Below are 69,973 nucleotides of genomic sequence, written 5' to 3' on the forward strand. Positions count from 1 at the left end.
GTGAGATCTAGGGTGAAGGTCATTGCTGACAGTGGGGGTCTGGGAAGGCTTCTTGGAAGAGGTGGTACTCACCCTACTCAACTAATTGAATCTCATATTTGTAAGTGACCTTGGTGGCCATCCAAGCCAAACTGTACCTGCCCCAAAATCCTATCTCTATATCATACTGTAAGTGACTGCTCATAGCCCCTAAAGATGGGGAACCTATCTCCTCTGAAGGCAGACCCTTCTGCTCTCATGTGATCTGATGACCCAGTTAGGGATTTCAAGGAACAGAGGCATAGCTTATGCTTACAGGGGACTTCCTGACATGATGTGTTGATGTCCGATAAACTGTCACCTCCTTTGTTCGTGGACACCATGCCCCTCTCACGGCAGCCTGAACTGCCCTCTCTTCTACCACTGGTAGGCCGTGCTATGGACTGGCAGAGCAGAAATGCTTCCTCCTTGGCTATAGGCTCTGAGCTTTCCTCATGGTCCCAAGACTCTGGACTCCTTACTGTTAGTTAGTCAGTCAATTAGCAAACTTTGTTTCGCCTTTGCATTCATGTGCCCTCCCTCTTCACTCTCTAAAATGCTGAGCACAGAGGGACTGCTAACACTCTGCAGGACTGAGTTGGGATCCAGAAGGACTTTGGCAGACTGGAGCCCCAGGGCAAACCTAACGAAATAAAGAGCAAGAAAAATTCATATTTTGATTAAAAATATAAGATAGACGAGGGAGGTGTGGCCAGATAGCAGCTTATTAAAAAGATCTGAAGTTTGAGTGGAGTCCAAGCCCAGTATGGGCCCCAGTGTGAAGCGGCAGCCAATGTGCTCTTGGGTGGCAATGAGACTAGAAAGGGGCCAGAGACCCATCCTCTGCTCTATGGCAGACTGTTCAGGTCAGACCTCCTCATGCAGGAAGAACACCGATAAGCCAGAGAGCCTTCAGAGCTTCAAAGTCAAAGGCAGGGGGAAGGGTCTTGAGATTATGTCCCCTGAGCGTCAGTTGAAGGGTCTGAGAGTAGTGAGCCTGGATCAGAAAGGAAAGCTCTGGGTGGGGGTGGGGGTGGGCATGACAGCTGTGTTTGAAAGGCTGTCCCACGTGAATGCTATTGGGAATCTATGATTTTTAAAAAATCACTGGATCTTCTTGCCCCCATGCCCATGCCGATGCCCAGATCTTGCCCCCAGGCCGCGGTCCTGCCTCCCAAGATTCTGAGAAGACTGGAAGGTTCTCTCCCAGAGCCGCTAGGCTTGACTAATGGGTGGAGTGGCCACTCCTTGCTCCCCCCTCCAAAACCTATTAGAGTCTTTGGTTGCTGGTCTTGAGATCCATGCCCTTCCCCCCTCTGAGCTGGGGATTCCTCAAGAGACCAGCCTGGGAGACCTGAATGCTGGGGATGGTGCCGCACAAATAAAGGCAGAGCCCAACATGACCCAAAATGTGGAAGGGTTATTATCGAATCCCTAAGGAACAGGCAAGTCATAAGAGCCCAAGGAGGTTGCCTGCATCTGTCTCCCCTCCCCCCATGCCTCAGTGTCTTCTCTTGTCAGAGGAGGAGATGAATCCCTGCTCTTCCTTTCTGCCTGCCAGCATGCTACTCCTTACTCTTGACTCCACTCTTGTCTGCATGGAGTTAGGACCCGGGAGCCAGAAATAGGGAGGCAGCACTGCTACCCAGTACTTGAGGGAAGAAACATTTAATCTGGGAGGGAGCAAGATAGGATCTTACTGAGTGTGCCCGGTCCTGTGGGATTCCTTCTGGAACAATGAATGGCAAGGCTTCTAAGGACCTTGGATAGCACCGGGGGGTACGACCAGCCTCACCTTGGCAAGGTGAGGAAGTCTGGGGCTGGAGGTCCATGGCCACTCTTACCATCTTTAAGTGCTAGCAGATCTCCTGTTAGGTAGCCAACAAGCATTTATTAAGTGCTTTCAACATTCCCGGCAACGTGCTAATCACTGGGGATACAAAGAAGGGTAAAAGACAGTCCTTGCTCTCAAGGAGCATGCAGTCTCTATCTATTAGCTTAGGAGCCCCTAGTCTCTCTTTGGGACAGGAACGTGGAGCCTCATTGTATCCACCAGACCCTCTCCACAAGGTGCTTAGCCAGTCAGGGAAGTACCTCAGGACTCTCAAGCCTTCCCTTCCTACTGACCTCTGACCTATGGAGGGCTCAGGAAGAGTCTGGGGCTGCTGGAGAGACTGTTGCAGAGCAAGCAGGCAAAGAAAGCAGACAGTTTCCTGGGCTTAGGAAAGAGTCTCTTTCCACGCTGGGCCCTGATTCAGAGTCAGTGCCCTCTCTCCATCCCCCTCCAGCATGGTGAGGACTCCTCCCAAGATTCTGAGAAGAAGGCTGGAGGGTTCTCTCCTGGAGGCACTAGGCTTGTCTAATGGGGGATGACATCAGAGCGGGAGGACAGGCAGGCAGACACGCAGCTGCAGGCGTCCACCTGTGTGTAGACACGCTGGACCTCCCTGCCATCGGGACACTTCATCTTCACCTCTTCCTGGTGTACCTGGGTCTCTTGGCAGCAGGTGCATTTCCTCTGAATCTCATTAGCCCCCAGAGAATACCTGGTGAATGAAGCCGCTCTTAGAACCACTCAATGGAGTGCTTCCTCAATGCCCATGGAGCCTGAGAGTGTAGCAGGGTTCATGAGGCTATGGAGTCCAACCCCCTCATTTGGGATGGGGGAAAGGGCTTGCCCAAAGCCACCCAGCTAGACTGGGCAGGGCCAGGAGTGCCAGATGTTTAGAAGTGGCATCAAGGCCAACCCAGGCCTGGCTTCTCTATCAAAGACCTACCTGGGGCTCACTCAGTCTCTGCTAGAAGGCTCCCCTCATCCCAAATGGGAAAGAAATACCTTGGACTTGTCGGAAGAAGGCGTAGCTACACATAAGCAGGGGAAAGCTTTGGTGTGCTCCTTGGGCAGCTTCCTCTAGGGCAATGTTAATTATGGTCCCCTAGGATCTCCAGACTTTTGTCTTACTGTGCATAGGCTTTTCCTCATTGGTGCTGGGTGCTTCATTTCCCATTCATCCTGTATTCCCAACTTCTCCATGAACTTCTCCTGAAATTCCCTCCTGACCTCTCTCTCTGCTGGCTGCCAGAACCCCCTACATTCTGCTGGGTTCACCTTTGCTGAGCCTACACAGGATTTCTTCCCCTATATTCAACCAGCTCTTCCTCTTGGAGTCTCTTCCAGGGCACCCACCATCCCTAGTCATGGGCCATCTTGGCTTTACCCCTGGTCAGACTGGAAGTGCTCAAGGGCGAGAGCTGCTGTGTTTATATGGGGCCTTCTGTGAGAGCACCATCAGGGCACACTTACCATGCCTAGTGCTGAAAGTGGGCAGCCCTTGATGCCACCTTCTGCATGACCCTGGGAGCCGGGCATGACCTGCTCATCCTTTCCCCTCATTAACCCTGATCCAATTTTGATCTGCTCCGGCAGGTGGGATATCAGCCTGATGTCCCTGGCCTGGCAGTAGTTATAGGGGGCACAGAAAATTTCTGGGTCCCCACAAGAACCCTGAAGAGCTGTTGGGGCCTGTTTATATGTGGGATCTCTGCCTCATGAGTGATGCCTGCCCAGTTCTGACCCTCTGTTTAGGCTGCACGTGGATGTTCTCTGGGGGAGCAGCAAAATCTGGGGTCCCATCTCCCTTTTGGAGCCTCACTCTTCACACACTAGTGCCTGACTGCCCCCTCCAGTGGTGAACACTTTGGTGGGGCCCTGAATCTGAGAAGCTTTTTCGTGTTCACGGGCCAGTGCCTGCCAAGCATTTAGCGGGTCTCCCCTTCCCAAGATAATGCCCACCTTTAACTACAGCCTTTGGAGTAACAACGATAATGGTAATAATAATAACTACAACAGCATTTGTCTAGCGCTAGAATGTTTACTCATTCAATCTGTTCTAATGGCAGGTGCTTAAGTTGCTGTGGCTGCAGGGCACTGGGATGGAGGGAGGCCTCTTGGGGTAGCCCCTTAATTCACACTGTGCAGGAGGGTTTCACTTTCACCTTTGGTTAGAGCTGCCCCCATGAGGAGTGAGGCTCTTGCCCAGTGTAGACACTTGCCGAGGCCTAGACATTTCCAGGCAGAATCACCTCTCTGGGGAGGGTTTGGGACTGTTTGGCCAGGAATTGGGGGCAGTTGGGCACTGTAGGAGAAAGTGGGTGGGTGGGAAAGAGTCAGAGTGGGGCCGGCTTCTCACTCACATGGACATGGAGTTGCAGGACCCCGCACAGAAGGTGACATTGACAGCTGTCTCCGACACACAGCCCTCATACTGGAGAAGTGTTTCGTTGGACTGAACCTGACAATCCTCTAGAAAGAGGAAGAGGGAAAGTCTGCCCTAGGCCAACGCCCCTTCCCTTGCCTTGGGTCTGCCGTCCCATCCCTCCACCTACAGGCAGGTGCCAGGGCTGGGTTGGGAGTAGGGACTGGGGTGTGAGGAGGTCATGGTTTTCTGGAGCTGGCCGTAAGTGAATGAGCACAGCCGCCTGCGCAGATACATCTGGGGCTAGGAACATGGGGGTACCTCAGTGACTGAAGAGGCCACAGGAGGTGGGAGAGGCAGGGGCTGTTTGTGGCATCTGGGAGCCCGAGGGGGCCTTAGTGACAGGGGCCCTGGTCTGCTGAGCTTGGTGGGTGTGGGGAGGGCACAGGGTCCCCGGCATACTCACACATGCCCCATCTCAACTCACCCTCAACCTCCTGGCATTCATAGCAGCAGCCGGCTCTCCTGAGGACTCCCTGCAGGCCAAGCATAGGCGGTGGAAGGTTAGGGCTGGGTTAAGCAGAGTAGGGCTGGCTGGGTGCATTAGAAGCAAAGCAACCAATATGCAGGACGGGTTTCCAGGATGCTAGAGGAGCACCAAGAGGTCTGTGTGCAAGCCTCAGGTCTGAATGAGAGCGAGCTCTCTGGAGCCTGTATTGTAACTTAGGCTCCTAACATATGCCATGAGTCTGGGGCAGGGTGGGGGTGAAGCTGATACCTTGCACGATGGCATGTCTGGGCACTCAGTTGGTCTCTGAGACAGGATGGTCTGTCCGGTCACTTTGTCACAGTGGTATTCTGTGCAGTTGTCTGCAGTGGTGTTGACCCAGGTCTCATTGAACTGAAATGCCAGTGAGAAGGTGGCCAGATGCCCAGGTCTGCTGGCCTCTGAGCAGAGCTTAAGCACCTGCTCCTGAGATGCTGTGGGACCTGGGGGAGCTTACTGAGGCTGGCCCTGAAAGTCCATGGCCACATGCCAGCCAGGTTCCCAAGGTGCCCCCTATCCCCTTAAAAGCCTGGGAGCTAATGGGCATGGGGCAAGAAGCCTGCCCGGCCTTGGCTCTGATCTTCTCAGTCAAGCCCTCCAGGGTCTCTTACCTTAATCCGCTTTCCATCTGGGGTGAGGCAGGTTGTTGGTACACACTGCCCACAGCACTGCCCTGGTAGGACCTTGTACTCCTGGTCCTATAGTGAGAGGAAGAGAAGAAAGGGGGTGGACATCCCTGGCTGCCTTTTCTCTCCTTCCCCATGACTGCTCTTCCAGGCAAGCCCCTCCTTGCCTCTCCCCTGCCTGGACCATGGCAGCTGTCTCCAGTCATTGCCCCCCCTCCCATCTCCCATCCCAACTCCCCCACTATCTACGCGAGATGCAGAGGGGACCTCTCTTCCCACATTCCCAGTCCTCTACTCAGTGTTTCAGTGGCTTCATGCCATAAAGCTCCAACTTCTTGGTCTGGCCTTCGAGGCCCCCTGTCTCACCTCTCTCACTGTCCCCTAGCCCTGGGCTCCTTGCTGCTCTGAACTTTTGTTCAGGGAGCCTCTCCCAGCCCAAGCCCGACTCTCTTCCCTTGGTAACCCAGCCCCCACGGGGCTCTCTGTTCCCTCAGATCCTTGGGCACACCATCTTTACATCCTGGCACCCCAGGTTCCTGCTGGGCCATCCACATTTCCTCCTGAGTCTTAACCCCCTATGTAGACTGTGACCGCCCTGAAGAAAGGGACTGAGCCTTACAGAGTTATCAGACCTGGAGGAGAGCTCAGAGAGCCTCAGGCCATGACTCCTTTTACAGCTGAGGAAACTGAGGCTCAGAGGGGGAAGGGATTCGCCCTGGGGCAGGGGGTTGTGAGTAGCAGGAGTAGAACTCAATCCCATGTCCCCTCACTCCCAATATAATGTCCTGTGCATGTGTCCCTTCTCACTCTCAAGGAGGAGGCAGTAAAATAATAAAGAATTTGATGATGTGAGCTCAAGGGTGTTGACAGCTGACCCAAGAATACCTGCCTTCTGAGAGTTCCTGGGTGCCTGGCCCCAGGTGGGAACACAGAGACATACCTGGCTGCTCCAAGCTCAGGGTCCTCGGGGAGACAAGGCGCACCCCAGGGACTGGAAAAGGCCAAGGTAAGGGTCACTGGCTGAACAGGGCAGGGGCTGGATTCTCACCGGGGCACAGGAGATGGAGCAATGCTTAGCCTCACACCACACTGTGCTGTTGGTTTCTGGGTTCACCTCGACGCGACAGGTACAGGTATGGCAGGGCTGGTCTGATGGCACAGTTGACCCAATCTGGGAGGAAGAGGGGACAAAGTCAAGGGAACGAGGAACATGCAGCCTTTCTTGCCCCTCCCCACCCCCAGGGTCCCCATCCAGGAGGAGGGGAGGGAGCGAGACCAAGCAGGGCGTCTGCTGAGGACCAGGCAAAACTGTTGGACCTGACCATCATCTCCAACCCAGAGAAAAGCAAGTGTAGAGTGGCAAGCAGCGAGAAGCTGCCCAAACTCCTGAGTAGACCTGCCTGGGGAGGCAGCAGCCCCAGGGAGGTGCACCTGGACATGCGTGCACACTCACACACAAATGTGTACAAACATGTACAACCACATAGACTGGTGCATGTGCATGTACGATCACAGACATGTAATGCACTCACATGCAAATGTAGACACTTATAAAAGCACAAACTGTACAATCACACACACACACATCATCACATGTATACTCACACCCAAATGTGCACACCTATAAATGCACAGACACATCGGTGCTTGCACACAACTACACACATTCATGAGGGGGCTGTCAACCTCAGAACAGCTGAATGAGAGGAGGGGACCTTCATTCTCTTGATCTAGAGCCATGATTCTCTAATAGAAAATGTTCCAGTGCATTTAAAGTACAATTAATGAACATTGAACCAGGATACCTCTTTCCATGTATGCAATTATTGGGCAGTGTAACTGCACATGTGGGGACCTTTTTCTAAAGAGCCCCTGGAGCTTTCTCTCTTCATTGATGTATCTCTCTCTCTCTCCCTCCCTTCCCTTTCCTACCCTTCCTTCTTCCCTTGTTCACTTTCTCTTTCTTCATTCCTCTTTCTGCCCTTCTCTCTGTCCCAGTCTCTGTCTCTGGGTTTTTCCCCATGCATAGAATGCTCTTCCTCTCTGCCTTCTGGCTTTAAATCTCAACTAAAATCCTACCTTCTACAGGAAGTCTTCACCAACCTCTTTCATCTCAATGCTTTCCTCTTGGCACTATTTCCCACTTATCCTGTATAGAGCTCGCTCTTGCATATCATCTGCCTCCCCAGTTAGATTGTAACCTCTTTACCAACAGGGATTGTCCCTTTTGCATCTCTTCCTAGGCCCCCTTGGCACATAGTGGGGGGTTAGTGATATTTATCTCGTGTCTATCTCTCCTGTTGGTCCCTTAATGATGTGCCTGTCCACAGAGGATGGCCTCCTGCCCTGGGTGTGGTTGGGGGGGGGGATGTCTCTCCCACTAAAGACGGGGATCTCTGAGGAATATGGCACTGTTGTGGTCCAAGCCCTGGTGGAGACCCTGATGGGAAGGACTCACTCACCCCATAGGTGGTCCCATTTTGCTCACACATTCTCTCTTCTGAAAGACACAAGAACATGAAAGGTGAAAATGTGAAGGGGAGCTTAGGATATGTTTTAAAGACCCCTCAATGATGCCCATTGAGCTGGGACAGGGAAAGGTGGTGAAGGATTGGGATCCCCCCAACCTAAGTGGCACAATATTTGGACAGGACAGCCCAGAGCCAGGACCCCAAGGGGTCCCAAAGCTCAGTACTCACTGCACCCAAAGACAGGACAGCAGCTGTCTGTAGGCAGGATGCTAAACGGCTCCTCTTGTGGCTTACAGCTCGGTCGATCTTGAGGGCAGCTGGACTTGTTGCAGACTGAGGAGGTGGGAGAATGTGCCACAGATGAAGGGAGAGTTAGACCCTTGCTCACAGGGAATCTCTGCAGACTTTACTCTAACCTAGCTCTCTGTGCATATGTCAGTACCTCCCCTTCCCCCACCTGACTCTTAAAAGGGAACGCCAACATCAAAGAAAGGGCTGCATTTGTGTGGAGCCACCTCCGTGGCTCCTCTCTCCTTGTGAAGTAGGCAGAAGAGTTGTTTTCATGCTAGATTTACAGATGGAGAAACTGAAACAGAGGGGTTAAATGACTTTCCCAGGGTCACACAGCCAGTAGATAGGTCAGGACTCTCCTAGAATAGCGCTTTAAGATCGACAATAGGGTCACTGCACAACAGACCTGAGAGAAATGTAGCATAACTCATTGTCTCAGTTTTCAGAGGAGGAAACTGAGACAGCCCCAGGAGGGAAGTGACTTAGCCAGGGTCACACAACTGGTAAGAGGCAGAGTGTGGGGATTGGAACCAGATTCCAGACTCAGCTAACTGGAAAGCCGCCACCACCATCATTTGCAGTGCTCTGACTCTTAGAGCTCTCCCATGGAGAGCAGTCCACCATTCCTGGGGAGGGAAGCCCAGAATTTCCTGAGGCTCCCCTAATAATCAAATGAGCATTTGACTTCCTGGCTCATTCTTTCTCGCCTTCGCCCTCCCTGGGACCAGGACAGAGAGCTGCTCGTGGTCAAAGGACCAAGATTCCCTCTTCCCTAACTCTTCTCACCCTTGGCCATCCAAATAACTCCAACCCTTTCCCCTCCTTTCTCCTCCTGCCCAAACTCCCCATCCCAGCACTCTGAATGGAGTGTCTCATCTCCAGCCCTTATTTCTCTTAGAAGCTCCAGGTCCACATCACCCCCAGCTGCCTGGAGGGCAGCAACAACCCCTCAGACATGCCAGGGTCTAATCTGTCCCCCTTCCTTTGTCTAAACTGCCATCCTTCTCCATGCCCCCCCCCGACTCAGAACCCAGGAATCATCTTTAATCCTTCCCTCTTCCCTCCACAATTCTGTATATTCTTCCCTCACTGAGCCGCTTCGTCATCTCCACAGCTATGTCTCAGGCCAAGTTCTCACCCCCCTCTCCCTGTAGCTGCCCTCCTCATTGGTCACCTGGTCACCCTGGCTTTGGTCCCTCCACTCAGCTGCCAAAACGTTTGACCATGACATGGCCCCTGTTCAGAAATCTTCAAAGCCTGTCCTCTCCTCTACCATGCCTGGAATGCTTTCCCCACTCACTTCAGCCTGAGAAGCTCCTAGTTCCTTTGAAAGTCCAGTTCAGGGGGCCCCTCCCGGCCTCCCCAGACCTATCCTCCTCTATCTTGTAGTGTTTCTGCACTTTCTTATCCATGATGTGTTGGAACTCTCTCAAAGAATGGGAGCTTCCCATAGGCAGGGCTGTCCCCACTTGGGATTTGGGCCCCAACTGCGGAACATGGGGCCGGCAACACACTTTATACTTAATAAAGGCTCCTCAGTTGTCTGTGGGGGAAAGTCTAAACTTCTCAGCCTGGTACTCCAAGCCTTCCATAATCTGGCCCTACCTCTACCAAATTTGTCTATTCATTGTCTCTGGAATTCTACTTGAGCTTTGGCACATCCATATCTTTGCTTCTGCTGTTCCCTGAAATTCTGAGCTGAGCCTCCCACCCCTATTGTATGCTTTTTAATGACATTCTCTCAGAGCCATAGCTCAGCAAGCATTTATTAAGCACCTGCTGTGTGCTAGACCCTGGACTCAGTGCCAGGCACACAAAGACAAGAAGCAAATAGTTTCTGCCCTCAAGGAACATATCTACATTCTACCGGAAAGCCTCAGTTACCTTCTCTGAAAATAGAGGTTTCAGGACACGAATCCTAGGACTTCAAGCCCATCTAGTTCAGCCCCCTGGTTTTACAGGGGAGGAAGCTGAGGCCCAGGGAGGTGGAGGGACTTGCCCCAGGTCACATACAGGCAGCAGGCACCAGAGCTGGGGCTCAAAGGACTCGGCCCCACCTGACCCCAGCACCATCACCCAGGGAGCAGCATTATCTCTTTCCTATGGTTGTTGGAAGGATTCAGACAAATGTGAGCTGCCGCTTTAATAAATAGCTTCCCCTTCTTGGCTTCTTGGAGGCCTAATGCTGTTCCCCCACTGTGCTGATGACCACACTGTCTCTCCCTGCATTCCCCCAGATCATCAGCTCTAAGAAGGTTGGGCTGCACCCATCCCCTTCCTCTCTCTCTCTGTAACACTGAGCCTTCAGCCCAGCCATGATGTGGGGCTCTGGAATATGTCCAGCTGGGCCCATCCTCTTGTCCTGGGGCTTCTGCAGAGAATTCCATTCTGATCCTGTCCTGCTTCCCTGCAGGACCCAGAATGGGATAGCTGGGCTTACCGCAGTGTGGCTCCTTGCAGCACGAATCCTCTGCCTGAGGCTTGTAGACAATGACAAAGCCCTCCTTTTGGCACTTGGGGGGTGCTGTGGGTTCCAGGCACTGAACAGGTCTACACTGTGCTGTGAGTGAGCTGTTGTCACAGATGCAGTCTTGGCAATTACTGGTCCATTGCTCTCCAGGCTGGGAAGAACACATGAAGGCTAGGTATTGGCTTGTTCAGGAGCTGGCTCCAGGAGCCCAAGGCAGGGCTCATTCCAGGGCTTGTGCCCAGTGCCTGCCCATGGACCTTTGGGGAGAAGTCAAGGAGAACCTCCTCCAGGGTCCTTGGATCTCCCCACTCCCAGGCTATGCTGGCCCCCTGGCTTTGGCCAAGGGCCTGGGAGACCCTCTCCTGCCCCACTCAGCACCTGCTGGACTTTGGTCTCATGCAGATATTCCCTCCCACACCGTGAGCAGTCCCAGCTCATTTATTTTCCCATCACCTCCACTGTCAGATGGCATGAACTCACTTCAGTGGCAAGTGGAGCACGGGACATGTAGTGAGGAAGGACAATGCTCAGAGAAATTCCTTCTGGATTATCTGTACTATTGCCCTACCTCCGGTTCTATCCCCATTAGTGGAACTATTTATATGAAAGACAACCCCCTTGTTAAGGCTGAGGTCTGTAGAGAGAGAAGAGAAGTGAGCCCAGGACAGACCCCTTCTGAAATCCCAACATGGCAGAAATGGGAATAGCACAAGCTAGCCAAAGAAACAGAGAAGAAGCAGGTAGAGAGGAAAGGGGAGAACCAGAAGACTGGAGTCCCTCAAAAGCCAGCAGAGGAAAGAAAATGTGGGGGACTGGTAGTCAGTAATTTCAAAAGGGGCAGAGAGGTCAAGAAGGATGAAGACAGAAGAAAGGCCAATTGATTAAGTATTTTTATTTATTTATTTTAAGCAATTGGGTTTAAGTGACTTGCCCAGGGTCACATTGCTAGTAAGTGTCAAGTGTTTAGTCTGAGGCCAGATTTGAACTCAGGTCCTCCTGACTTCAGGGCCAGTGCTCTATCCACTGTGCCACCTAGTTTCCCCTAGTTGATTATTAAAGTGACCACTGGTAATCTTAGAGGGAGCGAGTTCAGTCTAGAACTAGGGATTCAAAAGCAGACTGCAAGTTGAGGGAAAAGTAGGTGGTGAGGAAATTGAGTTCAACAAGAGTCCAACCATCTACCTGCTTTTCCATCTACCTGTCCACTGGCTTAGTAATCATACTCATGGGCAGCTTTAAGGTTTACCAAGCCCTTCACTGTTACCTCTTTTTGATCTTCACAATAACCCTGTGAGGTAGCTGCTATTATTTTTTCTGTTATACCGATGAGGAAACTGAGGCCAAGAGGCAGTAAGTGCCTTGTCCAGGGTCATGCAGCTAGTATATGTTTGAGATCAGATTTGGACTTGGCTCTTCCTGACTTCAAGTCTATGCCCTGTGCAACATTGCTTCTTATATAACAATCCATCAATCCATCTATCTACCTGTTTTCTGCCTTATATACATCTATACATCTGTCTAACTACACATGCATTGATTTCTCCATTCATGTTATCCATCCATGTGCTTGATTTGTGTATCTATGCATCTGTCCATCCATATTGCTATCCATCTAACCACTCATTTATCCATCTACAGATTTAGAATTAGAACATATGCTACTGGAGGTGAAAGATTATCTTGTTTTCTCATATTTTTATCTCTGATGCTTAGTACTTAGAATGGAGTAGAGAGCCATTCACTCACTGTATCCATTTAGCCATCCATTTGCTTATTTTGTCCATCTATTATCTACCTTGGGGTAGCTAGGTGGAGCCACAGTGGATAGAATGCTGGGCCTGGAATCAGGAAGACTCATCTTCATGAGTTCAAATCTGGCTGTAGATACTTACTAGCTGTGTGACCCTGGGCAAGTCACTTAATCGCTCTCTGCCTCAGTTTCATCATCTACAAAATGAGCTGGAGAAGGAAATGACAAACCACTCCAGTATCTTTGCCAAGAAAATCCCAAATTGGGTCATGAAGAATTGGACACAACTGAAAAATGATTCAACAAAAACACTTATCTGTCTGTCCAATGATTGTTCCACCTATTTGCCCTTTCATCCATCCATCCATCCATCCTATTCCACATGGGAAGAAAGATGACCCACTTTGGAGAGGACTAGATAATGTGTCAGTCACCTGTCTTGGTGGAAAGACATCATAGCAACCTGGAGGAGGAGTGGTTTGTGGGACAGTTGATGAGGGTACAGATGATGTTGGAGTTGGACATGGCCCATGAAATCTTTTTATTTCACATTGTTGGTTGCAAATGGCAAAAAAACTACACCCAGCTTTGTCTGTCTTGTTGTAGATAACATCACCTGTTAAAAGGAAAAGAAGAGTTATAAAAGATTTCCTTTATGTTTAGGACCATACTTGAGTCCTTGAACCTAAAGATAGGTTATAATGGAAGAAAGCAAGAAACTAAGGGGAGATGAACAGCATTCTTTGTGTGAATAGGTGGAGAAGTTACATTTATTTTGCTTTGAGAATTTCTAGAGAATTTCACAAAAGCTGCTAGAATAATCATACAATCCACAGAGATCCCAAGGACACCCAGACCAGTAGATGGAGAAAACTTGCCTGCATTGAGGAGGATTAGAAGATTCTACTCACCAGGAGAAAACAGGTCTCCGGCCACAAAGCAGAAGCATGGTGTTGTTAAGGTGGAGGGTACTGGCGATGTCTGTGACACAGGAGGGATGGATACAGAAGTGGAAAATGTAAAGATGGTGGATGTCTGCAAAGTGGGTGAGCTCACAGGTGGAGTCCTTGAATGGGAAGGCACAGAGGCAGAGGAGCTTGAGGTTGGAGCTACACAGGGGCTGTAGTCATCACAGCAGAGCACCCTGATGTGATAGTTCAAGCAGTATTTTATGGGTCCAGCCTGGTCCTGGTTCCTGCAGACTAGACCAATGTCCACATTACATTCAACCACTTGTCCCACCTGGTCGATGGGCACATCCATGTAGTTCTCTGCTCGGCACTGGACTTCCCGAGGCTTCTCACAGATGGTTTCCCCTGCAGCCTGGATGTTGTCATAGGTCTCAAAGTCTCCACCATCTTTTCCAGGTATTGGGTAGCTCTGATCAAACCAGTCTGTCCACACACACCTAGGCTGGCACTCTGTGGCTGATGTGGCAGTGGTTGTGCCTGAAGTAATAGGGCTGAAAGCTGTTGTTTGGCTAGTGGAGGTGGTTCCAAATGATGAGCTTGTGCTCAGAGACCTGGGAGCTGTCTTTGGCACCTTGGTGACTTTAGTAGCCCCAGAGGTTGGGAGGGTGTTTGGCCTTGCTGTGGTAGACTCCAGAGAGGAGGTTGCTGTAGTGGCTGGTGCTGATGGGCCAGCGGGTGATGTGATGGCAAGTGTGGATTGCAGAGAGGTCAGTGGCACTGAGCTGGTAACTTTCTCTGTCTTGCCCTGTGTTGCCTTGGTACCTCTCGTCTTCAGACCTGAGGTCTGAGGGGAGGTGCTCAAGGATCTGGAGCTGGCAGACATGGTTGTGACGCTGGTAGAGGACGCTGTCCAGAAAGCTGATTCCATGGAAGCTGTGCTTGTTGGAGATGGAGCTGTCCCACAGGGGCTGTAGTCATCACAGCAGAGCACCCGGATTTGGTAATTGAGGCACATTGTCTCAGGAGCCTTCTGATGACTATTTCTGCAGATCAAGCCAAAATCCACGTGGCACCACAGCACCTGCTTCAGCTGGTCAAGAGGTAAGTCTGGGTAGAGCGATGACTGGCACTCGATGGCTCTGGGCTCCAGACAGATCTTGCCCCCAGCATCCATGATACTGTAATAAGTCTCAATATCTCCTCCATATCTGCCTGCTCTGGGTTTGTCAGTGTCAAACCACTCTGTCCAATGACACTGAGGCGCACACTGAGTGTTGGGTGTCCTACTGCCTGTGGGAGTGATGCTGGAGGTGGTGATGAGGGTTGACAGCATGGGGGTACTGCCAGGGTGGGTTTCCACCGTAGACAGAGCACCAGTGTAAGGTGTGCTTGTCGGTCTGGTTGTTGTTGAGCAGTGAGTGTAGTCACAGCAGAGGACCCTGATATGGTAATTGAAGCATACTTTAAACCTTCCAGCCTGGTCCTGGTTCCTGCAGACTAGACCAATGTCCACATTACATTCAACCACTTGTCCCACCTGGTCGATGGGCGTGTCCATGTAGTTCTCTGCTCGGCACTGGATTTCCCGAGGCTTCTCACAGATGGTTTCCCCTGCAGCCTGGATGTTGTCATAGGTCTCAAAGTCTCCACCATCTTTTCCAGGTATTGGGTAGCTCTGGTCAAACCAGTCTGTCCACACACACCTAGGCTGGCACTCTGTGGCTGATGTGGCAGTGGTTGTGCCTGAAGTAATAGGGCTGAAAGCTGTTGTTTGGCTAGTGGAGGTGGTTCCAAATGATGAGCTTGTGCTCAGAGACCTGGGAGCTGTCTTTGGCACCTTGGTGACTTTAGTAGCCCCAGAGGTTGGGAGGGTGTTTGGCCTTGCTGTGGTAGACTCCAGAGAGGAGGTTGCTGTAGTGGCTGGTGCTGATGGGCCAGCGGGTGATGTGATGGCAGGTGTGGATTGCAGAGAGGTCAGTGGCACTGAGCTGGTAACTTTCTCTGTCTTGCCCTGTGTTGCCTTGGTACCTCTCATCTTCAGACCTGAGGTCTGAGGGGAGGTGCTCAAGGATCTGGAGCTGGCAGACATGGTTGTGACGCTGGTAGAGGACGCTGTCCAGAAAGCTGTGGAAGCTGTGCTGTTGGAGATGGAGCTGTCCCACAGGGCTGTAGTCATCACAGCAGAGCACCCGGATTTGGTAATTGAGGCACATTGTCTCAGGAGCCTTCTGATGACTTTTCTGCAGATCAAGCCAAATCCACGTGGCACCACAGCACCTGCTTCAGCTGGTCAAGAGGTAAGTCTGGGTAGAGCGATGACTGGCACTCGATGGCTCTGGGCTCCAGACAGATCTTGCCCCCAGCATCCATGATACTGTAATAAGTCTCAATATCTCCTCCATATCTGCCTGCTCTGGGTTTGTCAGTGTCAAACCACTCTGTCCAATGACACTGAGGCGCACACTGAGTGTTGGGTGTCCTACTGCCTGTGGGAGTGATGCTGGAGGTGGTGATGAGGGTTGACAGCATGGGGGTACTGCCAGGGTGGGTTTCCACCGTAGACAGAGCACCAGTGTAAGGTGTGCTTGTCGGTCTGGTTGTTGTTGAGCAGTGAGTGTAGTCACAGCAGAGCACCCTGATATGGTAATTAAAGCATACTTTAAACCTTCCAGCCTGGTCCTGGTTCCTGCAGACTAGACCAATGTCCACATTACATTCAACCACTTGTCCCACCTGGTCGATGGGCGTGTCCATGTAGTTCTCTGCTCGGCACTGGATTTCCCGAGGCTTCTCACAGATGGTTTCCCCTGCAGCCTGGATGTTGTCATAGGTCTCAAAGTCTCCACCATCTTTTCCAGGTATTGGGTAGCTCTGATCAAACCAGTCTGTCCACACACACCTAGGCTGGCACTCTGTGGCTGATGTGGCCGTGGTTGTGCCTGAAGTAATAGGGCTGAAAGCTGTTGTTTGGCTAGTGGAGGTGGTTCCAAATGATGAGCTTGTGCTCAGAGACCTAGGAGCTGTCTTTGGCACCTTGGTGACCTTAGTAGCCCCAGAGGTTTGGAGGGTGTTTGGCCTTGCTGTGGTAGACTCCAGAGGGAAAGTTCCTACTGTTGTGGATTGGCCAGAGGTGGCCAGGAGAGTTTGTGGGGCTGTCAAGGGCTTGGAACTAGTAAACTTCCAAGTTATGCCCAGAGATCCTGAGGAAGTGTGCGTTATGTTTTTGACTGTCACAGAAACACTTTGGGGAGTTGAAATGGCCTCCTTTGTAGCTGTAGCTAGTGTTGATGTGGACATGATAAAGTCTGGAATTGTGCTCTGTGGTGTTGATGCAGTCTGTGTTGGTTTTGTTGCCTTGGAGGTTGATTGAAAGGGGGAGCCTGTTTGACTTGTCATACCTGCAACTGTGGAAGGGCAGTGCGTGTAGTCATCACAACACAGTACACGGATGTTGTAATTAAAGCACATGTTGAATGTCCCCTTTTGATCTTCATTTCGGCAAATCAGGCCAAATTTCAGGCTGCACTGCAGAATCTGTCCAATCTGGTCAATGCTCACTTCAGGATAATTTTCAGCACGGCACTCAAGTTTTTGGGGTTGTTGGCAAATCGTTCCTCCTGCTTTCCTGATATTATCATATGTTTCAATGTCTCCCCCACTGATTCCAGAAACTGGGAAGTCCATATCAAACCATTCCGTCCACTCACACTTTGGTTGACAGGGAGTAGAGACTAGGGTTGTGACATGTGAGATGGTTGAAATTGTTGAGGTGGGGCCAGGAGGACCTAGTGTGGTAGTCTGTGACCCCAAAGGTGTGATCAGCTGTGTTGTTGCTGCTGAAATCGCTGGGTTTGGAGATTGTGATTTTGTTTTCTGTGTTGCTTCCGTGGATGAATGGATGGGAGGAGAACTTGTCTTGACTGTGGTCTGCCTTGGGCTGGCAGTAGCTGCTCTTGTCACCTCCACCGTCTTGGTCTCGGTAGGCAACGGTGTTGATATGGACACTGCTGAGGTCCTTGCTGTGCTGAGGATGGCAGCGGTGTGTGGGTGGGGGACTGAAGGGGATGTAGATAGAGATGTGGTGGTCACCTTGGCTGTAGTCCTTGGAGAGGAATGTGTGGACAGAAGAGTGCTTGGTGTGGACTCTTGGGTAGCAGTGGCGGCTCGGCTGCTCTCTGTCACCAGCCTTGTAGTGAGTAATGATGGAGTCTTTGGAGTCTGGGGTCTTTGTGTTGTCTGTATTGCTTCTGTGGATGAATGGATGGGAGGAGAACTTGTCTTGACTGTGGTCTGCCTTGGGCTGGCAGTAGCTGCTCTTGTCACCTCCACCGTCTTGGTCGCGGTAGGCAACGGTGTTGATATGGACACTGCTGAGGTCCTTGCTGTGCTGAGGATGGCAGCGGTGTGTGGGTGGGGGACTGAAGGGGATGTAGATAGAGATGTGGTGGTCACCTTGGCTGTAGTCCTTGGAGAGGAATGTGTGGACAGAAGAGTGCTTGGTGTGGACTCTTGGGTAGCAGTGGCGGCTGGGCTGCTCTCTGTCACCAGCCTTGTAGTGAGTAATGATGGAGTCTTTGGAGTCTGGGGCGGTCTTTGTGTTGTCTGTATTGCTTCTGTGGATGAATGGATGGGAGGAAACTTGTCTTGACTGTGGTCTGCCTTGGGCTGGCAGTAGCTGCTCTTGTCACCTCCACCGTCTTGGTCGCGGTAGGCAACGGTGTTGATATGGACACTGCTGAGGTCCTTGCTGTGCTGAGGATGGCAGCGGTGTGTGGGTGGGGGACTGAAGGGGATGTAGATAGAGATGTGGTGGTCACCTTGGCTGTAGTTCTTGGAGAGGAATGTGTGGACAGAAGAGTGCTTGGTGTGGACTCTTGGGTAGCAGTGGCGGCTGGGCTGCTCTCTGTCACCAGCCTTGTAGTGAGTAATGATGGAGTCTTTGGAGTCTGGGGCGGTCTTTGTGTTGTCTGTATTGCTTCTGTGGATGAATGGATGGGAGGAGAACTTGTCTTGACTGTGGTCTGCCTTGGGCTGGCAGTAGCTGCTCTTGTCACCTCCACCGTCTTGGTCTCGGTAGGCAACGGTGTTGATATGGACACTGCTGAGGTCCTTGCTGTGCTGAGGATGGCAGCGGTGTGTGGGTGGGGGACTGAAGGGGATGTAGATAGAGATGTGGTGGTCACCTTGGCTGTAGTCCTTGGAGAGGAATGTGTGGACAGAAGAGTGCTTGGTGTGGACTCTTGGGTAGCAGTGGCGGCTGGGCTGCTCTCTGTCACCAGCCTTGTAGTGAGTAATGATGGAGTCTTTGGAGTCTGGGGCGGTCTTTGTGTTGTCTGTATTGCTTCTGTGGATGAATGGATGGGAGGAGAACTTGTCTTGACTGTGGTCTGCCTTGGGCTGGCAGTAGCTGCTCTTGTCACTCCACCGTCTTGGTCGCGGTAGGCAACGGTGTTGATATGGACACTGCTGAGGTCCTTGCTGTGCTGAGGATGGCAGCGGTGTGTGGGTGGGGACTGAAGGGGTGTAGAGATGTGGTGGTCACCTTGGCTGTAGTTTTGGAGGAGGAATGTGTGGACAGAAGAGTGCTTGGTGTGGACTCTTGGGTAGCAGTGGCGGCTGGGCTGCTCTCTGTCACCAGCCTTGTAGTGAGTAATGATGGAGTCTTTGGAGTCTGGGGCGGTCTTTGTGTTGTCTGTATTGCTTCTGTGGATGAATGGATGGGAGGAGAACTTGTCTTGACTGTGGTCTGCCTTGGGCTGGCAGTAGCTGCTCTTGTCACCTCCACCGTCTTGGTCTCGGTAGGCAACGGTGTTGATATGGACACTGCTGAGGTCCTTGCTGTGCTGAGGATGGCAGCGGTGTGTGGGTGGGGGACTGAAGGGGATGTAGATAGAGATGTGGTGGTCACCTTGGCTGTAGTCCTTGGAGAGGAATGTGTGGACAGAAGAGTGCTTGGTGTGGACTCTTGGGTAGCAGTGGCGGCTCGGCTGCTCTCTGTCACCAGCCTTGTAGAGGTGAGGGATGTCTGTCCTGTGGTCCCAGTCCCCAGGCTCGTGGTGAATGGCAGCATTGTTGCTGGTGGTATGACTGAGGTCCTTCCATGGCAATGGCTGTCATCACAACACAGGACCCTGATCTTGTAGTTATTACACATTTTGAACAAACCTTTTTGTTCCTCATTTCTGCAGATCAAGCCAAAGCGAACATCACATTGGACAACCTGTCCTACCTCCTCAATAGTCATGTCAGGGTAGTTCTCTGCCTCGCATTCAATGCCCTGAGGTTCCTGACAAAAGTCCTTTTCTGTCTTCCTGATCTTATCATATGTTTCAATGTCTCCACCAATTTTTTCTGACTTGGGGTAATCTGTATCAAACCACTGTGTCCACTGGCATCGGGGCTGGCAGGTCACATTGGGAGTACTGATCCTCGTGGGTATGGATGACATCTGTGAGGTCAAGGTTGATAATGTTTGGGGGAGCATTGTGGAAGCTTTAGCCGTGGTAATGGATCTGGTGATAGGTGTACTGGTCTTCACGGCTGTGGACCTGCCACAAGGCACATAGCTGCAGCACAATACTCGGATCTCATAATTGTGGCACAAAGGTGGGTTCTGCTCTGCATTATAGCATAGCAGCCCATGGGATAGGCTGCACTCCACCTTCTGTCCCACTTCTCCTAGTGAGATACCAGGAAATGCCTGGGCCCTACACTCCACATCACGGGCTGTGGAGCAGAGTTGGTATCCATTTAGCCGTAGGTCCTCAAATGTCTCAAAGTCTCCACTGTCGAGCCCTGCACTTGGTGTGCTGATGTCATACCAGTCAGACCATTCGCAAGCTTCTCGCACACACACTGTGGAAGTGGCTGAGATGGTGGTGGCAGGCCCTGAGCAGGGAGAGACAAAGGGAAATCCCTTGTGGAACCTGGTCTCTTAGGGTAGGCAGCCCCTGGTACTGATGACAACCCAGTGTACATTTCCACAGCACCAAGGACTCTCCTCACAGTGGCACATTAGCTCCTTTTTTCAGAGTAAGAAATGGTGGCTCCCAGCAGAAAGCAGACAGAGAAGAGGATGTGTACCAAAATGAAAGGCCCTGGGCTTGAAGGCAGGGAGCCCTGGGTTTATATCCCACTTCAGGCATTTCCTTCCTATGTGATTGGGGGCTAGTCACTTCAACCTGCTTGAGCCTGTGTGGGATGATAATATCTTCCAGCTCATGGGCTTTTTGTGAAACTCATATGAGTTCATGTCTGTGGGCTGCTTGTGGAAAGGCTCACTGCCCTTGTTATGGACCCATTAGTCAGTCAGGGCTGGGACCGGATGGCCTCTCAGAGAGATCCCATCACACACACCTATGACTGCCATCCTGCTGGCACAATAAAACTTCCCCTGGGGCACTGACCACAACCTTCCCTGGCAATGATCCCAGAGACCCCCAGCTGGAGGACTCTCAGAACTTGGCTGGCAGTAGGACATCCCAGGCCAGGTGATGTCAAGCTCAGTGGACACCCTCAGGCTCTCCAGAGGAGCAACATGCACATGGAGTGGTGAAGGAGCAATAGAGATCCCAGCCAGTGGTTCTGAGAGCTCTGGGGCTCCAGGGAAGCTACCAACAGCCAGCAGGACCCAGAGGACCAGGGATCATGGTAGTCAGAGCCCCAGGCTGGCAGCCAAGATCCTGGCATCTGATTCTGGCTCTGCTCATCACTAGCCAGGGGATGCAAGACATGTCCTTCCTTCTCTCTGTGAGACTGGGGGTGTGGGGGGGGGCTTAGAAAACCATCGAGGTCTTCCCAGCTTTCCCATTCTGGAATTCTAACCATCCAAGTTAGAAAGGGAATGTTTACTCCCTGCTCTGGACATTTCTGAACACTTGGCCAAATAAATGGGCATGTCAGGGATCTGCTTGATAACAGTTTCAGCTTTTGGGCTCTTAAATGGGCCAGGATCTTTTGTTATTATTATTAATATTTATTTTTAGTCATCACCATCACGAGTGACCACAGGGTGGTCAGCCTGGGAGGAACTGTGGAGCCTCTTTCAGCCAAATGCTTCATTCCACCCAGCCTCAGAGGTTACCTGCTGTGGACTCTGGCGTCCTGCTGGTAGTGAAGGTGAATGGTGCCATGGTGGAGGGCATCATGGGACATTCTTTGGAAATGCGCTTGATCTCCCCATTGTCTCCGCAGATGGCAATGAGGCAGGCTCCCAGGCCGTCCGTGGTATTGTAGATAACCTCGTGTCTATGGTACTTGTGACCCTCATATGTGCAAGTGCACTCTGAAAAGCCAGGAGACCAAATGGCATCATTTGATGCATGTCCGAGGAGCTGGGAGTCCCTGTCCCCAGGCATCTTGCAGCTTACTCACCATTTTGGTCTGGGGTGCACTGTATGCCGCTTATGGTACAGTTACTAGGAGTGAAAAGGAGAGGGGAAAGAATGTGGGGCATGGGAAATAAACCCACAAGGACAACAGCCAATGACAAATAACAGGCTACCACTCATACCTGGGATGCATTCCCTCTTCCCCTTCATACCTCAAATCCTTAACTTTCTTCAATGTATAGAGCTCAGGTGGTGCCTTCTAAAAGAGACCTTTCCTGTTAGTGTAGTTCCTGTGTATCCAGTAGGTGGTTAATAAACACATGAGTGTATAGAGCTCAGGTGCTGCCTTCTACAAGAGACCTTTCCTGTTAGTGCAGTTCCTGTGTATCCAGTAGGTGGTTAATAACACATGTTGAACTGAACGGAATTCCTCCCCTGTGCCTTGGCCAATGCTCTCCTGATTCCCCAAGCCAAGAGCAGAACTACCCTTCTGACCTACCAGCTCTGGCAGTTGGCTTGGCTCACGACTTTGTCTCCCACTTCGTAATAGTGCCCATCCTCATCATAGCAGCCACATTGTTCAACACACTTCATCTGGCTTTCACTGAAGAAAGGCTTCTTGGCCGGGCAATTTGGGTAGCAGCCTGGGGTGGGCAGAGAGGAGCAAGGCTTCAGTGAGGGGTCCACTCCCCAAGGAAGAGGAGGGAGGAGGACAGTCAGTGCCCTCCCTGCATGGCCAAAGGGAGGAGGATCACTGGAAGAAGCTGGAGAAGTTTAGTCCAGGAAGAGAAGGCTGGGGGAGGGGGGCAGCAGAACCGCCCTCAAGCACTGTCGTGGGGAGGAGGGATCGAGCTGATTATGCCTGGTCCCAAGAGGCAGAAGCGGGAGCAATGAGAGAGGGAGAAATGCAAAGGCAGATCTAGTTTTAATGTCGGGAATAACTCCCTAACGATGAAAGCTGTCCCTAAGTGGGATTCGGTGGATTCCTCCCTGACCTGTGGTCCTGAAATAGAAACCCAGTGACCGCCCGTTAGGAGGTTGAGGCGGGACTCCCAGTCAGGGACAGGCTAGAGGTAGAGAGTCCACGATTCTCTCCTCAGTTGAGATTGGGTCTGGCTGTGGTCACTTTACATTCTTTAGGGAGCACGCAGCTCAATCACTCTGTTTTACAGATTAGGAAACTGAAGCTCAGAAGGGAGCCTGTCTAAAGTCGAACAGCAGAGTGCTGATGGCATAGCCAGGAGCAGATCAGGCCCAAGCCCAGAGATCACTCTTCTGCTCATCCTTTCATGGTTCAGGCTAGACTTTGGATCTATCAGAGCTCTGACTCATCTCCTAATCTGGGCAATTAGCTTGAGTTGCCCTGTGCACATCGTGGGTGAGGAAGGCCATTAGCCAGCTCAGCCAGGTGATGGGGAAGCCCCAGCTTCCCTCCGGGAAAAAAATCCCTTTTGGTCAGGAATAAGGCAGAACTGTCCCTCCCAGGCTCCCTCAATAGGCCAGCAAGAGCTCTCCAAGACAGTCAATGAGCACAGAGGGAGCTCTGCCTGTTTCATTCCCCAGTACTTCAGGAGCCAATAGGAGCAGAGGCCATCCCTGGCTTTCCCACTGGGGCAGGTGCCAGTGTCTGTTCAACTGGAAGGTCAGGACCTCATGACCAACACCTGTGTCTGAAGGATTTTGGGTTTGACTGAGGACATTGAGGCTGGGGTTGGGGTGGGAGGTGAGCAGAGGAAATGCCCAAATGGACCAGAAGACTGCCAAGCTGGGTCCAGACCCAGGAACTAACAACAACAAAAGCTGACTTTTATATGTCATTTGCTGTGTGCCAGGCACTGTGATAAGTGCTTTACAGATATCATCTCATTTGATCTTTCTGACAACCCTGGCAGGGAGGAGCCATTATTAGCCCTATTTTAGAATTGAGGAAACTGAGGCAGACAGAGGTCAAGTGACTTGCCCAAGGTCACACAGCTAGTGAGGATCTGAGGAGGGATTGAAACTCAGATCTCCCTGACACCAGTTCAGGGCTTTATCCACTGAGCCTCCTAGCTGCCCCTCACAACCCTCACCCTAGATCCCATTTCCTTCCCCAAAAGACTTAAACCAGATGGTCTCTGACCTTTCACTCTCAATCTCAGAGTTGGGAGGAACTTCACAGACTGTCGAGTCCCACCCATCCCTAGTTTTCTGATCCCAATCAGAGGGAATCCCTTCACAGTTGAGGGTAGGCATGATGGAGGAGGGGCCATGGCAGAAATTGGTGGCCTTTTGTTTGGGGGAGTTGGCCCCCATGCTAGGGGTGCAAGTCAGATTTCAGGGCAGCCTGTATGGGGACTGCACTTTGGAACCCCTCCCTTGTACCCCTGATCTTGGAACCTTGGAAAGCTCTGAGTTCCAGAGTCCTCACTGTGACCTCTCCCAGGCCAGCACTGCTGCACTGGCTAAAATCTCCTTCCTTCTCCATCCTGACTCCTTGGCCAACCAGCTTAACAATTAAACTGTCCTCTCTTTTCAAGTCCTTGTCCCTTCCCCCCATCACCAATCATACCCTGCCAATCTTGGATCGCCTCCACCATCTGCTGCCTACACCCTTATTGACAAACTGACCAGCCCTAACTTCACTGCAGCAAGGCAACCATTGTATTTCTCTCTAATTGAGTCTCTAGCAGACTCAGAAATGGCCATTCCAGACCTTGTGTTCTCTTCTTAAGCCTTCCATGGCCCATGGCAGACTCTGCCCTTACCCTCTCATCTGAGGACCTAGCCTCATACCCGATAGACAAAAATGGTCTTGAGTTCCTTGTCCTGTTGTCCTTAGACATCTACACCCACAATCTTTTCCTTTGTTCCAGACTGTGATAAAGAGGTGGCCCTCCTCCTCGCCAAGGCAAACCCTTCTACAGATAAGTTCCAGGTTGAGATATCCAGCCCTAGCATCTTCTTTTCAAGAATGCTTTCAGTTTTTAAAAATGTTTGAAAAAATAACATGTAGGTGACTGTTTTATTTCTTATATGCCACTAGAACTTATATTTTTACCCATGTCATTACTTCATAAAGCATATCAAGTCACTTGAAAGAAAGAAATGATGTAAATTGGTCAATAGCCTGCTGCCACTGCCATCTCTCCCCCCTCTTCTTCCTCAGCCCAGCCCTAACATCTCTTCTGAGCTCTAGTCCTTCATCACCAACTGTGCCAGTTAGACATTTCAAACTGCCTGTCCTGTAGGCACCTAAAGCTCAACGTATCTAAAGAAAAAGTCATTATCTTCCCAACCCCACTCCCAAACCATATCATTCTGAACTTCCCAATTGTTGTCAAGGGCATCGCCATCTTCTTCATAATTTAAGAGTCATCCTGGACTCCTCACTCTCTCACCACCCACATCCAAGATGGTGCCAAGGCCTGTCAATTTCACCTCTGCAGCATCTCTTGTCAGTTTCACCTCTGCAGCATCTCTGGTCCATTTCACCTCTGCAGCATCTCTTGTCAGTTTCATCTCTGCTGCATCTTTGGTCCATTTCACCTCTGCAGCATTTCTCCAATATGACCCTTTCTGTCCTCTGATGCTGCCCCTATCTTGGTGCAGACCCTCATTACCTCACACCTTGACTATTGCAATGTCTGCTGTGGGACCAACCTGCTTCAATTCTCTCCCTACTCTAGTCCATCCTCCATCTTGACCATGTCACCCTATTCCTGAACAATCTCCAGTAGCTCCCTGTCATCTCCAGAAGCAAATACAAAATGCTCAGTTTGGTATTTAAAGCTCTTCCTAACCCATTCCCTTCCCACCTTTTCAGTCTTCTTACACCTTACTCCCCAATATATACTCTTCAACCCAGTGACACTGGCCTCCTGGCTACTGGTCCTTGTACATGACACTATTTTATGTCTCTGTCCCCCAGGCCTGGGATGTTTTCCCACCTCCCTTTCACCTCTTGGCTTCCTTGGCCTCCTTTGAGACTCGGCTGCAGGTCCACCTTCTTGCAGGAGGCCTTTCCTGGTCCCCCCAGCTGCTAGAGCCTACTTCTCTGAGATTTTCTTCCATTTACATTGTATATGTAGGTACCATATTGTGCCCTTTAACATGTGACAGCTTTGTGTCCAAGAACTGCTTTGGCATTTCTATATATCCCTAGAACTTGGCACAGTACCTAGAGCATAGGAAGCATCTGGTAATTGCTTGTTGATTGAATCACAGAGAGTAGATCAGAAACTACGGAGTAAACTGGCCCTTCACCCTGCCCATTCCCCAGGGAGCTGTCCCTAGTCCTGGGCTTTCCGTTTTCCTCTTTGGGGATCAAGTCTTAAGTTCTCAGAGCTGGACATACCTTCTAAACCAGGTAAGTTCACCAAGCACTTCCCACTCGGGTTGCGACAGGTCTTCAGACAAGGTGCCCCACATGGCTGGTAGTGCCAGTCACACTCCCCGTGGGGGTTGTAGAAGTCACAGAACATGGCTGAGGGCAAAGAGAGGGGAGGAGTGGGAAGGGGAGAAGAGGAGGGCTTTCCTGGTTTCCAATGCTCCCAACACCAAGAGGGCAGAAGGCTGTCTAGCAAGACTAGTGCCCAGACCAGCCATTCTCTTGAATTCCCAGAAGGCAAAGGAGTGGGCCATGCTTCTATCCCATAACTGTTCCACCCAGACCCTCCGCTCCCACTGCCATGTTCTTGCTCAGGCAGGACCTGATGCCTGTAACACCTCACTTCCCTGCTTCACCTGGGGGACTGCTATTCATTCTTCAAAGCCTGATTCCAGCCACTCACCGCCCGTGGGAAGCCTTGCCTGGCCGCTGCCTGGACCTTTGCCTGGACTCCACCCCTGTCACATCTACCATATCCTTTATAGCAGTCGGCTGTGTCTGTGGCCCACCCACTCCCAGCTGAGAGCTTCTCTGGCTCTGCTTCTGTCTGTCCTGTGCCTGGCACACAACCAGACTCCACAGAAGATCTGTCTGATGGGATGAGGGTGCTCAGCTTTCAAAGTGCCTGGGGTGTGCACACACATGTGGGTTGTACGCACACTGCTTATCCATGTCAGATCATGCCCAGCTGTGTGTGCTTTGCCCTACCCCCCCCCCGTGTGTCTGGAAGCAGATGCTGACAGGTAGGCCATCAACTCACGACAAATGTCTGGCCTTCTCCAGGAGACACAGACGCCCACATCATTGCAGGCTTGGGCGTAGGCTGCCACTGCTGTACAGAAGCACTCACAGTCTCCCCCAGAGTCACAGGCACAAGCGTCTGACACACAGGCCTCATAGTATTTGGTAGAGTCCACCTGGGAAGGAAGAGGAGCTGAGGGTCCGAGCTCCACTCCGGCCTTTTACTCTCTGCCTGCCCCTCCACCCTTTGTTTTGGACAGCAGAAGCTGCTGATGGGCAGAGACTGGGCCATATTCTGTCTCTCTGACCCCAGGTCACAGCCCGGGGCTCTGCCCATGGTAGCAGCTCCCAAACACTGGGTGGTTGGCCTGGCCTAGGTTCTGTGACCTCAGCTCTCCCTGCCCAGCCCTCACCATCACTGTTGGATTGTGATTGTCTTATCTGAAGGCCATCGCCTTCCAGGCTGTAGCCTGGGTCCTATATAAAGCAGATACTTAATAGAGGTGAGCCACTTTGGCTACAAAGGCTTAACTGACTAGGTTTGCAGGCTAATGCACCTCTATCCAGCACAAGCCATCCAAACAGGTCCACCTTCCACAGCCCAAGAGGGAGGCCCCACCATGCCTGTGCTGGGCCCATGGGGAAAGGAAAAAGGCTCGGTCATGCTGGGGGCCTGGCACACAGTAGGTGCTTCTCAGGGCTACCAGCCAACCGACCAGTAATGGCTGATAATCAGGCAAGCCTTGTCTTCCCTCCAGGCTCAGCTGGGGGCAGAGGGACCTCTTCCACAAAGCCTTCCCCAACCCCTGCAGAGCCAGAGCTCTTTCTGTGCTCATCTTTCCTCCCACCATTCTTGTGGCTAAGTCCTGTCCCCTGGGAGAATCTAAGCCCCTTGAGGGCAGGGTGGGTAATTTTTATTTTTGCATCCCTAGCACAGTGCCTGGCACCCAGTAGGCAGCTAATGTTGTTTAAACTGGGCTGGTCCATGACAGGTCTCACCAACTCTCCTCCTGGGAACAGAAAAGCCAGAGGAAGAGAGTGTGGGCTGGCCAGGGTGCATCAGCAGGAAGGAGGCAAGTAAGCCCCTTCCCCCTTGGGCTCCACGGGTAGCTTCATACAGCTGAAGCTGTATACGTACAGAGCCAGGCCCTGGCACATGCCCTGCATGTGGCTCAGCACCTTGCACCCTTGCCCTGGAGAAAGGACCCCTGGCATCTCCCGAAGTACCTGGGAGCGGCAGGTGGCAAAGATGGCACTGTTGATGATGCTGCACTGCTTCTGGGCCCAAGCCTTGCGGTAAGGGTTGGCGGTGCAGGGGTCCCTGGTGGGGCCGGCGTCCGGGCAGGAGGGGGACATCTTCCAGCTGGTCCCGAATTCCTGCACGTCGCCCACCACCGAGAGGCTCCTGGTGGTGAAGTCATTCATGCTGTTACCGTCATAATTCCCGCAGAGGCCGCAGACCTTCCCCTGCACACAGAAAACCAGAGAGCAGGCTCAGGACCCCTATGGGGGCTGCTGCCTCGCTCTGGAGCTGATGGCCCTTCACAGGATCTCCTGGACCGAGGACCACACTCTGTAGTCAGCACTGATGCTGTAGAAGCACCACCCCAAATGGGTGCGTTTCACCACTAAAGGAGGTCTCTGTGGAGGATGGAGTGTAGGGTTCCACCAGGATGCAGGGGCCGGGGCCTGGAGTCAGACAGACCAGCCTCACTCAGCTCCAGGCTGACTGTCTGCTACCTCAGGTGGGGGGGTTGGGACCTCTATCCACCAGGGAAACCACCAACCTTGGAAGTCTGGGAGCACAGAGACTTTCTAAGGTATGACCCTTGGCGGGCAGAGAGGGCTGGGTGAACACCCCTTGGCAGGCAGATTGTATAAATACTGCTACCCCCACTCAAGGCCAGAGAAGCCCCAAGCTCAGAGAGCAGGACTCATGTTTCCCTTGTGCCTTCCTCATAATAAGTCCATGAAGTATGCAGTGGGAGCCTTTACAGATGGGGAAATGGAGGCCCAGAGAAGGGAAGGGTCTTCCTCACGGCCACATAACTGGCTTGAGGCAGTCAAGTCTTTCCCACGCAGCAGGACGCCAAATATGTTAAGAGTGAGCCCCTGTGGGACTGAAGCGGCCCCTCCCTCTCCCCCCATCTACTGCCGTGGCCAGGCCTGACCTTATAGTGCTGGTGTAACTTAATGAAGATGCTGGTTTTCCGGTCCCACATCAGAACCATCCCCACTTGGGTCTCCAGGACCATGTAGTTGCCTCTGGAGTGGATCTTGTATGGGACCTCCTTGCCTGGCCCTCTCTTCACCATTTTCACAATGCCCTCATTGAATATCAGTTCAGTTCCCTAGAAAAGGAGGAAGGTAGAGGGCCTCTGAGTTCGTGCCTCAGCTGTAGGCTTTCTCTTCAGCTCTCCTGCCCCTGGAGCTCATTCTCCCCCACATTTTTACGAAGGAGCAGGGCAGCACTGACCACCCCACAGCCTGGCTGTTTGTGGTTGGATTTTAGACTTTTTCCTTGGCTAGAAGCGGGAGCCTGAGGAGACCCCTTGGCAGGCCTCATCATCCAAAAGTATCTGAGCAGTCACTGCCTTGGTTAGTAATGCCTGGAAGGTGTACCAGCCCTTCTCTGCTTGGCCCCGAGGACAGTTGGGGCAGGGGTGGTGCGAACAGGACGAATGAAGCTGAAAGCCAGGAAGAAGGTGAGGAAGGTCTCTAGCACTGGGAGGACACCCAATGGCAGGCCCAGACAAGAGCTGCCCGGGATGGAGCGGTAGATGGTCGTCTGAGGGAGCCTCTGAGTCACTGAGATCAGTATCCCACAGGACTGCCCAAGACCAACCGGGCTTTCCCCACCCTCAGGACTGGTCCGCGCTGGAACAGTCAGGGCAGACCCTGGGATGCCACAGAGGGGACGCCTGCTGCACAAGAGCAGGGAGAAAGCCCTCATCTTGGGTGGCAAGGGGGGTGCTCCCAGAGAGGCTGGCTCCCTGACTCACCTTGAGAAACACTTTGATGGCTTTGGAGCAGGTGACGCCCGTGGTTCCACAAGGGATGTTCTCTGTGATCACACGGAAGGTCCCGTTTATGGTGGTGTTTCCTCCACAGTAGTCCTGGGGGAGGAGAGAAGAGGGAGTGACAAGGTCTGGGGACTGTGCTGGGGCAGCCGCAGATGGAGAAAGCGGAAACCAGAGGAGCCGACCTGGGCCAGGGTGTACTCGCAATTCCCCTCAAAGCTGTAGCGCTCACTGTCAAAGGTGATGAAGTGCCCATCTCCATAGACTGCGCACGTGCCCAGGCACGGGGCTTGGGTGCACTCCCACCTCCGGTTCTTGCAGGTGCTGAGAAGCAAGAATTTGGAAGAAAACAGCTTATTCCTCTGGGTGCCCGTTCTTGGAGACTGCTCACGAGATCCTCCAAAATCCTGCAGGGCCTAGTATGTCTCAACTTCCTCCTCCTCCAGGAGGCCTCCCCTGACTGCCGCTGTTCCTGCCTTCACTTCTCGGATCCCCATGGCTGCTCCCCCAAGCTGAGCCTGCCTCTCCCCACTGAATGCTGAATTCTTGTTGGGGCACAGGGGGGTAGAGCCCTGAGCTCAGTCAGGAGGGCTGGCTCTACCATGTTCAACCTGGATGATCCAGGGGAAGTCATTGAACTGTTCTTGACCTCAGTTTGCTCATCTGTAAAATGAAAAGTGATCTGCAGATGTTGGTGTTGTGGGGGGATGGGGAGGGTGGTTATTATGGGTTTGCTGGTGGCCAGGTAAACTGGGAGGTGGAGGGTGGTTACAGCCAGAGCTGACCCTCACTCCCTTACAGTGGTGGCTTCTTGACTCCTTTCCAATGGCATCTGGCTCTCGGTCAAGGACCTTGGCCCCAGAGAATCTCAGTATCACAAGGCTGGCAGGGACCTTACAGGCATCATGTCCGACCCATACCTGAACAAGCATCCCTCTGTAGTGTTCCCAGCACTTGGTCACCAGACTTCCCACTCTGCCCTACCTTGAGCCACCCGGGCCTCTGGTTTTCCCTCCTGCTGAGGGCAGCACAGAGCAGTGGACCTTGTATGGAGTCTCCCTGTGTTCAGGAAGACCTGGGTTCCAATCCTGCCTCAGACCCTAGCTGTGTGACCCTTTCTGGGCCTCAACTCATCTGTAAGGTGAAGGGGTCAGACACGATGACCTCCCAGTCTCTTCCTGCCTGCTGTACTCCACTGATCCTCAGGCCCTCGGAGCTCACTGGTAACTGATTCTGTCCACGCCCACTTACCACTTGTTACAGTCCACTTGGATGGCTTCCCCCGATTTGTAGGTAGCCTCATTGTGAACACAAGGACAGTCTTCCTCCTTGACACAGATGTTTCCGTCCTTCACCAGACTGCTGGGACAGATGCAGCCGGACACACACTGGGTGTTGTACTATTCAAAAAAGGACAGTGAGTGGACTACTTGGGAATAGCATTTGTCGGACACCCTGTGTGACCCTGTTTGACCCATCCTGTAGGGCTGTGGCCCCAAAGGAGACTCAGCCCTCATCTATGTACACAGATGGACAAGTAAGTTCATGTGGCTTCAGAACAGGACTCACTGGTAACCTGGTAACCTGAGTGGCCTTGCCCTCCTCAAGGGCCCATCTAACCAAGGCTGTATAGAATGAGAAAGGGTAGCCTGGCACCCTCCATGGACCACTCTCTGCTGGGCAGAGGCTTGTGAGGGATGGCACTGCCCAGGCATTGGCACATCCCCTTGGCAAATGAGCTCAGGTTTTTGTAGAAAGAGAACCAGGCCCTAAGCTTTGCCTCCTCCAGGAGCCGCTGGCAGGTGTGTGGCTGACTGGTGGGGAAAAATCTGAATGGACAGAGGCTATTGACCTCCAGAAGTTCCCTGGCACAGAATTAGGAGGGACCGTAATGGTCTGGTCAACCCCATAGTGATGTCCCTGACCTCCGGGAGACAGTTCTGAGGGTTACCCATGGATGGGCATGGGCCTCCTGGCTGCATTCTGCCTGGGCAGGCCACCCTACTCACACAGGCCATGTCCAAAGTATCGCAGCTCTTCTGGCACTGGGCTCCCAGAGCTCCTGCTGAGGCGTTGCTGCAGTCCAAGTAGATCATGGGAGCCATGCAGACTGAGGAGGAAGAGGATGGGGTGAAGTGGGTCCACGAGGCTTTGTTCCTTCATACCCACAGCTGCCTGACTCCAGGTTGAACATGGGGCACGGCTGGACCCGGCCTGCCATGAGGGAGGGGGGGAGTGCCCTCAGGCCCAGGAAGGGGCACCAACCCAAGGTTTATATATCCACTTGGTATCTTCTCCCAGAAAACCCTAATTGGTGCTCCACATCCCCCAGGGGTGGCTCTGGCCAGCAGGAGGGAGCAGACAGTGGGAGGGGGAAAGGAGGGCTGGTACCTGGGTTTGAATCCATGCCTCCAAAGCAGCTCAGCTTCCCACTGGTGCAAGAACTATGGGCAGAGGGAAATGTCAGCAGTACTAGACCTGAATCTCCAGACGTCTCTTGTGCATCTGACTGGATGTCCCGTAGGCACCTCAAACTCAACCATCTGGAGTGGCCCTCACACCCTCCTCTCTTCCTCACTGTCCTACTGCTTCTGAGGGCATCACCATCCTCTTGACTCACCCAACCACCCCGGGAACCTCTGGCTCACAAGGCAGGCATCCAACCCCCTCCCACTGCACCCCATCCATTGAATGTCTCTTCATGCATCCAATCCATTGACGAATCTGAGCCATTTCTACCTTCATGGTATCTCATATACGCAAGGTCACCTCATTCCTGGACTTTTGCAACAGCCTCCTAATTGGCCTCCCTGCCTCAAGACCCTCCATTCTACATTTGGTTGCCAAAATGATCTTCTGAAAGCACTCCCCTCCCTCAATAAGCCCCTGTGGCTCCCTATTACCACCAGGATAAACAAAACATGCCCTGTTTAGCTTTTAAAGCCCAACTTATCTCCCCAACCCTGTTCTACGTCATCCCCCTTCCTGCACTGTGTGGTCCAGCTAATGGCTGTCTTGCTTTTCCTCACATGAGACACATCGCTCACCTCTGAGATTTTGCACAGCTGCCCTCTTACCCTGGAATCTGCTCCCACTTCCCCCTCTGCCTCTTTAAAATCCTTTGTTTTCTTCAAAACTGTCAATGTGCTACTTTCCGTGGGAAACGTTTTCTGAGCCTCCCTCCCGATACCAGCCCTGCCCCACCCCCACCACAATCTTGTATTATCTGGACATTTTTGGTGTCTACACATGATGGACATGTTGTCTCCCCCATCAGAATGCAAGATCTTGGAAGGCCGAGTCGGGTTTTGTGTCCCTAGCACCTGACACGGGGTTGTACACAGTAGGTGCTTCATAAATGCTTGTTGGTTGGGGGCCAGTTGGCCCTCTCAGCCCACTCTGATGACCTTGTCTCCAGTTCAGTTTCCAGGCCCTCTCCAAGGGCTCTTTGAGGAGGGGCCTGAGTCAGGAAAGAGCAGAAAGCTGCCCTGAAAGCCGCCTTCGGAGGGGCTCATTCACCAGCTGGGCTGCTCAAGCTACAGGGAAGCCATGGGGAAGATGGATAGGCCCTGGGCTGGGAGTTAGGAGACCTGTGTTCAAATCCTCCTCTTATACTTACTAGCTGCATGACTGTAGGCAAATTCCTTCCCTTCTCTGGGCCTCAGTGCCCTCCCGTGTAAACTGGGGATCTAGTCCCTCCCTAGCTGCTCCTTCGGGCTGCTGGGGGGCTCTGAGATCAAGGCTGGGGCCATGTCACTGCCCATGGCCCCCCTCTGCCCTCGGTGCACTCCCCCCACCCCCCGTGCATGCCCAGGGCCCTGCTCCATCTTCTCACCACACTGCGCCATTCTCCTGCACGGTCTCTCCCAGCGCCACTATGGTGCCCTTGTAGTAGCAGGGGCACTGGGTGGCAGGCACACACTGGCCTGCGTCATTGAGGTGGGTCCCGTGGGGGCAGACACAGCCATCCACAGGGCTGAAGCGGATGCTGCAGGTGGCATCAGTCTCACTTAGGGAGCGGCAGGTTGGCTGGCATGACTCCACCACGTAGCTGTAATTCAGGGAGCTCGGGCAGCTGTCCATGTATTTGGCTGAAGGGGGAGAAACAGGGACCTGAGAAACATGGACCTGAGAAACATGGGGCCAGCTGGGGGGAGGGTTGGGGGGCATGGGGGCTCTGGCCCCTCCCCTGCCTAAGTAGCTCCTGGGGGCTCTGGCCCATCTGCTTAAGAGACCCCAGGGGGCCTCTGGCCTATCTGTATAAGGGTCCCTGGCCCCTCCCCTGCCTAAGGGGCCCCACAGGAACTCAGGGGAAGACCTGAGTTCATGTGTTGGCTTTATAACTTATTGTAAACCTGCCTAAGTAGCTCTGCCATGTTGATCTCTGTTTCTCCATCTGCAAAGGCACAGGGTCGGGCCAGATACCTGCTTCAAACCCTTCTAGCTCTTCATGTTAGAATTCTGTGAGGATCCAGAAGGGAAGGGACTGGACCAAGGTCATACAGCAAACAGATGTCAAAGCCAGAATTGTGACCTAGGCCTCCTAACTCCCCCACTCTCTCTAAAGCTAGCCTGCCCCTGCTCCCTGTCCTACCTATTGGAGAGTTTCCCAGGAGATTGGGACTATGGCCTTGATGGGACACGGGCCAGTCACAGAATCCCAAAGTCTCCAAGCTGGCAGAGAACCCCTATACAGATCCAGCTAGGACCCATCCAGCCCTTGGAGGAAGAGCTAGGGGATGGGGAGCTCACTACCAGTCACAGCGCCCCTCTCACTCTTAGAAAGCTCTCTATGTTAGGCCATTTGTCCTGGCGTCAAGGCTTGGTTTGAAAGTCCCTCACTCCCCTGCCATTGCTTCTAGATCTAGCAGGTTCTCTGTGGGACCCTGGCCAAATCCCTTTATTTTTCTCTGAGCCTCAGTTTCCGTGTTTGTAAGATGGGTACAATGGTGCCTGTGGCCCCTTCCTCCTGGGACTATGGGGAGGACCAAGTGAGAGAGTGGCTTTAAATGTTTGACAGACCTCGGAGTGTCACTGAAATGTCAGTGGTGATTCTGCGCCTCTGAGGCCACAGCCAGAAAGCCTGGCACCTCCCTATGCCCTGAGTGCGAAGCAGGGCCTTCCAGGGCTCCAGGGAGGCCACTGGAGGGAGGTCCCCAGAGAAGGTCTCAGCATGGGCCTGACATAGAGTGAGCATTTAATAAATCCCCTCCTTCCTTCCTTCCTTCCTTCCTTCCTTCCTTCCTTCCTTCCTTCCTTCCTTCCTTCCTTCCTTCCTTCCTTCCTTCCTTCTTCTCTCCATCCCTCCCTTCTTTCTGGACACTGGACACCCTGAGATGAAAAGCTCTCATCCCTGCTCAGGCCCATCGCTGAGTACACAGGTGTCCTGTAACTGGTGTGAGTACCATATGTCTGAATGTGAGTGTATATATTGTGAATGTGCATGACTGTATGCATGTGTGTATCTGAGTGTAACACTATGTATGAGTTGTGTGTGTGAGTGTATGTGTGTATCACTGTATATGTGGGTATGTACGAATACGTGTGAGGTGTGTCTATGAATGTGTGTGACTGTGAGTGGTGTCTGAATGCGAGTGTATGTGTGTAGAAGTAATGTGTGTGTGTGTGTGAGTGTGTGCATTGTGTGAGTGGTGTGTCTGTATCTGAGTGTATGAGTGCGTATGTGTGTGTATGTGTGTATATGAGTGTGTGACTGTATGTGAAAGTGGTGTGCATCTGATTGCATTGTGTGGGTGGTGCTTGAGTGTATGTGTGTAAGTGAATGGGGGGGCACACAGGCTCCCCTGGGACATCTGCCCCTTCCCTGCACCCTCCTCATACTCCTGCCCCCTGCACTGGTTCCCAGTTTTTCCCAGTTCTTGCTCACTGGAAGGGTTCAGAACTTGAGTCTGACTGGGGCTCAAACTCCTTCTGGACCTCAGTTCCCCCATCTGTAAAATTAGAGAGTTGGGCTCTTGAAACTCCTAGGACAAGCCATTTCCCTTTTCTGAGTCTCAGTTTCCTCATTTGTAAAAGGGGGTGATGGTGAACCTACTAGGACCCCCTCAACCACCACCACTACAGAGCTGCCATTAGGAACATGCTGGGCAGAGCTCCGAACTCAGTGGAGATGCGAGCTGTTGTGAGGCTGCAGGGGGCATAAAGGATTCAGGAGGACCTGAGTTCAAGTCCTGGTCTGACACTTACTAACCAGCTGTGTGAACTCTCAGCCTCAGGTTTCCCATCTGTGAAATGGGAATGACCATAGCCCCTGCTTCCCAGAGCTGTAATGAGGATAATATGAGGTGACATCTGTACAGTGTCTGTCAGATCTTCAGTGGCCACACAAATGCCAGCTGTATGCTCCCCCTGCTCACTTACTGCAGACCCCAGCCCTCCAGCCACTCAGCAGCACTCCCTGGGCAGCACAGGCTTGCACGTAGGAGGATAGTGCCGCACACAGACAGTCCTCACTCTTCTCACAATTGCACGTGTCAAACATGCAGTTCTGGGGAGCAGAAAAGATACTCAGTGGCCCCAGGAGCCCCAGCCCCTTGTTGGGCTGTTCCTCATCCTGAGGATGGGGGAGGGGGTGGTCCAGCCTACTCTGTGGGACTCCTACCCCTGACTGCCATCCCAACCTCCCTGTGGCAGAGCCATCTCTTCTTCCTCCCCTCCCCTCCCCTCTCCTCCCCTCCCCTTCCTTTCCCTTCCCTCCCCTTCCCTTCCCTTCCCTTCCCTCCTCCCTTCCTCCCTCCCTCTCTCCTTCCTTCCCTTTCCCTCCCTCCCTCTCTCCCTCCCTCTTTCCTTCCTTCCTTCCTTCCTTCCTTCCTTCCTTCCTTCCTTCCTTCCTTCCTTCCTTCCTCCCTCCCTCCCTCCCTCCCTCCCTCCCTCCCTCCTTCCTTCCTTCCTTCCTTCCTTCCTTCCTTCCTTCCTTCCTTCCTTCCTTCCTTCCTTCCTTCCTTCCTTCCTCCCTCCCTCCTTCCCTTCCTCCCTCCCTCCTTCTTTCCTTCCATACATTTTAAGCAGGTGGAGGAAGGCACTGCACTCCTCGCTAAGAGCAGTCAGGCCTCCAGGGGCATGGATCTGGCTACCCCACCAGCCCCCACAAGGACAGTGGAGAGGAGGGCTTGCTGAGGAGGTGGAGAGAGGCAGAGCCCTAGTTTACAGATGTTCGTTTGGCCTTGAGACCCCAGAGACCTCCCTGCTGCCCAATACTCTGTCCCTGCCCTTCGGGTGTGCCACAGCTAGGCTCTGCAGGTGGCGCAGACCTTAGGAGAGGGGCCTGGGTCTGCCCTTAAGAGGTGCCAGCCCGAGCCTTCTGGGGCCAGGGCTGAGACCTGGGCCAGGATGGACAAAAGGGACTCTCCAGGTTCTCTTACCTTGTAGTAAGGCTCAGGGTTCACGAACACGTGGCATTGGGAGAAAGTGGCTCCAGGGTCCGTGAGTAGGGAGCACCAATGCTGAGCATAGTTTTCTGGGGAGGCAGGAGGTGGAGACCGCTTGGTCACCCTTCCCTGTGGGGCCAGGCCCCTAGAACAAGCACAGGCTACCCCCTCCCCCAGCAGGGCAATGGCTGCTCCCTACACTGTGGGAGTGAGCACCAGGGTCCAAGATGCATCCCCTGCACCCCAGGGGAGCCGCAGACTAACTAAATGTGGAGGGAGGGGATCCTCCTTCTCCCATAGGCCCAACAGCAGTCTTGCCCTCCTCAGACACCCTTCCCCATGTCTCCAGGTAACTCCAGCCTCCCTGGTCCCTTCTCCCAAGACGGTCCTCAATGCCCTCCCACTCCCCTGGGCTCCTGCGTCTTCTCTACCCTGTCCAGGCTCTCCCCGGAGAACCTCCTTAGAAGGGACACCCTACGAGGTCCAGGTACCATTTTCTACACTGAGAGAGCACGGGTTCTCAAAGCTGTTTTTGATGTTGGTGCAGTCGGCCTGGGTCTTCCAGGTGTTGGCAAAGGCTGCCCCTGTCCCTTCCACCACCCCACTGAGGGCTGTGAAATCATCCGCCTGGTTCTGGTTGAAGTTTCCGCAGAGGCCTGGGGAGGGGGGCAGCATGGGGTGGGGGGGAGAGTGCTCAGAATAAACTCTTCCCAGAGCAAAACACCTCCCCTGACATGACCCCCACAGGACCCTGCTCCCCCTCTGGCCAGTAGTGGGGGGTCCAAAGAGAGACCACAGAGGGGATTCCTGCCCGTCCAGGGGGTCCTCTCAGGGGCTCTCCCCTCCCCTTACCCCGGCACGGCAGAGGTGCCCGGGCCACTGCAGGGGGAGGGAGGGAGGACCTCCCTGGCTCCGTCTGGGACTCAGGGCAGTTGGTCTTTCCCTCGGCCAGTCCCCCGGGCAGCGGTCCTCACCACACATCTGGCTGCGGAAGGAGGGATCCAGACGCAGGGACAATTGCATGAAGGGCACCAGCTGTATCTGCAAGAGCAGGCCGAAGGTGGCGTGGACCAAGATGAAGTATGTCGAGGGCTGGAATATGGCGATGTTGGCTACAGACACAGGCGGGGAGGGGCAGAGTCAGCAGGAGGGAAGGAGGGAGGGAGGGAGGCACTGGCCGTGCTGAGAACCAGCCTTGGACACACACGCACAGTCAAACCAGCCAAGATATTTGCTTTGTATAATGCTGAGGCTTGGTATCTGAACGCCCAGATTCTGTCCTGAGGCAGGGGCACAGGGTAGAGGATCTCCAGTGCTCTGGGGTCCATTTCATGGCTCCAGAGTTGGGTGAACCGAGGGATGGCCCTCACTCACTCTCCCTTGAACCTGGCCTTCTGAATGACTTGGGGTTTGAAGTCAGGGGTGAAATGAATGTTTAAGGGGGTATGGGGCCCAGCCTCCTGTGTCCTTGTCAGCCCTGCTCCCTTTCAATGTAGCCCAGAACCTGCTCTCATACTTTTTAAGGGAGCAGTGACCAGGAAGTCGTTAAGGACCATGCCCACCAGTCCCCAGGTGACCTTGTGTGAACAAGGCTCAGTCTCCTCCTCTATAAAATAAGGGGATTGGCCCGGATGGTCTCCAGGGGTCCCTAAATCCTTCACTTCCGGTTGCTAGGATGAGGTGTGGCTCCTCCATCCGCAGCAGGGCCCCAGGATCTCGAGGAAGGAAGGCACCTCAGGGCTACCATCAGAAACCCTGAGGCATGAAGCTCCTCAGAGGCTGCGCCCAGGGATGCCCACCCAGGTCGGCCCTCTGCCGTGTCTTCTCATCTCAGAGAACACAGCCTGGGCAGGTTTATGTGACCTGGGTGAGCACCACCAGCTCAGGCTGAGGGCTGGCTGGTAGAGCTTCCCAGGGAGGTCTGGCCCTCACTCTGTGGGGCCCAGCTGGATGGAAACCCCTGTCACCTTGAGGGAGAACATGCCAGGTGGCTCAATGTGGGCCAGCTTCCCCAGGGCGATCTGATCCAAGGCCAGGTGTAAAGAAACCTCCCCGAAAGTGGGGACTGTGACCCCATGGGAGGTTCTGAGCAAGTTACAGCAACATGGGTGGGGGGGAGGAGTTACCACATGGGATGGGGAGGGCGGAGCTTTCTGCCCTCAAGGCCAGAGGCCTCGGGGGCTTCCAGTCAAGCCAGCCTTGGTTCTGGAGGGCCCCATGCTTCCAGGCACACCTTGCAGGGGCACCTACCTGCAGAGATGGGTAACTGTGTGTAGATGGAGTTTACAAGCACGCCCCCATTGGGCTGGATCCTGATGACCTGGGGTAAAAGAACCAGAGATGGGGCTGTCCATCCCTCTGGGGCTGCTCCTCCATCCTGCTCCCAGCAGCCCTAATGATCCTCTTGGTGCCTCAACCCTCCCAACTTCTCCCCCAACAGCTCCTGGTTCTTTCTGCTGGGGCCACACAGAATGAAGTGAACACCTTCTCCAGACCTGATCACAGCTCCTGAGTTCCTTGGAGGGCTTGGGTTCAAATTTGGCTTCTGCTGCTTACTCCCTCTACCGCCCTTCTTGGAGCCCATTTCCTCCTTTGCAAAGTAAGGGAGTTGGGCCAGATGACCTGAAAAGCCCCCTCCAGCTCGGGGTGCTCTATCCTGGGGTCCTTCTGAGCAGGGGCCCCTACAGCTGCCCAGACCTGCTTACTGTCTCTCCTCCATTCAGGTTCAAGGTCACTGACTGGAGGCAGTTTTCATTGTCTGTCATACCGCACCGGCGCAGCTCCCCCAGGATGGCGAAGGTGGTGTCCTCACACTTCTGATGGGGCAGAATTCCAGAGTGGCAGTCATTTGTGTGTGTATGTGTGTGTGTGTGCAAATGTGTGTGTGAATGCATACCATGTGTGAGTGTATATGTGTGAGAGGGTATGTGCCGATACATGTGTGTACGTGCATATGTATAAGAACATACGTGTGTCTGTGTGAATGTGTGCAAGTGCATACAAATGTATGTATGTGTAAGTATAAGTTTGTGACTATTGTGTATGTGTGTGAGAGTGTACATGTGGATGTGTGTGCATGTGTATCTATGTGAGTGTGTTTATATGGAAGAATGTATATGTGTGTGTGTGAATGTGTGCATATGGATGAATCGTATCTCTGTGTGTGTGTGTGAATGTGTACTAGTGCACATGCATGTGTAAGTGTCTGTGTGCTTGACCACCTGCATGCACAAGGTGGGCCAGCAGGCATGCCTGCCCCCAATGTCTCAGCAGCCTAGGTCCTCAGAGCTGAAGGGGAGCTTGGAGGCTTGTGTCCCAACCTCACAGCCTGAGCCTCGGCCCTGGCTCTGCTCCTCTGGAAGTCAGGGCTCCTAGCACCTTCAGGAGAGGCCCTGGAGTGCAAATCCCCTATCAGACAGAAGCCCCCTGAGGCCCGATGAGGGGCCATGTGACTCCCGTGGAGACTGCTTGATGACGCCCTCCCAGAGGGTGGCAGCTTGGCTCCCAAGGAAGGGAGGCACTCTCCCTCTCCTCCTCCCTCTCTCTTTTCACCTGCCTCCCTCTTTCCCATTCTGGCCATCCAGTGCCCGGTGGTCACCTTGGACAAGACATAGCTGCAGTCCCCGTGAATGTTGTAATGCTTCTGGTCAAAGGTGGTGATGTGGGACCCGCCTTCCACGGAGCAGGTGCCTGGGCACGGCAGCTCCTCACATTGCCAGAGACCAGAAAGGCAAGTACTGGAGGGGATGCAGAGAGAAGGATGGGCAGGTCAGTGATCAGGCCACCTCCAAAGGAATGCGTGGGCTGCCCCAGAAACATCTGGAGCAGTGGGGTGGGGGTGGGGGCAGAGGCGGTGTTACCAGGAGCTGCAGCGCGTAGAGAAGGAGGCTCCAGGCTTGTAGGTCTGGCCGTTGTGGGTGCAGTGACATTGGTCCTGGGTTACACAGCTCCAGCCCTGAACGTCATCCAGGACGGTCCCTACAAAGACAGGCGGCACAGGCCAGGAGTCGGTGGCGGGGGGGGGGGTAAAGGGAGGGGGTCTGACTGCACCAAGCTGGTGCACCAGGGGCCATCATGGCCCAGGGTGAACCGATGGAGGGGGCAAAGAGATGAGTCTGAAGAGGATGCAGGGGGAGCGGCCTCATGGCTGTGGGGGATGGGTCCTAGTCTGGTGACTCCTCCTTCTCTGGGCCTTGGTTTCCCAGAGTGTCAGGACCTCAACATTGGGAGAGGGGCTGGTGGAGACTTGCCTGGGGGGCAGAAGCAGCCATCCGTGCAGTGCTCCTCGCAGAGCTGGGACCGCTCAGGATTGGAACAGGTGTCCGCACAAGGGGAGCCACACTCGTGGTACTGCATGTTGGAGGGGCACGCCTTGTCTGGAATGGGGACACCAAGGCAGAAGCTTGCGACATGGAGAATCCCAATTCTTCTATTTGCCCCTAGGGCGAACTTGGCCATGCCCAGCTCCCCCCAAGCCTCAGTTTGCTCATCTCTAAAATGAGACCATAGGGTTAGACCCCCTGTGAGGGGCCCTGGCAGCTGTGGCTTTACAACCCTATGACCTCGACAGCCAGGCTTGACATTCGAAGCCCACCACAGTCTGGGACTCTTCTTATGCCCCCCTCCCTGCCCCCAGGCTGCAGTCAGTCACCACCACCTCCACACCCCCCCCACACACACACTCCACCCCCCCACAAATACCCACCACACACACACACACACACACACACACACACACACTCATATACAGTAAACACCCACCACATACACACACTCCCCACCACACACATACCGCACACTGAACACACACACTCATACCACATATATATATACACACACCACATACCCACCACACACACATTTACACCACACACACTCCATACACTCACACCACACATATATGCACACCATACATATACCACACACATCATACATACCTCCCCACACACCACAAACACACACCACATACCACATACACATACACACACATCACACATACCCCACACACACACCACAAATGCCCACCACACACACACTCCTCATGACATCCACCATACACCATGCGCATACACACACACACACACACACACACTCACACCACACACACACTCATGCCACACACATACATACGCATCACACACATATACACACCACACACACATCCCTACCCCCTACCACACACACACACTCACACACCTACCCCCCCACCACAAACACCCCCACCACACCTCCACCACACACACACTCATACCACATACACACACACACCCTGCCATGCACACACATACACCATCCCTGCCACCTCTGCTTCTATGCTCAGGCTCTTCTCAAGGGCTGATGTGGTCTTCCTCTGCTTCTTTGCCTGGTGAACTTCCCTGGCTCCAGCCTATAAAATCTACCTCCTCCGGGAAGCCTTCCCTGCAGCCTTTGCTCATCCCTGGGTAGGCAGCTGGTGGGAGGCCTGAGGGCCTCCCCTGGCACTTCCCACCATGGGGGTGGGGAGTGGGGAAGGGCGCCTTCATGCCCACCACTCACAGCACAGGTCCTGGCTCCTCCAGTTAAGTGGCTGCCCGCCTGCATGGGCACACTGCCTCGAGTACTCGGAGAAGGTGGCACACATACAGGAAGAGCGGTTAGCTTCTTTGCATCCACATAGGTCTTGTACACAGGCCTCTATGTAGGGCTTGGGGTCCACCAGCTGGTTGCAGCTGCTGAAAGCCAGGCCAGTCAGGACCCTGAGGCAGCTGCTCTCCTGGAGGAAACATGGCAGGGTTGGTGACCCAGTCTCAATGGCTGGTACTCAGACACAGAGACCATAGAGACTGACTGCCCCCTGCCCATCTCACAGAGGAGGAAACTGAGGAAGCCTGCAGAAGGAGAGGGGTGCTTCACGTTTCCTGGAAGCGGCTGAGCTGGGATTTTACCTAGAGCTTCCATTCCCCTTCCTCCCCCCCATCCCAACCCCAGGGTGACCAGCTGCTGCTGGTCTCTGAACCTGTTTTCTCCTCTATGAGATGAGAGTAGGAAGAGTGGATTTGACCAGGGATATCTGGTGTCCCTCTTCCCTGGAGATCCCACTGTCCCATGGCCTCCTGGCTCTTTCCAGGACCCTGCTCGGTCTGCCCTTGGCAAACCCCACTCAGGACAGGCCGGGTTCCATCCCCTGACATGGCTCCCCATCCTTGAGACTTTACTTCACCTCCTTCAGGTTCTCTCCACCTCCCAGGCTGAGAGCCACCTCTGTCCCCTCTGTGCTCCCCCATGAAGTCCTGTCTGGGCTCTTCTGCCTTTTTGTGTGCCAGCCAGGCTGGAGGCTTCCACTCTCCCCACCCCACACACTATTTTTTCCTCTCCCACCATCTCCCACCCTCTCATAAATCAACCATCCATCCATCCATCCATCCATCCATCCATCCATCCATCCATTCATCCATCTGTCCATCCATCCATTCATCCATCCATCTGTCTACCCATCCATCTATCCATGCAGCAGGTGGGGCCCTATGATGTTTGCTGAGGGAGAAGCAAAGGTAAGTTGACTCAGTTGGTCCCTCAGAGACATAACAGCTCAACACAGGGCCATTGGTCCAGGCACGGTGTGACAAGGCACCAACCCAGCATCATGGGAACCCATGGAGGGGACACTGCTGGGCTTTGGGTCTTTCCAGGTTGGGAGGAGGTGGAATTTGAGGGACAGAGAGAATTCTGACAAGGAAAAGATAAGGGAGGGAGGGTATCCCCAGTTTCCGAGCCGCAAAGGAGGGTCTTTCACGCCTTCCTTGTGTGCTCAGTGGCTCCTCACCTCATCTTTGCAGTTGCTTGCTGGGGAAGACATGGGATCCCAACACTGCTCTGTGGGCCCGTCTAGTTTCTGTAGGTTCCCGAACTGCCAGGAGGTCAGCCAGACATCTGGAAGAGACACAATGCTGCTAGAGTTCTGGGGAGCAGAGCAGGTGTGGCTGTCTGGAAAGAGGGGCTGAGATGCGGGGTCCCTCTGTGATGAGGGAGGGCACACCCAGTATGGGGGATTGACAGAGCCCAGCCCTGGGCAGGGAGGCCCTTCTTCAGTAATGAAGGGGAGGGGTCCTTGCCCAAGACCACCCAGGGAGTGCCAGAGACAACGTTTGAACCTGGCTCCTCTACATCTGCCCCCTGCAGTCATGGAAGCTGGGGGGAAGGGGCTGAGGAAGGGGCTGATATTGATGTTTTCCTGATTCTCTCCCCAGGCCCTCAGCAGGCACTGGGCCCAAACAGGGATTCCTGCCCAGGGGTGCACCAGACTAGCTGACCTGGAAGTACCTCCAACTCCTACATACTCTGATCCTCTGCGGGGGGAGGGGGAAGGTCCTAAGACCCTCCAGCCTTCTCTTCGTGGCCTGGCTGCCCATGGAGACCAGGAATGATGTAATTGCTCCACTCTGTCCCTCTGAAGGGACCAGCCCCGGGGGTTAGGAGACGTGGGCTGGGGTCCCAACTCCACCACCGCGTGACCTTGGGAAAATGCCTTCCCACCCTGAGCCTGCGGTTCCACATCTGTGAAGTGGGTGTGTGAATAGTAAAAGGGCTTCACAGAAAACGCTTCACTTACCACACATTTTGTGTACAAACGCACACATACTATCCGCAGCTAACACCATTTGGCATCTGACCCTCTAATCACAAACATACACAATCCATATGGAGCTGACTTTTGTGATTGGTCAGTGGCCTAACTCTGGACTTCAGCCTCCTTTACTGTAAGATGAGGTCCCTTCCAGCTCTGAGATTCTGACTCCTTAGAAGCCCCAGGCCCTGCTGAGGCTGGACTAAGGAGAGGCAAGGGCAGCTTTGGAAGCTGTGGGGAGAGCTTGGGCTGGCTGCCTGGGGGGCTGAGCTGAGTCTGGCTGGACCAGCTTCTCCACTGGGAGCCCCTTGACCACCTTGGCCTCCATGAGGGTGGAGGGCCAGGGAAGGGTTTCAGGAGAGGCCTTGGTGGACACCCCAAACCACCCTGCCTCCCACCCAGCCTGGGGCCTCCTGGATGACTGGTTTCTCTCTCCTCTCATCTCTGAGGCCAGCCCATGTCTCCTGAGCACACAAGACCAGAAGTGAGGGCCACACTGGGAGTGGGGAAGGGCATCACTCACTGTTGGAGTAGAATTCATTGAATGTAGAAAGGCCGTTGAAGTCCCCACAGAGCCCACAGGTCTGGTTGGCGTATTTTGTGTCCAGTTCCAGCTGAGGAGGATGGAGCAGGGGGTGGGAAGGAAATGGAGACCAATCATTGATACAGTCAGGGGCAGGGGAGGGAAGGCTGTGTGTGTTTGTTCCTGGGCTTTGGAGGGCCGAGGCGCTCTGGGCTCCTGGGACCAGAGTCTGGACTAGTCATTGGTGTGGGGGGGGGAGGCTCCTATGCCTCATTCCTCTCCTCCTAATGGGGGTGTGAGCCCCTTGAGGCCTGGCTTGGCATACAGGAGGCACTTCATAAGCATTTGTTGACTGACTGACTAGTCTTCCTCGGTCCAATTTCTCCCCTCACCAGTGAATTCTGTATGTGGCTTCCACAGAGATCTCTCCAAAGCACAGATCAGATCTGACCATGGCAAACCTCGACCAAAGATGCTCCCAGATGAAATATGAACCATCATTGCCTTTTAAAGTCCTTCAGAAACCTGCTCTGACCATGTTCCAGCCCTTCATGCTGTCTGAGCACCCCACATCAGACCTCTCCCACCTCTACATCTTTGCCCAAGGTACCCACATGCCTGGAGAGCCCTTCCTGCCTCACAGAATCCCCAGCTTGCTCTAAGTTCAGCTCAGGGGCCACAAGAGACTTAGCTGGGTCCCTCCAGTGCCAGGATGTCTGCCAGAAAATGCCATGTGCATGGGCTAGACATGCATGCACATGTGTATATATGTTGCACACATACATATGTGTTTTCTGTTATTTTATCTGTACAAGTTTGCGTGTGTCCTTTTCTCTGTTCGTGTTGCTTTTCTCCCAGCACAGTGTAAGCTTCTTGAGGGCAAGAATCAAGTCTAGTTTTTCTGTCCCCAGCGCCCAGAGCAGGGGCCGGCCCACTGTAGCTGCTGCTGAATCAGCAGCAGTAGATGGAAACAGCAGCACAGTACAGGTGCTTTGGGGCTAGATTCCAGAACCCACTTTCTAAAGGAGGAAAGCCTTCCCTCCAGGGACAGCAGCCTCTCCCACAGGTCTGCGAGGACCAGACAACCTTTAATGGGGCCTCGTGTGGGGGGCTGGCTTTGCCGGCTGGGATGCTGGGCAGCCCTGGCCAAGACGTCTTCTGTGGCCAGGGATTGGGAAGGGGGTGAGGGCAGGGGTCTGAGCAGGGAGAGGGCTGGCAGCCCCACTCTTACCAGGGCACTGTCATTGCCGTTCCACATGAAGGTCAGAACCATCCTCACGCTCACCTGGACGTAGGTGCTACTTGCCTCCACAGTGAACCCAGAGCGGCTGTAGGGCAGCTGCTCCCTGCAAAGAGAGTGGCCAGGGAAGAAAGACTTTCACCTCAAAAGCCAGTGAAGAGAGCAGCCGGAGGCACCAGGCTGTGGCGCCCTGGATAGGTGGCAGACTGGCCAGGGAGGGACTGACGCTGGGACCCTAGGGCCCTGGCAAGGCAGGGATGAACTCCCCTCCATGTGACTCCCTGCCTGCCTCCACCTCAGAATTGGTCACCCCCAGACCACTCAGACCATAGCGAGGCCTGGAGGCTTCCTCTTTAGTTCCTGAGTTATGGAGTGCCCTCTGTAGCCCCCTCCCCTGCTGAAAGTTGAGAGCCTTTGCCCTGCCCTGCCCCTAAAGATCCGGGATCTGACAGCCACACTCATTATCATTCCCATCATCACAACTATTGCAAGTATTTATATAATGTTTTAAGGTTTGCAAGCCACATTACAAACTAGATCTCATTCGATCTTCCCAAAAGCCCAGGGGGCAGGTGCAACAATGATCCCCATTCTACAGTTAAGGGAACTGAGGCAGACAGGGGTTAAGTGATTTGCCCAGGGTCACACAGCCAGTGGTTGTCAGAGACCACATTTGAGCTCAGGAAGGCTCCAGTCCAGGCGCCCTGTGCACCATGGCGCCCCCTAGGGGCAGACTGGTGGCCCTCATCCCGCTCTCATTAAACCACAGTGCAGAGTTCAGGGTCTATCCAGTGAAGACTTCTGGAAAAGCTCTCGGAGGTCAGAGAGGAGCTGGGTTAGCTGTTATTTTCTCCAGCTGGGTGCCTGGGCAGTTATCTCAGTCTATATGAATCTTAGTTTCTCCCTCTGTTAGTAAGGTAGGGACCCAGATGACTGCTGGGGTCCTGCCAGCAGAACCCTCCAAAGGGCAGAAGATGGTGGGGGGCCAGCCCACAAGGTGGGTGTAGAGAGCGGGGACTCATGAGGCTCACCGCTGCCCATTGATCAGGACGGATCCAGGAGACAGCTCTAAGACCACCCCTTCTGTCTTGATGAGGATGCGGCTGATGGTGGGGGTCTCCCCAACCAGGGAATGCCGGATCTGGATATTAAAATCCTCATAAGCAGCTTGGCAATGCGAGGCAAAGACATAGTTACACAGGCCAGGGAACTGGAAGATGTCCCCATCAAAGGTCTTGTAATGGAAGCTGCCCCACGTGCTGCACACTTGGCCACTGTGTGAAGGGTTCAAGGCTGCAAGCAAAGGGGAAAGGAGGGGATCAGTGCCCTGACAGAGAGCTGGCCTCCCCCCTGTCCTCCCAAGACTGCCAGGCCTGAAGTCTGAGGCAGGGCCTGCCTCCCACACCCAAGGGCATCCCCAGAGAAACTCGAGTCACGTCTATCAATAGAGCATTAGCCAATTCCCTAATGCTGCAGGAAAGGCCGCAGCTCTTCTGTCTAGGCCCTTCCTGGATTGTGAGCTTCCTGGGGGCAGGAGCCAAAGTTCTGGGCTCTGCACATAGCAAGGGCTTAATCAGTATGGGCTGTTCTCATGGGTGGTCAGTCAGTCAGAACTCCTTCAGGGACCCCTCAGCTCATGCTGTCTGGTGGTCATCACCAAACATTGTCAATGAAAACAGAAAAAGAGATGACATAGGAATTAACTGAAATGGCTTGAAGTTCAAAGTCAGCCCGGCTGGATCTGGAGCCATGCTGGAGCCATGCAGCTAGCTGTCTCACAATAGATCCTTCTGGGATTCATTGACACAGAGAGGGACCCCGGGAGAGAGGGCCCAGGGCAGGCTTCTCAGCTGCCTCTGCCCACTCCGGTGCCACAGGCTCAGATTTCTGAATGGCTGCGGGGAGAGGGCAGGCTTACCACTTGCATAGGGGGTGATGGTGCCTGTGGAGATGAAAGTCATTCGCGATGTAGGACGGGGCTCAGGCAAGGTCTTAAAGTAGTCTGGGGGTTGGAAGAAGACAGCCACAGTTGGTTAGTTTAGAGTCTTCCTGAGGAACCCTTGGATGCCTGGTACTGAGGGGGCTGATTGTGTACTGGCCAGCCTCAGAGCTGGGAAGACCTGTGTTCAAATGCCACCTTTGATGCTAACATTACTTGACCTGAGTTTCTCCTTGATAAAATGAAGGTATCTTTGTAAGATACCTTCCAGCTCCCAATCTATGGTCTCAGATCTTCCTCGGTGCATACTGGGAAAGGCAAAGGGACCCCTGGAGATACAGAGCCAGGCAAGAAGGGGCCACAATAGAGAAAGGGGGTAGCCCTCTCTCCACTGTGAGGGTGATGAGTCAGGCCAATGTGGAGAAGCCTCGGGTTCCTTGCCAATATCTACCCTTTACAATTGGTCCTCCTATTGACCCAACATTGGGCGAGGCCAACAAAAGGACCAAAGGTCTGCCCTGTCTCGTACCCTTAAAGCCAGTGACTGCCTCAGAGAGAAATTCTCTGTCCCTTCCCCAGAGGGCCAAAGGCTGACCTGTTGTGATCTCTTCCCACTTAAACTACTAGGCTTTCTGTCTACTCCAAAGGCCCTACCCCCCTTGCCCTGGCCAATGCTCCTTTTTGCCCTGGGGGCACCATGACTCATGAAGTCATGTTTTCGGTTGATGAGCCCTAAGTTACAAGCAGTGGACTTTCTCTCCCTTGAGCTCACTTCTTTCTCACATCCCTGGGATGCCTGAGAGTCTGGGTTTTCCTGGTCTGTCATAGGAAGATGCCCTTGGCCTTTCTTTGATCACCTCCCATGGTGCCTAGGGTGCCTAGGTAGCTCGTTAGTACAGTGGTTAGAGTACTGGGCCTCAAACCTCTCCAGCAGTAAGTCACTTAACCTCTGTTTGCTCTAGTCCCCTCTACTGTAGTGAGGATAACAGCACTTCTCTTGTCAGAGCGCAGTTCCCGGCACACAGTGGGTGCTGCATAAATACTTAAGCCCTTCCCTTAGACCTTAATCACTGGTGGAAGCCCTTGCTGGTCCCCCTCAGTCTCAACATCCCGGGCTGTGGCCAGGAGGGCGGGAGGGCCATTTTCCCTCTCCCACACCGGAAGCCAGCCGAGAGAGCCCAGAGAGGAAGGAGACCTGTCCAAGGCTCAGCCCGGGAGACTTTTTGGGGTGTGGAGGCAGCCCTGGATCGATCTCCTTACCATAGTCTGGCTGAGAGTATTCTGGCAGGTCCCCATAAATCGCCCCAGCCTCCTGGGTCTCTGAGGAGACATGGAAAGAATCAGTGAGAGGCCCCCAGAGGCTAATGGTGCCCCTCCCCCCACGGCCATCGGCTTTTGGGGCAGGATTCAAGTCAACCCAATTCAGTTGAGTCAACACTAAGCAGGTCCTCTGTGCTAAGCACCCTGCTGGGCACAGGCAAAACGAAAGCCATGTGTGCTTTCAGGGAACTTTCATTCTACTGCCTCAATAATGCAAGAAGATTTGAAGCTCAGAAGAGGCTGCTGCCAGCGGGTGGGGAGTTAACTGACCCTTGTCCGAGAGGCAGGGGTGAGCAGCGAAGGGCATTCCAGGCATGGGGGATGGCCTGGACAAAGGTGCGGAGGTTGGAAAATCATGGCCAGGTTGCCTGGAATGTAGTGAGAAAAAGGGAGCCATCGGCAGTCACCCCAGGAAAGTGAGGTAGGAGTGGCTTATCGGAGGTGGACTGGAGAGAGAAGAGGATGTAGGGAAGCATCCGGAAGCACCGTGAGGAGGCCGCTTCAGTGCTGCAGACGTGAGGTGTTGGGGGGCTCGTGGGAGAGAAGAAGCTGATGGGTGAGGGAGAAGCCACAAGGCCTGGGACCAGGTCGGACTCAGGGATTGTGAAGGAGGGGAGGGCTGAGGCCGACTCTGAGGCCGGGAACGCCCCTGGAGGGAGGGATGGCGGTACCATTGACTGACGCAAGAGAGCGCTCCTTCTAGTTCGGACGTGCCCAGGTCCGCGAGATGCCCCGGCGCCCCGTAGGTGGTCAGGGATGCCTAGGTGATGCAGGCAGACCCACCTCGGGCAAACTTGGCCCGTGAAAGTCGCCTCTACAGCGAATCAAACCGGGCTGGAGTGCATTTACTCTCCAGAAGGCAGAGCGTCTGCTGAGCGCCCCATCTTCATTGAGGACCGGGTCTGATATGCAAAACTTCGGCCGACGCGCAATGCTTTCTGGAAGTAGCTGAGCTATAAGGGGAGGATCACCTGGGCGCGTGTAGACCCTTGAGAACCGGCCTGTGTTCATGGCGCTGTTCCATCTGTCCACACGGGGACCCAGAGGTGCTGGCCCCTTCGAGCCCAGAGCCTAGCGCTCACGCCAGGCGTTCCCTAGCAGACTGGAGGCTTAGCGGAAGAGCCCGGAGCTCAGACCCCATGCCCGCTCCTCCCTAGCCCAGCCGCTCTCTTCACTTGGGACTTTGTTCTCTCTTCTGGCCCGGCTCTATGCTGCTGCAGCGCCATCTCTCCTCACACTCAGAGAGCAGGCAGCTGGCAAAGGTTCCATCTCGAGGGTGTGCTAGAGACCACTGCCCTATGGCAGCCTTCCCTCCATCCCATCCTCCAGGGGCAAGAATGGGTGGCACCAAGCCTGGGTTCCAAGTTCTCCTCCAAAACTGGAGGCACAGTGGATAGAGCAGGGCCCTGGAATCAGGAGGACCTGAGTTCAAACCTGGCCTCAGACATTTGACACTTACTAGCTGTGACCCTGGGCAAGTCGCTTAACCCTATTGCCTAGCCAAAATATATATATATATATTATAATATATATATATATATATATATATATATGTATATATGCATGTATTGGTGAGCTTTGAGACCCTGGGCCAGTCTTGTGGCCCTCTGAGCCTGTTTCCTCATCTGCAAAATGGGATTCATGGTCCTTGCACTTCCTCCCTCCTAGGGCTACATTATCGCTAGGATCCCTCACTGCCAAGGAGCAGAGAGTGTGGCTGAGGCCAGCAGGGGCCTGGGGCTTCCCAGCATCCCCAGAGCTGCTGAGCCAAGCACTCTGACCCTGAGACCTGGGCTAAGGCTCAGTGACTACACACAAGGGCACTCCATCCACCAACTTGAGCCCCCCAGGGCTCCTGGCAGTGTCAAACTTGGTAGCAGCTCCAACACTTGGCAGGGCTCCCCAGCTCAGTGGCAGGTGAGAAGGGCTGGGCTGCTCTGGAATTTCCTGTAGAATTTTCCCAGCTGTGTGACCTGGTGGCCTTGAAGGCAGGTGGCTAAAGGCCTCTGGTGTCACCACAGGGTCACCTTTTGTCTAGCAACTCTGTGCTTTCCAGGGCATGGATGACCTCTCTGCCCTGAGCTAGAGGAATACAGGCCTCAGGTGTCTAGAAGCTGAGACTCGTGACCCTAACCATGATGGCTAGCTTGCTTTGAGGTCCTGATGGAAAGAGCCCCTACTCTGAACCTCAGGAGTCCCTTCTGTGAAAAGGGGACAAGAGTTCTGGCAGGGCCTCCCTTTCAGAGTGGCTGGGAGGAAAGCAACCTGGAAACCTGAAAACATGAGGCTAGAGAGAGGGTGCTTTTGTCCTTATTACTGGCATCCCTACAGGGCGGGGAGAGACAGAGATAGACAAGGAGACAGAAAGCCAGCCAGAGATAGAGATAGAGGCAGGCAGAGAGTCTGAGAGAGAGAAAGAGACAGACAGAGTTGGCAAATAAAGAGACAGAAGATCAGAGACAGAGAAAAAAGACAGAGCAGGGGGAGAAAGAGACAGAGAGATGAGAGACTGAGTGAAAGAGAGAGCAGGGAAAGGAAGAGACAGAGAGAGAAAGAGAAACAGAGACAGACAGAGTGGCTGAAAGATCCAGAGAGAAACAGACAGAGAAAGACAGAGATGGACAGGAAGACAGGAAGACAGGAAGAAAGACTGCCAGAGATAGACATAGAAACAGACAGAGGCCAAAGCAGACACAAACAGAGAGAGACAGAGAGAGAGACAAAGACAGAGACAGACAGAATCAGAAATAGACAGGGAGACAGAAAGACAGCCAGAGATAGAGATAGAGACAGACAGAGAGGCTGAGAGAGAGAAAGAGACAGAGAGTCTGAAAGATACAGAGAAACAGAGATACAGAGACAGAGACAAAGACAGAGACAGACAGGGAGACAGCCAGTGACATTGAGAGTGAGAGAAACAGACAGAGGCTGAGACACCCAGAGAGAGGAAGGAGGAGGTGTTTCCTCTTCTCCCCTGGTACCAGAGCCCACCTGAATCAGTTTCCAGCTGTTCCAGTTCTCGCCTCCCTGGGGCCAGAAGCCCACCTGAATCAGATCCTGAGGCTCCCAGTCTGGTGCCTGATGTCCCTCCTTCCTCCCACTGTCTGTCTCACCTCATCTCATCCCAGGATTCCCTGTGTCTTTCTCAGAGGAGAGAGTGCCTGCCTCCAAAAGGCTGAGCCTGAACTGCCCCTGCAGTTCACACTCCAGACCCTTCCTGATGCGCTCTCTAAGGATTAGAAACTAAACAGACATTGCTCAGTTGAAATCAGTCCCCCTTTAATTTACCAAGGAAGGGCATTCCCAGGTGTCAGGGGTAGGAAGGACCAGAGACAGCCTGGAGCCCTGCCCCCTCACTTTGCCGAAGCGGGGGTTGAGGCTTCAAGGAAGGGAGTGATTTTCCAGGTGCTCTCATGGCAAAGCCAGTGTCCTTTCTGCCAACTCCCAGGCCTGTGTGAGCGAGCGGGAAGTAAGAGGGGAGTGTGCATGACCATGTAGGCTTGCATGCATGTGTGCCTCCTGAGAAGGCAGCTGGAAGGGGGCCCCTCCTTTGGTTGGTGATGAGGCATTTCTGAGGAGGGCAGTGCAGGAAGAAGGCTGCTCAGGGCAAGCCACCTTGGGGGAGAGGGAGGACAGGAGCTGGTGGATCCTAGCTCCACCCAGGAGACAGAGCCAGGTCTCTACAGGCTCTTCCGGCCCAAAGTCTGTGATCTCGGGACCATGAGAGCCCAGCTTTTCTCTCGTTCAGCAAGATGTACAAAGCACCTTTCCCACATTGCTGTGGGAGGGAGGATATTGAAGTATTTTGTCCCCTTTTGCCATGGGGAAACTGAGGCACAGAAGCTTCAATGACTTGATCAGGTCATGCAGCTAGGAAGTCATACTACCTGAAAGGGCTCTTAGCCCCGCTCCCTTAGTTTCCACTTGGGCAGACTGAAATACAGAAATGCTGAGTCCTCTATCCAAGCCCACACAGGGAGCAAGTGTCTGGGCAGGACTGGAACCCAGGCTCTCCTGATCTCAGCTTCAGGACTCTTTCCATTGGGCGGCAGCACCTCCAATCACATCAGACTCATCCAGAACAGAAATTGCACCAGGCACATGCCTGCGATGTGGTCAGCATTGCCCTGTCCCACTGGTCCACCACCGCTAGGTGAAACAGTCAGTCCCCAGGACCACAGACTGAGCCAGATGTCCTGACCAGCCTGGGAAGGGAAGCATCTAAGCTACACCTGGACTGGAACCACCCCCCAGGACAGAGTCTGTGTCCAGATTAGTCAGCCCCAGCTTGAATACCACCTGATGCCCATCTCGGGGAAGGGGCCTGGAGCACCCAGAGAGTGTTCTACCTGTGGTGAGAGTCATGCTTCCTCCCCCTCTGACCTTCCCAACTGCTTCCAGGGAGCCCTCTGTGCCTCTCCAGGTGCCAGTCTGCAACTAAGAAACCAAGAGCCCCTGCCTCTGGTTGTCAAACAGGGCTCTGCTTCCCAGCCATAGTGGAGATTAAGCCAACAGGGTCAAAGGACAGGCAGGTAATGATTCAGCTGGATGGGACTGGGTAGCAGAAAAGCCCAGGGTTGTTGGGAATGCAAATCTACCAGGTCTGTCTCAGGAGGTGTCCCCCACAAAAGACCCTCTTGGACCTTCTAGTCAAGCTTTGTTAAATCGGCTATAGGTGCCATTCCTCCTCCTCCCCCTCTTCTTTGTTCCCCTCTCCCCTTTTCTCCTTCCCTTCCCTTCCCTTCCCTTCCCTTCCCTTCCCTTCCCTTCCCTTCCCTTCCCTTCCCTTCCCTTCCCTTCCCTTCCCTTCCCTTCCCTTCCCTTCCCTTCCCTTCCCTCTCCTCTCCTCTCCTCTCCCCTCACTTCCTCTCCTCCCTTCCTCTCCTCTCCTCTCCCCTCACTTCCTCTCCTCCCTTCCTCTCTTCTCCTCTAGTGTCTCCTGCTCTCCTCTCAGATCTCTCTCCTCCTCTCACCTCCTCTCTCCTCTTCTCAGAATTCTCTCCTCCTCTCCTCTCTTCTTCTCCTCCTCTCTTCTCCTTTCCTCTCCTCTCCTCCCCTCCCTTCCCCTCCTCTCCTCCCTTCCTCTCCTCTCTCCTCCTCTTCTCTCCTCTCTTTTCTTCCCCTCCCTTCCTCCTCCCTTCCCTTTCCTTCTTCTTCTCCCTTCCTCTCCTCTCAGAGCTCTCCTTTCTTCTCCTTCTCTCCCCTCCCTTCCTCTCCTCTCTCCTCTCTCCTCTTCTCTTCTTCCCTTCTCTCACTGTCTTCTCTCCCTTGACAGGTATAATTAGCCAGTAGATGGGCAGCCCTCAGGGCACTAAGTTTTACTGTTGACAGTAAGTATTAAAGGACTTACTAATAGCCAGTATCTAACTGGTGAGGCCAGGGAGGATGGGAGGCTGTGCTGAGCCCTAATCTCCTTTTGCTCTCTGGGGAACACTGGCATTTTGCAGCATGCCATGCTTGGAGGATGGAGCAATGAGAAGCTCTGGCTTTCTCCCTTTTGTGTGGCTTTCTGGGGGTTGCCTGCCTGCCCGTGGGACTCTTCTGGGTCACCTCAGAAGGTATCCACCCTTCCCCAAGCCCTGTCTCTAGCTCAGCCCAGAGCTTGGAACACAACCTGTTTTCCAGGGAGCTGGTCTTCCTGCCTCCATCTTTCCCTTTCTCAACAGGCTTTGCTGGGGCAGGAGCATCGGGACAGAGGTAGGCATGCTCCAGTTTCAGATATTAATAGAAGAGCTATAAGAGTCTGTGCAGCTCCTCTCCACTGCAAAGACTGTGAGCCCCCAGCCCTGGACAGCCTCTGGGGGCCTGAGGAAGTTCCCACAAGGGCCCTACACAGAGCTAAGTGATAAGAACATTGTAGGGTGGGGGGGGGATGCTTACCTGCCTGGTGTGTTATGCAGACTACAATTACCAGGGTCTGAAGAAGGTCCAGAAGCCCCCTCCCTGTGCCCATCCTGAGTGGCCCCTGTGGCACAGAATGGCCCCAAGGAAGGGTGGTGGGCAGGCAAAGCTCTGTCACAGGCAGCTGAAGTTTATATAGCAGGGACACACTGGCTCCCCTCCAGCTCCCACACCAGGGTCTAGGGAGGTGGGGCTTTGGACCAGCAGCAGCAGCAGGGGAGTGGGCCAGTGCTGGGGGCTGCCCCTCCCTGGGAGTGGGCACCCTGTGTATTTGCACTTGGAGAGGAGCCAGGGTGGTAGGGTAAGCCCTGGAAGAAGGGCTCAGGGACTGGAGTCTCCCAAGAAGTCCCAGCCCCTGGACAACACCCCAGATTCCTTCAGAGAAAGCAAGGTGCCAGGGATCATTGCCTCATCATGATGACCACAGAGCTGTGGCTAGGTGTGTGGTTGTCTCACATTCGGCCCCCCCCCACCCAAACTGGAAGCCTTTTGGGGACTTTGTTGGCAGTGGGAGCTCAGTGAAGACAGACAGAAAGAGGGAGAGAGAGAGAGACAGAGAGGGAGAGAGAGAGAGAGAGAGAGAGAGAGAGAGAGAGAGAGAGAGAGAGACAGAGACAGAGACAGAGAGACAGAGACAGAGAGACAGAGACAGAGAGAGACAGAGACAGAGGGACAGAGAGACAGAGAGAAGGAAGGAGGTAGGGATAGAGAGAGGAGGGAGGGAGGAAGGATGGAAGGAAGGAAGGAAAGAAGGAAGGAAGGAAGGAAGGAAGGAAGGAAGGAAGGAAAGAAGGAAGGAAGGAAGGAAGGAAGGAAGGAAGGAAGGAAGGAAGGAAGGAAGGAAGGAAGGAAGGAAGGAAGGAAGGAAGGAAGGAAGGGAAGGAAGGAAGGAAGGAAGGAAGGAAAGAAGGAAGGAAGGAAGGAAGGAAGGAAGGAAGGAAGGAAGGAAGGAAGGAAGGAAGGAAGGAAGGAAGGAAGGAAGGAAAAAAGGAAGGAAGGAAGGAAGGAAGGAGGGAGGAAGGAAGGAAGGAAGGAAGGAAGGAAGGAAGGAAGGAAGGAAGGAAGGAAGGAAGGAAGGATAGAAGGAAAAGAGGTGGCAGAGAAATCTTTTAGTGTGAGATGAGACCAGATAATGACAACCTCAGGGCTGGAGAAGGACAAATCTTCTATTCAGCCTCCTTTCGCCCCTGCCAACCCCATCCACTGCCCCCTGCCACTGTCTCAGAAAAAAAGGAAGAGAAGAGTTAGCAAACTCTAGGCCAATGAACATGAGTTTGGTTCTGGCCAGTGATCAAAGGGATAGTCAGTGAACATCCAGAAACAGGAGCAGTGATTGCTGAGACCCAGCCTGACTTCATCCAGAACAGTTCATGGCAGACTCACCTTATTTCCTTTTTCACAGCAGCATTACTAGACTGGTAGATTAGAGAAATGCTGGACACACTATTTACTTAGATTTTTGCAAAAAAAAAATCTCTCATTATTTTTGTGTAAGAGATGGGGAAAAAAGTGGGCTGGACAATCATTTAGCTGGAGGATTCAGAGCTGAGTGGCCCAAAGAATAATCACTGTCAGCCCAGAAGGAGGTCTCTAGGGCAGGGCCCCAATGATCTGTGCTGGGCCCTGGGCTGTTTGGCAGTTTTAGGAATGACTTGGATAAAGGATGAGATGGACTGCTTGCCATATTTGCTGGTGTCTCCCAGCTGGGAGATGTGACCAATACATGGGGTAGCAGAGTCAGGATCCAAAAAGATGTGGCAGAACATTGGGATAATTCAAAGAACTTGAAATGGGATGGAAATAGATGGGTCAATCTTTAGACTTGGGTTCCAAAAATCACCTCCACCCTAAGGCAAGTGTGGGAGAAGTTTATCTGAAAAAGGTCTGGTGGTTTCAGTGGACCTCAAGCTCAAGACACATCATCCATGGGATGTGTCAGGACAGGCTGCCTGATGAGAAGCATCCAAGAACAATCCACGTGGCCCTCTGAGAACCAGCACAGTACCATGGACAGAGCTAAGTTCAGGACTCCTGGGTTCCATCTCTGACACACAGGGCCCCAAGCATGCTGGGAGAATCATTGCTCATTTCAATCCCAAGGCAACTCAGAGCCCTCTGTCCTGTCCCGCCAAGGACAGTCTCTTCCCTGGTCCCTTTTGAGGTCTTCCCAGCTTCCTTCCACCCCTGGACTTCTCCCCCCTCTCTCTGCCTTTATGGACATAAACCCTGCCCAGGACCCCAGCATCCACGAAGCCTGTGGGACTACCCCACTCCACACCAATCCCTGTCTCTCCTGAGCCCCTGCCATGCTCACCTCTTCGGGGGAATCCTGAGCTGTTACACATCCACCTTTCTGGCTGTTTTATGTGGCTGGGGTGTCTGGCCTTTCCTCAGAACTGGAGATACCCTAAAGCAGGCCCTGTGTGTCCTCCTCCTGGCTCCCCCAGCATAGCCAAGCATAGGACTGCATGGGTACCCCTCCGCCTGGCACAGAAATCAGTTCCATTGTTGCTGGAGGTGCACAGGGGAAAGGACAATGTTGGCCTTGGGCCTGAGATGACCAACTGTAAAAGGTGATCATCCTTCAGCCTCTGGTGACTTGAGTAAAAGAGAACTGTCCTCATGGTCAGATACATCCTAAACTGGAAAGTGCTGCCTTTCAGGAGGGAGCTCCTCATCACTGGGGGCCTTAAAGCAAGGTGGAGGACTACCTGTTGGGGATGCTCTGTATGTGTGTGTGTGTGTGTGTGTGTGTGTGTGTGTGTGTGTGTGTGTGTGTGTGTGTGTGTGTGTGTGGTGTGTGTGTGTGTGTGTGTGTGTGTGAGAGAGAGAGAGAGAGAGAGAGAGAGAGAGAGAGGGAGAAAGGGAGGGAGGGGCGGAAGGAGGGGGAGAGAGGCAGACAGACAGACACAGAGAGAGAGAGAGAGAGAAAGGGGGGGAGAGAGACGGGAGAGAGAGGGAGAGAGAGGGGGGAAGGCATGGAGGAGGGAGGGAGAGGGGGAGGGAGAGAGACAGAGACAGAGACAGAGGCAGAGAGAGAGACAGAGAGAGCGGGAGGAAGGGAGGGAGAGGGGGGAAGGAGGGGGAGACAGAGAGAGACAAAGAGAGAGAGAGACAGAGAGACAGAGAGAGAGAGAAAGAGAGACAGAGAGAGAGAGAGATGGCTTGGCTTCTGTCCAGACTTCTGAACCTCTGTGACATTCCCCAGCTTCTCTCTGACCCGCAGGACACTACCGCTGAGACCAGCTCTATAGTGCTGGTGTTTGGGATGAAGCTCAAGTCAGGGGAGCACTGACCACTCCTCAGGGGCTTCTGGGAGACTCTGCTGCCCTGCACTGCAGCTGCAGTCCAAACAGTCACTTCCTTATCACAGCACCTGATTGATGCTTAGCACAATGCCCAGCACATAGTAGGTCCTCAACAAATGCTTGTGGACTGGCTCACTCCTGGGGTCCTGGTAGGTCCACCTTCCTAGGGCAAGTAGTTGGTCACTCACTGCTGGTGAATCCACAGAGAACAGCCTCTGTGAGCTGGGGGACAGCTGAACTGGAGCTGGGGGGGGTGCACAGGGATGGGTTCAAACACTCAGCCCCATTGTGTGGCAGGGTCCCGATTGAGACATCCCGGATGTATGCTGATGATGTGTGTCTGGATGGGTCAGGTGGCCTGTTTGCTCACCAGGGTTTACATCTTCACAGTTCAGAGAACAGAAAGCAGGAAAGAAAGGGAAGAGGAGGGAAGTCAGCTTCCTGCTCATAAAGTCTGGCCTCCCTCTTTGCCAATAATCTAGCCTTTGGGAGGTGAAAGCCTCTACAGTCTTTGAGTGGAGAACAAACTTGTCAGGCTCAGCTCCCTTGTCTTCCTGGCAACGTAAGCCTGGGCAGGCTCTTAGGTAAACACACCCTAAGCCGCAGAGACTGGGAACAAGAATAACGGCATTTCTTGGAACCGAGACATTCCTGTGTCCTTGGGGATAAGGGTTTGGTGGTGGGACCAGGCACGTGGGAGCTTCGCCATGAGCAGCTCATGCTCTGAGACTTCAGTAGCCCTCCATTACCTCCAGGATAGAGCCTGTCACTTGGGGCCCCTCGCGGTTTGGCTCCCCCCTTCCTGGAGCTTGGCATAGGATTCCGGAGTCTCAGAGGGGCCTCGTCCAGCCCAGTGAGTGGGGAGCCACCGTTTGCTTGCATCCTCACCTGCCCCAGCAGCCCATTCTACCATAGGATTTCCTGCTGCCTGGGGCCAGGCAGAATGGGGCTGACCCTCTTCCAAAAATGGAATGTTCTGCCTTGGGAGGCGAGAAGTTCCCGTTCACTGAAAGTCCTCAAGAAGAGCCTGAGTGACCGCTTGTCAGAGTGATTGAAGAGGATTTGTTTTCTGGTCTGGTGTGGGCGAGCTGTCCATCGAGAGCCACTCTGGCCCAGAGATTCTGGGATCGCTCTTGAGTGCCCAGCCCATTTCACAGACAAAACAACTGACCTGGTAGCTATTTCCCTAAACTCACTTCACCCTCACTGGGCTCTGGGTCTTTGCACAGGCTGCCATCTGTGCCTGGAACACCCTCCTTCCTCAGCTCTGCCTCATAGGACCTGAACTTCCCCAGAAAGCCCCCCTTGCCTCCCTCAGTTACTCCTCCCCACCCCATATTCCGTTGCACCTCCTTGTTCTGTGTCCCTGTTGGCTCCCCTATTAGGATATAAGCTCCCTGAGGGCAGGCCCATAGTTTATATCTTTGTCTTTCAGAGCCAACATCCTGGCATACAGTGGGTACTTAAAAGCTTATTATTATTATTAAATAAAAATAAATAAACAAAAGTTCATTGTTATTAAAGGCTTATCAGCCTGGCTTGGCCATGGAGATAAATGCCTGCCTCATCTTTGTCTAGGATCAGAACAAAAATAGTAGAAATGTGAAGTCTCACTGCCCTGTTCTTCACCAGCCTGGGACAGCTAGAATCAAATGGAAAGATCCCTGGACACTGGAGATACTGGGTCTGACTTATGGCTTCATCACCTCCTTACTCCCTGTGTGACCTTGGACAAGTCCCTTCCAATCTCACCTTCAAGGGAAGGTGCCAGACTGGACACTGTCCAAGGTTCCTTCCAGCTCTGAGCCCAGAGATTCTAGGATCCCCGCCCCCCAGAGCAAATACGGATCAAGTGTCCAAGAGCCTTCCACCCCAATCACTAGCCTAGAGATTAAAAAGTGTCATGGGCAAACAGGTACCTCCCTTCCCTCCAGGAAAGAGATTATTGACATTTTTAGCATGTGCGTATGTAAGTGTCCCCATGGGTCGTGTGCACTCAGGAAGGTGCTCACCCATGTAACCTCTGCTCATGCCTGGCTTTAGTTTGCTTCAGATCAGGTAAGAACTTAGGGTGGGAAGGAGGAGAGTGGGCACTTCCTGCTTCTCTTCTTGGACTGACAGGCAGAAGAAATAAGAGAGAAAGAGGGTCAGAGAGAGGACCTAGGGAGATCTTTTCATGCCCTCCTCCTGGGCCTAGTGCCTCAATATCACTGATGCTCTCCTTGTATATCCAAAGCCTTCTGTGAGATCCTGAGTGCCAACCCCGAGGACCATGAGTCCATTCCTGCCTTCCTACACGTGGGGCTTGAACCATCAGGGAGACAGAGATGAATGAATCATGTTAGAAATCAGGAGACCACAAATGGGCTGTGTCCTGATCTTGAATGGCCCTTCATAAATGTCCCAGTGGGGAGGAAGTTGATGGAGATGGGGCCATGCCCACAGGGGCAGGGTTCCACCCTTGAGACAGCTAGATGCACTGAGCACTAATGGCATAGGGGTACAGCTCAGATATGGCCTTTAGAGCTGCAGAGAATGCCAGAATGGAACCTCAGGCTTCTGTCCCAGACACCTTTAATGGCAATCTTGACTTTGATGCCCCTCAAAAGTGATTATCTAGCTTTTCTTTGGAGACCTTCAATGATGACAAACCCCTTCTCTCCTGTGGCAGCTGATTCTCCAGACAGTTCCGGCATCAAGCCTAGAGTTATCTATTTGAGATGTCCGCTCTCGCTCCTGCCCTCTTGGACATAGCAGAACATGTCTGACCTGCCCCTACATGAGAGCCCTTCAGACACTGGATCCCAACCCTCATGTGCCCCTGAATCTTCTCTTTTCCCAGTGGAACATCCTCAGGTCCTTTAATGAATCCCCATGTGGTATGACCCCAAGGCCCTTCCCTATCCTGGGTGCTCCTCTCTGGACACTCTAGTTTGTTAACTAGGGTGTCCAGAATTAAATTCAGTACTTCAGATCTGGTCTGGACAGAATGTCAACTCCTCAGTTCTGGACGTGACTCCTCTCAATTCAGCCTAAGACCTACCAAATCACACCACTGATTTCCACAGTGTAGCATCCCCTCTAGGGCCACCTCTCCCAATTCTTACTAGCATCGATGGTCCAGGTCCCCAGAGAATGGCAGCTATTTCTCCCCTTATTCTTCTCAGAGTAAGTCGTAAGGGTTTGTGGCTCCTAACTCTGTCACTCATAAGCCCCTGTCATTGTGTTTCCTGTTGATTACCAGCCAATAACCTCCATTAGCCTTCAGTAAGGCATGTATTAGTATGGTATAGGATGAACAGTCAGCACAAATTACAAACCAAGTCTGGGGCTCACCCTCTCACAAACACCCACAGAGCTCCTCAGGAAAGGCAGGGCACAACAGTGGTGAGGCACAGATAACAAAGGGGTAAGCATGAGCCTCTCCTGGAGGGTCTTTGTTGAGGCCACAGCCTCTTCTTCTGGTCTAAGGAATCACTCTTTGGAGCTGCTCCCTTCTTTGGGGTAGTTCTCTTTCTGCACCTGCCTGGGTCTCTGTGTATCCATATTTGTCCTTCACGTGTCTCTCTTCACTCCAGGTTGGAGGTGTTGACTACTATTATTAGTCCAGCCTCTCCAATAACATGGTTAGTGTGGGATGGGGGAGGGGGAGCACAACACTCTTTCTGGCCTTTTCTGACCCCTGGTACATGATCAAGAACCTTCTCCTCAAGATGGAGTCAACCCTAGAGGTCTTTACCATTTGATTGATTTTCCCCTGGCTTAGATCTTTTTGGCCATCCCAAAGCTATGTTACCTCCAACCTCTGGGGGCCCTGATTGGTGAACTTTCACCCTATGCATCCTTATGTCTCTTAGCCATCCCCAAGCCTTGCTGCTACACTGATAACCTCCCACTTCACCCTTCAGCATCTGTTCATGTAGCTCTGTCCAGGCTTCTCTGTATCCACCACACACATAACTCCTTACAGCACAGTCACATTACATTACATTCCTATATAATAATTTGTTTAACCTTTCCCCAAATGACAGGTATCCACTTTATTTCCAATTCCTTATTATTACAAAAAGTGGTACTGTAAATATTTTGGTGTATATGGGGCCCTTCTTCTTATCAAAGCCTAGTAGTAGAATCTCTAGGTCAAAGGATATGGACATTTTAGTCACACTGCATGCATGATTCTGAATTTCTTTCTAAAATTATTGTACTGATTCACAATTCCACCAACAATGTATTAGTGTGCCTGTCTTCCTACCACCCCTCCAGCATTGACTATTCCCATCATTTATAATTTTTGCCAGTTGGCAGGGTTTGGGTTGTTTGAATTTTCATTTCTTTAAGTATTAAGGACATGCAGCATTCTTTCACGTGATGATTAACATGAACAGCTCTTCTTTTTGAGAATGCTTTGTTTATATCCTGTGACCACTTATCTATTGGTGAATGGCTCTTGGCATATATATCTTAGATACCAAACCCTTATCATGGAAATTTTATGCAGACTTTTTTTTTGCCAGCTTCGTGTAATCAAAGTTATCTCTTCTCTCTTTTCTAAGTACGGCTTATCCCTTATTTGATTAAGAATACATCTCCTACCTGTAGCTGTGAGAATTATATTATCTGGTTCTCTTCTAGCTATTTCTATACAATGATCTCTACTATTAAAGTCATAGGTCCACACATGTAGAAAGCATTGTGGAACATGGTGTAAGATTTTGATTGAAGCCTAATTTCTGCCAGACTGCTTTGGAGTTTTCCCACAGAAAACCAAGCCTGAAAATAGGGTTTGCTTTTCAAATGTCCCAGACAACAGAAATATGAGGAAAAGAAGCAAACAACCAAGACCACCACCAACAAAAGAAAAGACAGAGTCACCATTCAGATAGAAGGTTTCTTTTTAAATGTACACAAGAAGATGAGGATAAAAGCAGAAGTCATGAAGAATCCTCAATAGTGGAGAAACAGATCTGCTACACCATGGAGCAAACCTCACAACACCCTCCTACGGATGAACAAAGCTCTTTTGTGGGAATAAATTGCTGAATGGGAAGACTCATAAAAGGAGAAAGGGAAGAAGATAGAGGGGAATATGGGATGTGCCCAAATCAAAGGTTAATAAGAAAGGGTAAGGAAGGAAAGGAAAGGATTGAAATTAGGGGTGGGGAGGAGTACATTTTATTTCAGTGTTGGGAGAGGGTCCCACTGAAAAAGGCTTTCACAGAGAAAAGGATGTTCCATAAAAGAAATTGAGGACCTTACAATAGTTGCTAGGTGGTACAGTGGATAGAATTCTGGGCTTGGAGTCAGGAAGACCTGAATACAAAGACAACCTCAGATGCTTACTAAATATGACCCCCATCAAGTCACTTGTCTGCCTCAGTTTCTTCAACTATAAAATGGGGATAGTAATACCTATGTTCCATGATTTTTATAAAAATCAAATGAGAAAATATTTATAAAGTGCTTGGCACAATGCCTAACATATAGTAGGTGCTTAATAAATGCTTGTTCCCTTCCCCTTACAAGTGAGAAAATCTGCAAGGATTTGACACTTAAAGAGATCACTCATCCTTCCTCATGAGAAAAGGAATCAGAGCCCCTAGGGACACCCAGCACTAAGAAGATTGGGAAGGCATGGAGCTTGAGATGAGATTTCCTGGCAAACAAGGAAAAAATGACCATGGGGAGGGCAAAAGTTATTAATGACCAGCACAAGCAGGAACAATAGAATTCCTACCATGGGGACAATATGTTCTCTATGACCTTCCTGCAGCAATTAGTATTTCGAAGAAGAAGAAGAAACAGAAAAAGAGGACTGGGGCAAAATCTATAAGACAATGGCATATAAATTAGTTAGACATATAAACCAAAAATAGATGCCTTAGAAGCTCTAATTCCATGAGGAATAGAGTCTAAAGAAGGAATAAGTATTAGGATAGTGAACCAAAGAATAAAAATCTAGACTAGATTAAAAAAAGAAAATAATGAAGAAAAACAATTATTTAAAAAGAGACAGGAAAAAAGAACACATTTAAAACTAACAAATAAAATGAGTTGGAGGGGAAGAGAGGAAGGGAGATTTTACTTGACTACATAACTGAAAGAAAAAAGGGGGAATGGAATTAGATAACTAGATAAAAATAAAAACAAAAGAACTAATAGAACTCAAACTGGGGAAAGGGGGAGCACTTGAAGGTTGGAAAATTCAGTGGAAAAAGATTTGTCTTAAAGCATATTAAGTTAAAATAACTAAAGAGACCAAGTATCCTCTTTACAGAGGAAGTGGGAAAATCCTAATTTGGAAAAAAATATTAAAGACAAAAGGAGGAAAATATAACCCTAATTCTCATAACTTTAAATATTAATGGATTAAACAATCTGCTAAAATGAAAAGAATGACAATTTAGATAAGACAAAAAACCCTGCAATCTGTTGCTTATAGGAAACACATAAAAAGCAAAGTCATACACAGAATAACACATCAGACAAAATTTTAAAAATGCAGGAGTTGCAATCATGCTATTAGACAAAGCAAAACAAAAATTCGCAACATAAAAACAGACAAACCACAAACTACATTATGCTGAAAGGAATCGTAGACCACAAACCAATAACAGTATTAAATACATTCCCCAAATGTCTTGGCATATAAACTCATAAAGGAAAAAATTCACTGAAATACAGGAAGACATAGACAATAATACAAAAGTGGCACGAGATTTTAATGTCTCTCTTTTACTTTTGGACAAATCTAGAAGATAAACAAAAGAGAAAATATGGAACTGAACAAATTGCTGGAGAAACTAGAGCTAAGATGTGGCATATTCTAAATGGAACTATTAAAGAATCTACATATTTTGAAGTGCCACATGGAACTTTTTCAAAACTTGACTTTGCATTAGGGCACAGAGATGTTGTAAACAAATGTAAAAATTCAGAAGTAGTTATATCCTTTACAGACCATAGTTCAATAAAAATAATAATAAATTCAGGGATCACAAACGAAAGACACAGACCCAAATGGAGACAACAATGAAATCATAAGTCACTTTCTGACTCCTTCCTCTTTGTGGTTTCTCTGGGAACTGGGCCTCAACTTGGTCTCATGCTGTGAACTTCATGTTTCACTGGCTTAAGTCACTGCCCCAAGTGACTTCTAGGAGGATAGAACTGGTCCCAGATGGCCCCTTTCCCTTAGTTCCAGTGGATCTACACAAACACTAGCTTCCTACTCCTGTTCCTTCTATTCCTCAGTTCTCTGGCTGAGTAGTCTTGCAGCACTGAGTGATGTCAGACAATAGTACCAGCCAGAGCAAGCTTTTGCCTTTTTGGTATTCTTGACTGAGGGAGAGAGGGGAGGAAGGAAGGAAGGAAGGAAGGAAGGAAGGAAGGAAGGAAGGAAGGAAGGAAGGAAGGAAGAATTTATTAAGTTTTTACTGTTTGCCAGGCACTGAGCACAAATAGAAAAATGAGAGTCTCTTGCTCTCAAGGAGTTCACATTCTAATGGAGGAGGGAACACACATGGGAGAGTGGTGGCCAGAGAAAGCTGTTTTGGACTAAGGAGTTATAGAAATGGTGAGGGGAGAGTCATGTGAGAACTGTCCTTTCCAAGAATGGCAGTGTTGCTAGAGATATGGGGTGGGGGCGGTGTGCTAAGAAAAGTGCAAGGAAATGAGTGGCACATAGGAGGAGATGGCCAGAGAGCACTATAGTCTAGGCAGAGATAGAGTGGAGTGCAGCAGATTTGGACCAGACTCTGGGTAGAGACCAGGCAGGGTCAATCCCTCTGACTCTGAAACTGACATTGTGATCTCAGAGTCCGTCTGGCAGAGACCAATGGGTCTGAGCTCCTACAGTGCCTCTGCTGCAGCTGTCCAAGGAGTGCTTGGGATCTTTGAGGCATGCATGCTGTCTGAGCTCTTGGTCTCCAACGGGAAACAGGGCACAGGTTTACAGGATCCAAATCCCCACAATTGCATTTCAGAGTGAGGATGGGAGCCATGAGCCGTCAGTGGGATTTCACCACTTGGTGGTTTTGTTTCAGGGGTGTAGCCTGTGGACACAGAATCCTTGGCTAATATTGACCAGCCAAGAGGGAGAAGGAAGTGGGTGGAGAGACATGGGATTGATAGCCTCCACTTTCCTCTTAAGCAACCTGAAGCCCAAGGTCAAAGAAACCTGAGAAAGGCTCTTGGCTGTGGTGGGAGCTGAGCTGAGGCTTCTCCTAGGGCTCAGGGGCTCACATCAACTAACCAACCAGTTATCAGACTGTCAGGCAATAAGCACGTGTTAAGCACTTACTATGTGTCAAGTACTGCCTTTTTTTTTTTCCCAGTGCTTCTGGTCTGGCTATGTCCAGGGCCAGTGTGCATCAGTGGGTGCTGACAGGGACAAGAACAAGCCTGGTTCAATGGTACTTCCACACGCCAGAGGGGCCCCCTCAAGGGCCAGATTTAGTCTCGCCCCCTCCTGAGGCTCAGTGTGTGTGTGATGGGTGGGTGAGTGGGATCCCTGAGCTTGGACCCAGGAGGCCCAGTACCTTTGGATGAGTCTCTTCCCCTTGAGCCCCAGCCTTCCATCTATAACATGAGTCCTGAGGCTCTGAGACCTCCCCCCTGCCGGCTGTAATGTCTATTAGGTTTCTGAAGCCATCCTTGCCCATTCTAGAGACCATCTCTGCTCAGACTCGGCCCTGTGTCTAGACAGTATTCTCTCTTAAAGTCAGTGATTCAACTGGCATTGATTGAGCACCTACTATATGCCACGTACTGTACTAAAAAAGGCAAATATGTCATCCCTGCTCTGAAGGAGCTCACATTTTAAAGGGAGACAACATAGAAACAACTATGCACGTGCAAGCTACATGCAGGATAAATAAGAAAGAATGAAGAGAAGGAAGGCAGGAAGGGGAAATCTTCCTGTGAAAGGTAGGATTGTAGCTGAGATTTGAAGGAACAACCAGGAGACAGAGATGAGGAGGGAGAGAGCTCCAGGAATGGAGGCTAGCCAGAGAAAACATCTGGAGTCAGGAGACGGCATGTCTGTGCAGAAAACAGCAAGGAGGCAAATATCACTGGATCAATGAGTATATAGGGATGGGGAGGGAGCAGAGAGTGTCAGAGAGTATTAGAAAGGCTGGAGAGGTAAGAAGGGACCAGGTTATTAAGGGATAAGCCAAATGGAGGGTTTTATGCTTGATTCTGGAGGCAAGAGGAAGCCACTGAGTTGACTGAATAGAGGAGTGTCAGAGGAGAGAGGAAGGTGATGTACTGGAAGAGATGGTGTAGAAGTGAAATCGCTGAAAGATGTTGCAGAGGTGAAATCAACCAGAGATGTAGCAGAGGTGAAATGGACAGGACTTGAAAACAACTTGAATCTGGGAGGCGGGGTGAGAGAAAGTGAGGAGTCCAGGATGACTTCTATGTTGGGAGCATGAGGAATAGGAAGATGGGAATTTCCTCTATACTAATGAGGAAATTAAGAAGAGGGAAGGGTTTGGGGGATAAAGATGATGAATGCAATTTGGGACATGTTACATTTAAGATATACAGTTCTACATATCCAATAGGCAGTTGGACATGTGAGACTGAAGATCAAGAGAGAGGTTAGGGCTCGATAAGTAGGTCTAAGAATCATCTGCGTAGAGATGGTCATTAAATCCATGGGAGCTGATGAGATCACTAAGTAAAATGGTAGAGATCAGAAGCTGGCAAACTGTAGGCCTATAGATTAATTCCAGTACTTGTGTGCAGCCCATGAGCTAAGAATGGTTTTTGGATTTTTAAATCAAGTTTTATTGAAACACAGCCATGCTCATTCATGAGGAAAAGAAAAAAAGCTTTCATTGCACTTGTTAGTTCAGGGCACAGATGGAAAATTTTCTGTATGAGATATACCCACAACCACTATTATCAAACAGATTGGCTTTTAAAACTTTTTAAATGAATTCAACCTGTTCAAAATAAAATTATAAGACAAAAGAGCACTTATACTGTGGTAAAGTCGATTGGATGACTACAAACCTTTGAGTCACATCATGTCCACCTGCTTCATGCATGTGCTTTGCTCTTCACTATTAATGTTGGAAGCAAGATCTCCATTCCCACACAGATTTGCCACAAATATATCTTCCAGGCTCAAACCACAGTTTCTTTTTTGTGTGTACTGCTTTGTAGTTATTTTTTCCAATGACACATAATAACATTTTAAACATTATTTTTTAAAAATTTTGAGCTCCAAGTCCTCTCCCTGCCTTACTTCTTTCCCCCTAATTCAAAAGACAAGCAATTTGATATAGAGAGAAAGAACAATATAGACCAGGGAAAAAACCCAAGAAAAATAAAGTTTAAAAAATAGTATGGGGCAGCTAGGTGGCGCAGTGGATAGAGCTCCAGTTTTGGAGTCAGGAGGACCTGAGTTCAAATCCGGCCTCAGACACTTGACACTTACTAGCTGTGTGACCCTGGGTAAGTCACTTAACACCAATTGCCTCACCAAAAAAAAAAAACCAGTATGCTTTAATCTGCAGATTCCATTGGTTCTTTCTCTGGAGGTAGATAGCAATTTTGAAATGAGAATAGCTAAGTCATTCACAATTGATCGTCATAACCACATTGTGTATCTGTGTATGATGTTTTCCTGGTTCTGATCACTTCACCTTTCATCAGTTCATGTAAGTCTTTACATGTTTTTTCTGAAGCCATCCTGCTCCTCATTTCTTACAGCACAAGAGTATCCCATCAAAATCATGTACAACAACGTGTTGAACCATTCCCTAGTTGATGGACATCTCCTCAATCTCCAGTTCTTTGCCACCACAAAAAGAGCTGCTATAAATACTTTTGAACATATAAGTCCTTTCCCCTTTTATTTGGCCTCTTTGAGGTGCAGACCTAGTAGATGTATTGCTAGATCAAAGGATATGCATATTTTTATAGCCCTTTGGGCATAGTTTCAAATTGCTCTCCAGAATGATTGGATCAGTTCACAACTCCATCAACAATGCATTAG

At 52.1% G+C, this 69,973-nt stretch overlaps 1 protein-coding gene and 1 long non-coding RNA gene across 2 annotated transcripts; both read right to left on the reverse strand.

The window, feature by feature from the left end:
* Positions 1–1,889: 1,889 nt before the first annotated feature.
* Positions 1,890–48,295, reverse strand: MUC5B (mucin 5B, oligomeric mucus/gel-forming). The gene is made up of 41 exons (XM_078148895.1): positions 48,274–48,295; positions 47,526–47,886; positions 46,486–46,600; positions 45,255–45,345; positions 43,931–44,037; positions 42,664–42,880; positions 41,379–41,504; positions 40,989–41,106; positions 40,727–40,865; positions 39,834–39,944; positions 39,379–39,448; positions 38,103–38,240; positions 37,620–37,784; positions 37,123–37,217; positions 36,122–36,248; positions 33,576–33,831; positions 32,132–32,184; positions 31,750–31,850; positions 30,992–31,140; positions 29,926–30,064; positions 29,723–29,836; positions 28,892–29,071; positions 27,948–28,187; positions 26,740–26,896; positions 25,947–26,075; positions 22,110–22,254; positions 21,654–21,697; positions 21,364–21,564; positions 18,701–20,168; positions 15,535–18,624; positions 13,281–15,433; positions 12,804–12,985; positions 10,590–10,770; positions 8,087–8,191; positions 7,850–7,887; positions 6,436–6,558; positions 5,373–5,459; positions 4,993–5,115; positions 4,702–4,750; positions 4,213–4,321; positions 1,890–2,564 (listed from the first exon to the last, which is right to left on the reverse strand). Exons 1-41 carry the CDS (start codon positions 48,293–48,295, stop codon positions 2,378–2,380), a joined length of 11,805 nt encoding a protein of 3,934 aa, XP_078005021.1. The 3' UTR covers positions 1,890–2,377.
* Positions 48,296–48,412: 117 nt separating this feature from the next.
* Positions 48,413–55,744, reverse strand: LOC144455113 (uncharacterized). Its single transcript, XR_013483781.1, has 3 exons — positions 55,634–55,744; positions 49,694–49,753; positions 48,413–48,496 (listed from the first exon to the last, which is right to left on the reverse strand). It is a non-coding gene; the product is annotated as an uncharacterized LOC144455113 (long non-coding RNA).
* Between the last annotated feature and the right edge of the window lie 14,229 nt (positions 55,745–69,973).

The sequence above is a fragment of the Phascolarctos cinereus genome, unplaced genomic scaffold (assembly GCF_003287225.1).
Source record: "Phascolarctos cinereus isolate Bilbo 61053 unplaced genomic scaffold, phaCin_HiC Scaffold_9;HRSCAF=440, whole genome shotgun sequence".
Taxonomy (NCBI): domain Eukaryota; kingdom Metazoa; phylum Chordata; class Mammalia; order Diprotodontia; family Phascolarctidae; genus Phascolarctos; species Phascolarctos cinereus.

Bases quoted from the DNA above. Each gene is read 5' to 3' on its own strand.
- MUC5B (XM_078148895.1), bottom strand. From the start codon at position 48,295: ATGAATCCCAGAAGGATCTATT. The intron at 30,065-30,991 runs GTAAGTGGGCGT...CTTGCTTCTCAG, and splicing joins CAAGTGGACTGTAACAAGTG to CACCTGCAAGAACCGGAGGT. The intron at 4,322-4,701 runs GTGAGTTGAGAT...TCCTCTTTCTAG, and splicing joins TGAATGCCAGGAGGTTGAGG to AGGATTGTCAGGTTCAGTCC.